At 41.6% G+C, this 72,089-nt stretch overlaps 2 protein-coding genes and 2 pseudogenes across 2 annotated transcripts; 1 reads left to right on the forward strand and 3 right to left on the reverse strand.

Annotated features, from left to right (window-relative positions):
- Window positions 1-15,959: 15,959 nt before the first annotated feature.
- Window positions 15,960-17,265, reverse strand: LOC133245363 (olfactory receptor 2D2-like; annotated as a pseudogene).
- A 21,683-nt stretch (window positions 17,266-38,948) lies between these two features.
- LOC133245364 (olfactory receptor 2D2-like) lies at window positions 38,949-40,057 on the reverse strand. Its single transcript, XM_061413248.1, has one exon. It carries the CDS (start codon window positions 39,885-39,887, stop codon window positions 38,949-38,951), a length of 939 nt encoding a protein of 312 aa, XP_061269232.1. The 5' UTR covers window positions 39,888-40,057.
- A 12,308-nt stretch (window positions 40,058-52,365) lies between these two features.
- Window positions 52,366-52,901, forward strand: LOC133245365 (guanine nucleotide-binding protein G(I)/G(S)/G(O) subunit gamma-12-like; annotated as a pseudogene).
- Window positions 52,902-59,369: 6,468 nt separating this feature from the next.
- LOC133245366 (olfactory receptor 2A12-like) lies at window positions 59,370-60,530 on the reverse strand. Its single transcript, XM_061413249.1, has one exon. The coding sequence runs from the start codon at window positions 60,315-60,317 to the stop codon at window positions 59,370-59,372; it is 948 nt and encodes a 315-aa protein (XP_061269233.1). The 5' UTR covers window positions 60,318-60,530.
- Between the last annotated feature and the right edge of the window lie 11,559 nt (window positions 60,531-72,089).

Consider the following 72,089-nt stretch of genomic DNA (forward strand, 5'->3'; position numbering starts at 1 on the left):
GTGATGCCATCCAGCCATCTCATCCTCTGTCATCCCCTTCTCCTCCTGCCCCCAATCCCTCCCAGCATAAGAGTCTTTTCCAGTGAGTCAATTCTTCGCATCAGGTGGCCAAAATATTGGAGTTTCAGCTTTAGCATCATTCCTTCCAAAGAAATCCCAGGGCTGATCTCCTTTAGAATGGACTGGTTGGATCTCCTTGCAGTCCAAGGGACTCTCGAGAGTCTTCTCCAACACCCACAGTTCAAAACCATAAATTCTTTGGCCCTCAGCTTTCTTCACAGTCCAACTCTCACATCCATACATGACCACTGGAAAAACCATAGCCTTGACTAGATGGACCTTTGTTGGCAAAGTAATGTCTCTGCTTTTCAATATGCTATCCAGGTTGGTCATAACTTGCCTTCCAAGGAGTAAGCGTCTTTTAATTTCGTGGTTGCAATCACCATCTACAGTGATTTTGGAGCCCCCCAAAATAAAGTCTGACACTGTTTCCACTGTTTCCCCATCTATTTCTCATGAAGTGATGGGACCAGATGCCATGATCTTAGTTTTCTGAATGTTGAACTTTAAGCCAACTTTTTAACTCTCCTCTTTCACTTTCATCAAGAGGCTCTTTAGTTCCTCTTCCCTTTCTGCCATAAAGTTAAGTCGCTCAGTCATGTCTGACTGTTTGCCACCCCATGGATGGTAACCTACAAGGCTCCGCTGTCCATGGGATTTTCCAGGCAAGAATACTGGAGTGGGCTGCCATTTCCTTCTCCAGGGCATCTTCCCAATCCAGGGATCGAACCCAGGTCTCCTACATTGCAGACAGACACTTTAACGTCTGAGCCACTAGGGAAACCCTCTGCCATAAGGGTGGGGTCATCTGCATATTTGAGGTTATTGATATTTCTCCTGGCAATTTTGATTCCAGCTTCTGCTTCAACCAGCCCAGCATTTCTCAAGATGTACTCTGCATATAAGTTAAATAAGCAGGGTGACAATATACAGCCTTGACGTACTCCTTTTCCTATTTGGAACCAGTCTGTTGTTCCGTGTCCAGTTCTAACTGTCGTGTCCTGACCTGCATACAGATTTCTCAAGAGGCAGGTCAGGTGGTCTGGTATTCCCATCTCTTTCAGAATTTTCCACAGTTTATTGTGATCCACACAGTCAAAGGTTTTGGTGTATTCAATAAAGCAGAAATAGATGTTTTTCTGGAGCTCTCTTGCTTTTTTGATGATCCTGTGGATGTTGGCAATTTGATCTCTGGTTCCTCTGCCTTTGCTAAAACCAGCTTGAACATTTGGAAGCTCACGGTTCACATGTTGCTAAAGCCTGGCTTGGAGAATTTTGAGCATTACTTTGCTAGCATGTGAGATGAGTGCAATTGTGCATAGTTTGAACATTCTTTGGCATTGCCTTTCCTTGTGATTAGAATGAAAACTGACCTTTTCCAGTCCTGTGGCCACTGCTGAATTTTCCAAATTTGCTGGCATATTGAGTGCAGCATTTTCACAACATCATCTTTTAGGATTTGAAATAGCTCAACTGGAATTCCATCAACTCCACTAGCTTTGTTTGTAGTATTGCTTCCTAAGGTCCACTAGACTTCACATTCCAGGATGTCTGGCTCTAGGTGAGTGATCATACCATCATGACTATCTGGGTCATGAAGATCTTTTTGTATAGTTCTTCTGTGTATTCTTGCCATGTCTTCTTAATATCTTCTGCTTCTGTTAAGTCCATACCATTTCTGTCCTTTATTGAGCCCATCTTTGCATGAAATGTTCCCTTGGTATCTCTAATTTTCTTATAGGGGACTGGAATACAAAATTAGGAAGTCAAGAAACACCTGGAGTAACAGGCAAATTTGGCCTTAGAGTACAGAATGAAGCAGGGCAAAGGCTAATAGAGTTTTGCCAAGAAAATGCACTGGTCATAGCAAAAACCCTCTTCCAACAACACAAGAGAAGACTACACATGGACATCACATGATGGTCAACACTGAAATCAGATTGATTATATTCTTTGAAGCCAAAGATGGAGAAGCTCTATACAGTCAGCAAAAACAAGACCAGGGCTGATTGTGGTGGAGATCATGAACTCCTTATTGCCAAATTCAGACTCAAATTGAAGAAAGTGGGGAAACCACTAGACCATTCCGGTATGACTTCTAACTCAATGAAACTAAGCCATGCCGTGTGAGGCCACCTGCCGGGGTCCAGCCCCAGCTGATCCAGGGTATTTGAAGCAGGGACAGCATCGGCGAGGATCAGGATACAATAACTTCAATTAGATATTAATTAAAGATGTAAAGAGTAATAGAATGAGGATAGCTCAGTAGGAAAATTCAGTGGAGAAAAGAGGCTGAGTAGCTTGGTTTACGCAGGAGACCAATAAAACTTCAAGACAAGAAGCTTGCACCACTTACGTAGGCCGCAGGCATCCTTCTGTTCTCCCGAAGGAGAGGAGACACTGAGGCCTCCCCGGTCGGATCTCAGGAGCCCAGGCATAATTAGTAAGCATGGCGGGCTCTGCGCTCCAGATGGAGACTCAGCCAGAGTGAGAGAGAGAGCGACATGGGGAGACCAGCATTTTGAGAAACTGATCCCAATTCTTTATTTTCCATGGTCTACTTTTATACACTGAGATGTTATGCAAAAGTCACGTGGGGTCAGCAGTCCTGACTTTTATCAAAGTCAGGTGCTTCATACAAATGTATACAGAGGTCTTAGGGGTGTTACATCATCTTCTGGCCAGGGGGCCTGCTGACAATTTATGACCTTCTCCTTGTGACAGCGGTCAGTCAACCAGGACACTTATTTCTCCAGGGGTGATTATTCTTAAAACAGACACTACCCAAATAAAGTTACATTCCTATAGGGTGTGGGTATAGTGGGTTTTAGTTAAGGAAAGAATTTACTTAGCCTAAGGTCTAAAGTGATTAATATCAAAGGTTAATACTTATTGCTTCTATATATTCGTTAATGTGTGTAAGGGCAGGGGACATGGAGACTTAGCAACAAGCATTGGCTCAACAAATGAAAAACCCTTCACCAATACAATTTCTAATCAGCCCACTATACTTATACTTATAGTTTTCTAACTTTTCTAAGGAACCTGTTTTTAGAAGGTTTAAAGCATCTCGTGCCTCTCACGGTTGGGAGGCTGTGAGCAATCACATGTGGCCGGACAAGCCTGTCAGGCAGGCTAGAAAACCTTCAGAGGAGTTTGTAGGTTAAAACACTCTTGTCATGCCCAGGAATTATTATTAACTGGAGCCCTAAGTTAACTCCTTCTCCGAAAGAGGTGGTGGGGGACAGCCCCCATAAAGTCAGAGGTGTAGGGGAGAGCACAAAGTAGTAAAGTAGGCAGGCTCTGGTTATGGGGGTAGATGCTTGAGAATTTCCAGGGGGACTCCTGAGGCTCGATCCCACCTTTGCGTATGTCGAGCCTCCTTCCTCATGACCTTTGCCATGGGCGGAGTGCCTCACGCCGGCCCCCAATATCTCCCCCTTTTTTATTTCTTAAAACAGCCAGATGTAGTTCAGTTGCGAGCTTCCGAATGCTCTGCCAAAGAATCCTGACAATACAAGGAAGAATGATTATGAGAAGTAGGATTAGAGTACCAATGATAGCATAACTAGGGATATTAGACAGAATATTTTTTCCAGAAATAAAGTTAGAGAAGGTGTGAGAAAAGTCATTAGCTGCTCCAGCGGCGGTAAAATCCAGTCGAGAGTGTTCCAAGGTCTGTATTTTATTATGAAGTTTCCCTAAGTCCAGGCCAATATCAGAACTATTCCAAACACCTGAGATATGATTTTTAATCTTTTCCCATTAATAATCTGTCTCGTTTACCTTCAAAGATGTCACGCATATCCACCTGTAATCAGCGTGACATGTCAAAGCCATCTTCACCTTTAAAGCCTGTAACTCAGTTCCAATATGCATAATTGCCTCTTCCAAGGCATCTACCCTCATCTCCAATTTTGTATCTATAGCTTCCTGCGTTGTTAGAGTTAGAGAAACATTTTTAGACATGGTATCAACATATTGGGCAGTATGCACTTGTTGTCAATGATACTGCTGCCACAGTAACAGAAGTAATTGCGGTTATTAAAGCTGATATTCCTAAAATAAGTAAACCCACAAACCTTCATGATTGCATTAAATCCTGCAATTGTTGTAACACAGTAAAACCATAGCTATCATATAGGCACCATAAGATAGGATGGGCGTTGTAACACCACAAAGGAGCAAACATTACATTGAGGGTTTAAACAAGATGAAAGCATACATTGTTTACAAGTTACTATATTAGGTCCACCTGAATAATTCATACGTACATTGAGTTTCTTGGAGTCATTAGTAAAAAGAAAAACATAAGGCGAGGGTAGACAAGCTAAAACAGAATAAGTAGAATTATTTTCTGGTTGGAGTTCGCGCTGCAGCAGCCCTGTCAGTCTCGCCAGGATCTCGATATTTATCTTGTCTTCCCTGCCAGCGGGCGCCGCCCCCGCTCCCTCGCTGAATCGGCCTCAGCGAGGCCTCGGGCTCAGCTGCGGCCAAGCGTGCGCAGACAGATGCTGGCAGGGCTACCAGCTGCGAGCGCTGTGTGCTGGGCCCTGGCAGCCAGGCTGGTCCGGCCCGCAGCTCCTGACGCGCGGCGGCGGCGGCAGGGGCAGAGGAGTGCCCTTCCTCTTTTGTGAGGGAAGCAATGGGGGAACCGGATGTTGGGGGACGGCAACATGGTGAATCAGCCTGTCCGGGATCTAAATTGGAGAATCTGCGTCCTGTGGAAAAATACAAGCACATCCTCGACCGCTAGTTAATAATGGGTCAGGACCCTTCCATTGTCCGGAGAGGAGGTCCTTCCATTTAACTAATGGTTTTGCATTCAATTGCTCCGGGTACCAATGGCGAAGCATTGCAGTAGTTACGGCTAAATCGGCATTTAAAATATTTATTACAAAAAGAGCATGTTGCAAGATTTGATGGGGAGAACTATACTTAAACTCCCCTTCTTTTAATTTTTGAATTTGGATTTTTAATGTTTTATGTGCTCTTTTCACAATGGCTTGTCCCTGTGGATTATAAGGGATGCCTGTATTATGTTTAATTTGAAACTTTATACAAAATTCCTGAAAAGACTTAGAAGTGTAAGCAGGAGCATTGTCAGTTTTCAGAGCTTTTGGCAGGCCCAAATATGAAAAACAAGTAAAGAGATATTGTATCACATCTTTAACTGCCTCTCCGGTACGAGCAGTTGCAATAATAATGTGATAAAAGGTATCTACAGTTACATGAACAAAAGACAGTTTTCCAAATGAAGAGACATTAATTACATCCGTCTGCCAGAGTACGTTAGGTGTGAGACCATGAGGATTAACTCCCATAGGTAAACTATTATGAACAGTGGGACAGTGTAAGCAAGAACGCACAATCTCTAGAGCAGTCTCTCTGGGAATTTGGAATTGATATCTTAAGGCAGTAGCATATTGATGATGAAGTGAGTGAGAGGCTCTGGCATCCTCAATCACAGTAGCCACTGTATTTCTGGTTAACAAGTCAGCCAAATCATTAAAGGCATTTAAAGGGCTGGGCAATCCGGAATGAACCCAAATGTGTCCAATGAAAAATATTTTATTTCTTTTCCAAATTCGTTGCTGTAATTTACTTAACAAATGAAATATGGTAGTTTTATTTTCAGGCAAAACCGCAGTTTCAATGTGTGGAAACAACCTGACAATATACTGAGAATCAGAATAAAGGTTAAATTCCTCATCTGCAAACATAGCAAAAGCCTCTATGACTGCTGTTATTTCAGCTCTTTGAGCTGAAGTTTCCTGTGTTTCTAAAACCTTTTGGTGATTTTTAGTAACTATGGAGGCTTTACCATTTGCTGACCCGTCAGTAAAGGCTATCTGAGCGTTTGGAATAGGAGATTGTTTACATCTGACAGGAAAAATAACCGGACGTCTGGATATAAAATTCAGCAAAACATGCGAAGGTAATTGATGCAGAATTTGACCACAATAATTTCCTATGGCAATCTGCCAATCTTCAAACATTAGAAGAGCATCAAGTTGTTCTTTATTATATGGAATAACAATTTCTGATGGCTCTTTACCAAATAATTTAATGCTCTGCTTTTTTCCTTTAATATCAAAGTAGCTATCAATCCTGGATAAGAAGCCACTACTTTTTTAGTGTGAGCGGGAAGATGGACCCACTCTAGGGGGCCGTTTTGCCATAAAACCAATTTTTTGTCTGGCTACCCCAATTACACCTATGGGGGTTTTATGGTAAAGGAATTGTCAGGCAGTTGTCAATTTAATTTTTTAATTTTTTAAAATTTACATTTTAACAACATAAATTTAGGGATATGTTAATTTACGTCTAATGTTTAGTTTAGGCCTCTGTATAAATTTAAATAATAAATGTATAACCTCCTTATCTCATCTTGGTATACAGATATACCTAAATGCAAAATGTATTTATATATGTATTTATATATGGCAACAAGTATAAATTTATTGACATATAATATATATAAATCAATATACTTGAATTAATCTTTATAATTAATATATTAATTAATATATATTACAGCAATACAACACGTATACAGCTAATACCAACCAACACAAACCAATGTACTGTAATAATACATGTCACACATATATAATATAATTATACAGTATATAGAACATATATCATCACAGCACATCAATCCATACCAATTAATATCAGCCACACACACATTATATTACTACAATATACATTTAATTATACAGTATATGTATAATATGCATATATAGTATACATATTAATTATATACAAATTAATTAAGTATAGATCTATAAATAGAATTAGGTATACCTTTATTATATTTTATTTATACCCATATCTAATTAGGCAAACTGCAATTAGGCAAATATATTTATATTATGTATTTATAATAATATATATAGTATTGTTAATTGTACTGCCTGTTGATAACTAAGAAATTGAGAAAACCTTTCTCTGAGTATCTCCTATTTGAGACAGCACGTCCCTCCCCCATAGGGTAAAGGGGAGTGTAGGAACTACATAGGGTTGGAAAGTTCCACAGGTATCCTCAAACTGCCAATCTAACATTTTTGAACTTTTAACTACTGTGGGGGCTTGAGGGCAAATGAAACAAAATTTAACCCCTGAAATCTATCAGGGCAACTTGCCAATCATCACTATTTTGTAAAAGACTTGCAGTTGATCCTTATTGAATGGAATTACTATATTTGCTACTTCTTTTCTAAAAAGTTCCACACTTCTTTTTTCCTCCTTTTATAATTAATTGTGCCACCAAGCTGGGATAAGATAAAACTATTTTTCTTGGGGTCACTGGTAGACGGAACCAATGGGCCTTTTTGTCACAAGCACCCTGTAGGTGTATGTTTTGTGGCAAGAATAATTTAATCTCATCTTTTGGTAATATTAATCCTAATTAACTGATCATTTAAAGTCTCATCTACTGTAACAAGAGCGGACTCTGTCTCATTTAGTCAACTTTCTCTTAGAACCGGAATTAGGATCGCTTTTTAAGCAATCAAACAAAGGCTTTAAATCTGCAGTAGTCAGTTTTAAATATGGGCGTATCCAATTAATGTCCCCTAATAATTTTTGGAAATCATTTAAAGTTAGTAAACAATCTCTCTGCAGCTTTAAAGGGGCATTATCAGTTTTCAAAACTTTTGGGAGACCTAAATATGAGAAGCAAGTAAAGAGGTGTTGCACAACATCTTTATAAGCTTCTCCAGTTATCGTTTTGTAACCTAAATCTGGTCTATAGCTTTTTAGATGGCAAGCAACCATCTAATCTTTGCTTGAATACCTCCAGCAATGGGGAACTCACTACTCTTCAAGGTTTTAAACTTTCCCTCACCTTTTTCTCTACAGCATTTCCACCTCGCATACCACTTTCTCTAATCTCACCAACTCATTTGGGCCAGGAACTGGGCCCGTCTTTCCCAGCAATGTTAAGAGACGTCTGTTCTTGTGTCTAATAGCCCTGACATTTTATTTTCTTGAATTAAAAAAATTTTTTAAAGGCTTAGAAGCTGTAATTTCCTGCACCCAAAAGGCTAGATCACTAGATCTAAACACTCTGTGGCTCTTGGCTTGAGAAGTCAAGTTTTTTCTTGTCTGATAGTAAGTAAAAGCAAAAGCTGTGTTACTCTTTGACCTTTATTAATTTGCACAGTTTTAGTAGGCCGTGAGATCAAAACTTTAATTTCTCAATATAATCAGAATCTACTACACCATGCACCACCAAAATTTTTTTTTCTTTTTTCCTTTTTTTTTTTTTTTAAAGAAAGCGAGCTACGCCCTAGCACAAGTCCTACAATGCCCTCAGGTAGGGGGCCAGCCACTCCCGTTGGAATTGGAGTAACCGGCTAGTCAGGGGTTAATATCGTTGCTAAATCCCCTTACAGTTCTGCTTTTCTATTAGCCTGGGTGAGACCCCCCCTGAAGGGGTTTTTTTTTGTAAGGAGCACGCTCTGCATATTGTGCATGCAGTCTGTTTTAAAAGCTCCACTGTTTAAAAAACGTTTTATCTTTCTCAGGCTTAGGCAACACTTTGAGAAGCTTTGGGGGCGAAGTGGGGAACTCTTGGGCCCTAGAAGGCGCAAACGGAGGCGGCGGCGATCACCTTAAATCAGAAAGTGGTGGATAGGTTTTTTTAAAGGTTTGCGCAGAGAGGGAGGGAGCTCGCCAGGGCGCCTGGCCACAGTGTCCTGTAAGTCCTGTCCTCTCTCCTCTGCTGATTTTTTCTTCCTTCTTCGCTTTAAATCTTTCTCAAGTTTTCTTTTCCTCACTCTATCTTTTTTCCTTCCTTTCTCTTCTCTTTTACTTTCTATCATTTCCTTCCTGTTTCCCTCTTTCATTCTCCCTTCTTCCTTACTCTCTCTCTCTCCCTCTCTTCCTGCCTTTCTCACTTTTCTCTCCCCCTTTCTCGCTACCTTCTCTTTCCTTCGTTTCTTTCCTTTTACCCTCTTTCTCTCTTTTTCTTCCCTCCTCCCTCTCTTTCTCTCTGTATCTCTTTTTTTAACTTCCTTTTTTCCTTTTTCTATCTTGCTGCGTTCCCTGATTCCTTCCTCCTCTGTTCCTCTCTCCTTTTCACTCTTTAGTTCTTTTCTATCTTTAGATCTTTCTCTATTTTCTTTCCTTTTTTTTTTCACTTTTTTTTCTTTTTATTTTTCTCTCTCTCGCTGTTTTTTTTTGTTTGGGTGAGGCCCCCCCCCCCCCGAGGGGGTTTTCTGCAAGGAGCAGGCTCTGTATATTGTGTATTTTTTAAAAGCTCCTTTGTTTAAAAAGAAAACTTTTTTAAAAATCTTTTTCAGCCTTAGGCAATGCTCTGGGAGGCTTTGGATGTAAACTGGGGAATTATTAGGCCTGGGAGGTGTAAGCGGAGGTGGGGTAGTCACCTTAAATCAGAAATTGTTGGATAAATTTTTAAAGGTTTGTGTACAGGGAGAGGGGGCTCTCCAGGGCGCCCGGCCGCAGCGTCCTGTAAACCCTCTCACTCCTTGGGAGGTAGAGCACAGTCTCCCTCCTTTTCTTCGTCAAGGGCTGAAAAAATGATCTGCGCAGAAGGTGGAGACCCACTACCATCCACTGCTATAGCCTCTCCCATAGATTATCCTACAGCCTCATGACGGGGTTCCAGAACATTTTTAATAATATTTATAGGATAAGTTTTTATTTTTTTTTTACCTTCACCCAAGTATCTAAATTAACAGTACCCTCTTCAACAGTTTCAAGATTACTTGTATAAAGAGTTGGCGTTCTTAGTTTCAGTGTTACCCATGTCAGAAAGTTAAGTATAGTACAAGATTTTGCTTTTAGCTATCAAAAGATCAGGCCTTTTTTGTCAGCCTTTTTACAAACCGTTTTTTCTCTCTAACTCTTTAACACTTTTAACACTTCCCACTCCTCTCACCCTGTCTATTGTATAGGGGGGTCTGCAGCACCCTAAGTGGGGTCCTATCCGTCCTGAAAACTCAACACTGGGGGAATAGGGTTGGGGACTTACCTTCGAAATGCCTGTCTCGGGCGCCACCTGCTGGGGTCCAGCCCTGGCTGATCCAGGGTATTCGAAGGGGGGACGGCGTCGGCGAAGATCAGGATACAATAACTTCAATTAGATATTAATTAAAGATGTAAAGAGTAATAGAATGAGGATAGCTCAGTAGGAGAATTCAGTGGAGGAAAGAGGCTGAGTAGCTTGGTTTACGTGGGAGACCAATAAAACTTCAAGACAAGAAGCTTGACCACTTACATAGGCCGCAGGCGTCCTTCCGTTCTCCCGAAGGAGAGGAGACACTGAGGCCTCCCCGGTCGGATCTTAGAAGCCCAGGCATAATTAGTAAGCATGGCGGGCTCTGCGCTCCAGATGGAGACTCAGCCAGAGTAAGAGAGAGAGCGACATGGGGAGACCAGCATTTTGAGAAACTGATCCCAATTCTTTATTTTCCATGGTCTACTTTTATACACTGAGATGTTACGCAAAAGTCACGTGGGGTCAGCAGTCCTGACTTTTATCAAAGTCAGGTGCTTCATACAAATGTATACAGAGGTCTTAGGGGTGTTACATCATCTTCTGGCCAGGGGGCCTGCTGACAATTTATGACCTTCTCCTTGTGACAGCGGTCAGTCAACCAGGACACTTATTTCTCCAGGGGTGATTATTCTTAAAACAGACACTACCCAAATAAAGTTACATTCCTATAGGGTGTGGGTATAGTGGGTTTTAGTTAAGGAAAGAATTTACTTAGCCTAAGGTCTAAAGTGATTAATATCAAAGGTTAATACTTATTGCTTCTATATATTCGTTAATGTGTGTAAGGGCAGGGGACATGGAGACTTAGCAACAAGCATTGGCTCAACAAATGAAAAACCCTTCACCAATACAATTTCTAATCAGCCCACTATACTTATACTTATAGTTTTCTAACTTTTCTAAGGAACCTGTTTTTAGAAGGTTTAAAGCATCTCGTGCCTCTCACGGTTGGGAGGCTGTGAGCAATCACATGTGGCCGGACAAGCCTGTCAGGCAGGCTAGAAAACCTTCAGAGGAGTTTGTAGGTTAAAACACTCTTGTCATGCCCAGGAATTATTATTAACTGGAGCCCTAAGTTAACTCCTTCTCCGAAAGAGGTGGTGGGGGACAGCCCCCATAAAGTCAGAGGTGTAGGGGAGAGCACAAAGTAGTAAAGTAGGCAGGCTCTGGTTATGGGGGTAGATGCTTGAGAATTTCCAGGGGGACTCCTGAGGCTCGATCCCACCTTTGCGTATGTCGAGACTCCTTCCTCATGACCTTTGCCATGGGCGGAGTGGAGTGCCTCATGCCGGCCCCCAACAGCCACCCAAGATGGACAGGTCATGGTGGAGAGGTCTGACAGAATGTGGTCCGCTGGAGAAGGGAATGGCAAGCTACTTCAGTACTCTTGCCTTGAGAACCCCATGAACAGTATGAGAAGGCAAAATGATAGGATACTGAAAGAAGAATTCCCAGGTTGGTAGGTGCCCAATATGCTACAGGAGATCAGTGGAGAAATAACTCCAGAAAGAATGAAGGATGGAGCCAAAGCAAAAATAATACCCAGTTGTGGATGTGACTTGTGATAGAAGCAAGGTCCGATGCTGTAAAGAGCAATATTGCATAGGAACCTGGAATGTTAGGTCCACGAATCAAGGCAAATTGGAAGTGGTCAAACAGGAGATGGCAAGAGTGAATGTCGACATTCTAGGAATCAGCAAACTAAAATGGACTGGAATGGGTGAATTTCACTCAGATGACTATTATATCTATTATTGTGGGCAGGAATCCCTTAGAAGAAATGGAGTAGCCATCCTGGTCAACAAAAGAGTCTGAAATGCAGTATTTGGATGCAATCTCAAAAATGACAGAATGATCTCTGTTTGTTTCCAAGGCAAACCATTCAATACCATGGTAATCCAAACCTATGCCCCAACCAGTAACACTGAAGAAGCTGAAGTTGAACGGTTCTATGAAGACCTACAAGACCTTTTAGAACTAACATCCAAAAAAGATGTCCTTTTCATTATAGGGGACTGGAATGCAAAAGTAGGAAGTCAAGAAACACCTGGAGTAACAGGCAAATTTGGCCTTGGAATATGGAATGAAGCAGGGCAAGGCTGATAGAGTTTTGCCAAGAGAATGCACTGGTCATAGCAAACACCCTCTTCCAACAACACAAGAGAAGACTCTACACATGGACATCACCAGATGGTCAACACTGAAATCAGGTTGATTATATTCTTTGAAGCCAAAGATGGAGAAGTTCTATACAGTCAGCAAAAACAAAACTGGGAGCTGACTGTGGCTCAGATCATGAACTCCTTATTGCCAAATTCAGACTTAAATTGAAGAAAGTAGGGAAAACCACTAGACCATTCAGGTATGACCTAAATCAAATCCCTTATGATTATACATTGCAAGCAAGAAATAGATTTAAGGGACTAGATCTGATAGACAGAGTGTCTGATCAACTATGGATGGAGGTTTGTGACATTGTACAGTAGACAGGGATCAAGACCATCCCCATGGAAAAGAAATGCAAAAAAGCAAAATGGCTGTCTGAGGAGGCCTTACAAATAGCTGTGAAAAGAAGAGAAGCGAAAAGCAAACGAGAAAAGGAAAGATATAAGCATCTGAATGCAGAATTCCAAAGAATAGCAAGGAGAGATAAGAAAGCCTTCCTCAGGGATCAATGCAAAGAAATAGAGGAAAGCAACAGAATGGGAAAGACTAGAGATCTCTTCAAGAAAATTAGAGATACCAAGGGAACATTTCATGCAAAGATGAGCTCGATAAAGGGCAGAAGTGGTATGGACCTAACAGAGCAGAAGATATTAAGAAGACATGGCAAGAATACACAGAAGAACTGTACAAAAAAGATCTTCACAACCCAGATAGTCATGATGGTGTGATCACTCACTTAGAGCCAGACATACTGGAATGTGAAGTCTAGCGGACCTTAGGAAGCATCACTATGAACAAAGCTAGTGGAGGTGATGGAATTCCAGATGAACTATCTCAAATCCTAAAAGATGATGCTGTGAAAGTGCTGCACTCAGTACACCAGCAAATGTGGAAAACTCAGCATTGGCCACAGGACGGGAAAAGGTCAGTTTTCATTCCAATCGCAATGAAAGGCAATGCCAAAAAATGTTCAAACTATGCACAATTGCACTTATCTCACATGCTAGTAAAGTAATGTTCAAAGTCCTCCAAGCCAGGCTTCAGCAATATGTGAACCGTGAACTTCCAGATGCTCAAGCTGGTTTTAGCAAAGGCAGAGGAACCAGAGATCAAATTGCCAACATCCACAGGATCATCGAAAAAGCAAGAGAGTTTGAGAAAAACATCTATTTCTGCTTTATTGACTATGCCAAAGCCCTTGACTATGTGATTCACAGTAAACTGTGGAAAATTCTGAAAGAGATGGAAATACCAGACCACCTGACCTGCCTCTTGAGAAACCTATATGCAGGTCAGAAAGCAACAGTTAGAACTGGACATGGAACAACAGACTGGTTCCAAATAGGAAAAGGAGTACGTCAAGGCTGTATATTGTCACTCTGCTTATTTAACTTATATGCAGAGTACATCTTGAGAAATGCTGGGCTGGTTGAACCACAAGCTGGAATCAAGATTGCCAGGAGAAATATCAGTAACCTCAAATATGCAGATGACCCCACCCTTATGGCAGAGAGGGAAGAGGAACTAAGGAGCCTCTTCATGAAAGTGAAAGAGAAGAGTGAAAAAGTTGGCTTAAAGCTCAACATTCAGAAAACTAAGTTCATGGCATCCGGTCCCATCACTTCATGGGAAATAGATGGGAAAACAGTGTCAGACTTTATTTTTCTGGGCTCCAAAATCACTGCAGATGGTGACTGCAGCCATGAAATTAAAAGACACTTACTCCTTGGAAGGAAAGTTATGACCAACCTAGATAGCATATTGAAAAGCAGAGACATTACTTTGCCAACAAAGGTCCGTCTAATGAAGGCTATGGTTTTTCCAGTAGTCATGTATGGATGTGAGAATTCGAGTATAAAGAAAGCTGAGCACCGAAGAATTGATAGTTTTGAACTGTGGTGTTGGAGAAGACCTTTGAGAGTCCCTTGGACAGCAAGGAGATCCAACCAGTCCATTCTAAAGGAGATCAGTCCTTTAGGAGGTGTTCATTGGTAGGACTGACGGTGAAGCTGAAACTGCAATACTTTGGCCACCTGATGCGAAGAGCTGACTCATTGAAAAGACCCTGATGCTGGGAGGGATTGAGGGCAGGCGGAGAAGGGGATGACAGAGGATGAGATGGTTGGATGACATCACTGACTCAGTGGACATGAGTTTAGGTAGACTCCAGGTTTGGTGATGGACAGGGAGGCCTGGCATGTTGCAGTCCATGCATTTGCAAAGAGTTGGATATGACTGAGAGACTAAACTGAACTGAACTGAAGATTTGAGAAAGTCCTAACTGCCATACATTCAGGGCTTAGACTACCTACTATTGCTTGATTTTACAAAATATGAATATTACTTTTAGGTAAATCTGTGCTCCCACTAGCAATGTACGAAATCCATGTTTCGTTGTATACTGGCAAACTCTGATATGTTGTCTTAAAAACTCTGCCAGTTTCTGAACATGAACAAGTGTTATCTCACTGATGTTTTATTTGCATTTCTTTGGTGCCTACTGTGGTGTGATTTCCCCATATGTTTATTAATTATATGATTTTTTTTAAAGAACTGTTATCTGCTTTCCTGATTGTTTATGTTTTCTTTCCAGTTTGTCAAAGCTCCTTCTGTGTTAATGATTTTATTCATATGTCTATATGTATGTTGCAGTTATGTGCCCTGTGTTGTTATTTGTCTTTAATTTTGTTTCATTATTTATAAAACACTCTAGCACCTGGATGTAGAATTGTATAATACATTGGGGATGTTTTGAACCTGCACCCTTGGCATGGCCCATGTCCTCTCATGGAGGGGACAGACATTCATGTTATATTTTTTGGTCAGCCTGGATGATTATTTTGCAAGGAATTTCGTAGGCAATGAATATCAGTAAGAGACTTGGAAAGATGAACCCAAGGGGGCAACATGTTGGCTTATGGGACAAGTTTCCAGAAACTCATGGGAATTGCTTTGATGAGTGCTGAAGTTCCTTGGCACCTAGCAGTCAGTAAATATGGGTGATGCTCAGTACATAACCCTGCAGATCTATGAAACATGGGAAAAAAGGATTCATATCTGTAAAGATTCTATGAGAAATAAACATTGTTTCAGGGAAAGTCCCTTCAAGCAAGAGAGAACAGAGCAAAAACTCCCCACTGAATATTTAACCTCTCTCTCTTAATTCTCTAATTTTTGCATCCAGGGGTTGTACTCACCTCCCCCCCACCACACACAATTTCTCTCATCCTTAAGTGGACAAAGTCCCTTCTCCTTGAGACTACCCAAGAGAGGCTATAGTTTTCAAAAATGGACACTATTATTAGCAGAAACAAGGAGAAAAGGGAAATCAAGAGTATAAAACTACAAAAGAACAGAAAAAAATGGTGGTAAAAGAATTTTTGACTTTCTCAGACAACTTCAATTGACCCTAGATGATCTAACTGACACAGCTTGTGAATGGGTTATGTAGGTTCATTTCCTCCTCTTCAAGTCCCTTCTGCACCTTAGAATCTCCACTTAACCATTTCTGAGTTTCTCCTTCTTCCTCTCTCCCCCCTTCACCACCCATTTTCCCCTTTCTCTCTAGAGATCCATTCGCTTCCACAGACCAGGAAGATCATGGCCATATAAGAGTTGGTAATTCATCCCTGAGTAAAAAATTTTAGAAATTAAAACTAACATTTGCTAAAAAAATTACTGTATGACAATTCTGTACCTTTAGTGTACTATCACATTTAATCATTACAACTTCCTTGTGAGGAAGAGGTCTAAACCTTAGAATTAAGTTAAATGAGCTGCAAGAATTCAGGTGCCTAGTGAGTGGTAAAGCCAAGTCTCTCATCCTGGTCTGCCTGGCACTAGAGTTCAGGCTCTTGACCACTGTGTTAGATCTGGATCCTCTTTGTCTCAAACCATACCACCATACATAATGCTGATGACCAAGCACCCTATTCTCTCCCACAGGCCCAGGGTGGACAGTTAGCTATATGAAGACCATCACTTCAGGTCTCGTGAAAGTGTGTTTGAGGAGTTGATGAGTGTGTGTTCTGCATTGTAAGACTTTCCAGATCTTCATCTTTAGAGTGTCACTCTGGGGCCCTGCCCCTTCCCATCAGTTTGAGGAAAGCATTTTTCACATCCTTATTCCTCAGACTGTAGATGACAGGGTTGAGGAAGGCTGTGGCAATGTTGTAGAAAAGGGCCATTTTCTTGCCACTGTTTGACAAGGAGTCAGAGCCAGGGCTCATGTACATGATGATGCATGGAATAGCAAACATGGTGACCACAGTGATGTGGGAGGTACGGGTGGAGAAAGCCTTTATCCTCCCCTGGGCTGAGTGGATCTTCATGATGGTGGCAAAGATGTTGACATAGACAAGGACAATCAGGGAGAGTGGGACCACAATGATATTGAAGCCTGTGATGAAGTCCACCAAATCATTGAGGGATGTGTCTTCACAGGCCAGCTTCAGGACCGCAGGGACCTCACAGAAGTAGTGGTCAATTTCATTAGGACCACAGTAGGAAAGGCGCATAGCAAAGAAGGTATCAGTCAGGCCACCCAGCACACCATAGGCTGCACAGATGCCCACCATGAGAAGGCACACCCAGCGGCTCATGATGACCTTATACCGGAGAGGGTGGCAGATGGCCACGTACCTGTCCACTGACATGATGGAGAAAAGCCAGGACTCAGTGATCCCAAAGAGGAGGAAATGTACATCTGGGCCACACATCTAGCAAAAGAGATGGCTCTCTTCTTGCTGAGAATATGCATGAGCATCTGGGGCACAGTCGTGGTGGTGTAGCACATGTCCAGCATGGAAAGGACACTGATGAAGAAGTACATGGGCGTGTGGAGGCGTGTGTCCTGGTGGATGAGGGTGATGAGGAGGCTGTTGCTCACAAGAATCAGCAGGCAAAAGACTAGAAAGAAGGTGAAGAGCAGAGGATTGGTCCTGGGGTTCGAGGCAAAGCCCATTAGGATGAATTCTGTCACAGTGGACTGGTTGAGTTCCTGCATTGTGCTCTGCCTGTTTAAAGAGTTTGAAGTATATGTAATTTATTGGGTTTCAGTGCCAGGGAATTTTCACACTTATTTCATTTATGTCTCCTAACAGGAAGTTTAAATTAGCAGTTGGGGGTACTACTGGATATGTCCCCATAATAACTTGAATGATTTTAGGGTTTGGTTTGGGATTAAGTTGAGGGTCATTGTTATGAAACGGAGAAGACTAAGTCAGGGACGTGCTGTATTCGATGTTCCATTCTGTTAACTCCCTTCCTGAGACAAAATTACTTTTCTTTCTGTTATTCATCCCATTTTCTGTTTTTCTTGGGACAACAGAGGTTTCTAAGCCTTGGTTTAAGGATCAGGATTAGGACTATTATACTCATTATTTGGGTGAAGGTTTTTATCACTGTTAGGATTAGCATTAAGTTTAGAATTGGGGATTAAAGTGAATTCTGCATGAAGTTTTGACTTCATGCTTAAGATTTACCTTTCTCTAGTGAACAAAACTTTACTGGTATTCATTAATGATGTCATTGATTCATCATGTTTTCACCCAAAACTTACCATTTGTTATAAATCAGAGAGGTAAGGAAGAGTTAAAAATAATATGGGCAGAAAAGTGATTTCACACAGTCTACCAAGATAAATTCTAAATATGTCAAAGAGTTTAACACAAAAAATATGATTATAAAGCAACCTAGGAGAAAATACACATGGGTGAATATTTATTTTATGATGGGACAGAGAAAGGCTGTTGGCATCACCAGAATGTTCTAAGTCCTTCAACCTCATGGTGTTGACCCTTTTTCCTCTAATAAGCAAACAAAGCAACATTTGAGTTGCTCTATATTTCCTCAGTATTGTTGAGGGATTCTTATGCATTTCTATTCATTTTGTTCTAAAATCTGTGCTGCTGTTCAAACCTTGACCCCCCCTAATTGACCTTCTTGTGTCAGTACTGACCTCCTCAGTGGTTCACCCCTATTCTCTTTCTCCTTTACGCCCCAAAGTTCACCAACACAAGGATGCTATTTGTAAGACTCAACCTGAAGGTGTAGGTTAAAGGATGATGACATACACTGAAGCACAGAACAGAAAATGATTTTACAAATGAACACAGTATTGTAAAGTCTGTAAGTCATCTGTGCAGCAGATTTTCCTCTCTATCCTCCAGCCAGCTCTTTCTAACATCCTTCCTGGAACTTCTTCTCATCTCTTTTTTGTCTCCCTGCTCTATGTTTCTCCTTACTCCTATTACCAGGGCAACCAGCCACAAACCCCCAATTCCTCTAACTCAGTGCTTTTAGACTTTCCTGTGCTTCAGAATCACCTGAAGGTCTTGTCAGATGCTGCTATGCCTCATACCAAGTTGTGGTTTGGAAAATCTTGCGTGGAGCCTGAGAATTCTCATTTCTAATAAGTTGCTAGGTAATGCAGATTCTGGGGGTCACACTTTGAGAACTGATCTACTTAGTTGTAAAGGGAAATTTGGTTCTTTCACAATTTGCCTGTCTCTACATTATGCTCAAGCTGCTATGTTCCCCATGACCCAAACCAATATTTTCTTTCTTTCATGTAAGCATAAAAATAAAGGAAGAAAATTAAAGAAAAAGATGAATACTCCTGGATACATAAAAAGGAAATTTTTCTCTAAGTTAAAAAAAAATGAATAATATCTGTTGCATATGTGGAATACAGGTGATTAATATCATTAGAATATAAAGATCATTTCATCATAAAGAAAAAAAATAACCAAGAATATGAATAATCCATTTACAAAAGAGGAGATTAATGAACTATGAAAATTTAAACTTAATAGTAATCAAAGACTGAAAATTAAAACATCAATGAAATAGTTTTAACCTAACATTGACAAAAAATTATTTTAAAATGATAATATCTGGCATCAACCAGCTTGCAGAAAAAGAAAAATTCTTATATATTGATACGAGAATTCATATGGGAGTAAATTACTCTACTCTTTCTGTAGGAAAATTTGACAGTATGTAATTTCACCTGTCATAGCTCCTTGGAAGAAAAGCTATATATGACAAACCTAGACAACATGTTAAAAAGCAGAGACATCACTTTGACAACAAAGGTCCATATGGTCACAGCTATGGTTCTTCCAGTAGTCATGTTCTGATGTGAGAGTTGGATCATAAAGATGACTGAGTGCCAAAGGATTTATGCTTTTGAACTGTGGTGTTGGAGAAGACTCTTGAGAGTCCCTTGGACTGCAAAGAGATCAAACCAGTCAACCGTAAAGGAAATCAAATGTGAATATTCATTGAAAGGACTGATGCTGAAACTGAAGCTCCAATACTTTGGCCACCTGATGTGAAGAACTGACTCAGTGGAAAAGACCCTGATGCTGGGAAAGATTGAAGGCAGGAGGAGAAAGGGATGACAGAGGATGAGATGGTTTGGATGGCATTACCGACTTGATGGACATGAGTTTGAGCAAGCTCTGGGAGTTGGTAATGGACAGGAAAATCTGGCATGCTGCAGTCCATGGGGTCGCAAAGAGTTGCACACAACTGAGTGACTAAACTGAATGGAACTCACCTTTAAGAATTTTGCATAGGGAAAAATGAGAGATGTGGGGAGAGACTTTCTTCAAGAAGGTTTATTAGAGTATTATTTCTAATGGGTAAAACTGGACAAAACATAAATGTCCTATAACAGGTAGTTGGTTAAATCGATTATGGTCTATTAATATGATTAAATACCTTGTAGCCTTTAAAAATGGGCTTCCTGGGTGGTTCAGTGGTAAAGCACCTGCCTGCCAAGCAGGAGACACAGGAGATGTGGTTTTGATCCCTGGGTTGGGAAGATTCCCTGGAAGAGTAAATGGGAACCCACTAAAGTATTCTTGCCTGAAAGATTCCACAGACAGAGGAGCCTGTTGGGCTACAGTCCATGGGGTTGCAAGAGTCAGACACAACTGAGCAACTGAGCACCCACACACCAACCTTTAAAATAATGTTTTGTAGATTATGTCACATTGTAGAGAAATGCTCCAACAGATTGTTAAGTTAAAAAGTAGAATATGAAACTATATATATCCCAATCCTAATAGTACAAAGATTATACGCACAGACTAAGAATTGGAAATAATTATACAAAAACATTAACAGTGGTGATTTCTGGTGATTAAATTTACAGGTGATATTTTTAAAAATTCTTTGTTGGTGGTGGTGTTGAGTTGCTCAGTCATGTCTGACTGTTTGCAACTCCATGGACTGCAGCATGCCAGGCTTCCCTGCCCTCCATCATCTCTTGGAGCCTGTTCAAACTCATGTCCATTGAGTCAGTGATGCCAACTCAACCAACCATCTCATCCTCTATTGTCCCCTTCTCCTCCTGCCTTCAGTCTTTCCAAGGATCAGGGAATTCTTTGAACTTTCCAATTTTTATACAATAAACATAAATAACTTTTATAATAAGGAATAAAGTTTGAGTGATACTTCAAAGATAGAATATATAGGGATTTGGCTTCTCCATTCAGACTAGTTAGATAAAAGGGTGGATATGAGAGCGGAAGATCAGAGATGGAGAAAGACATGTTGGACCTAGATAAAACTGGAAGAGGATGGAAGGGAGAGCTTCTCCTTTTTTCTGAGCTCATCCCCTCCACTGAGCTGCACTTGGAAATCAGCTTATATAGATTAATACACATACATTTACTGCTTAAGGTGAAAGTCTTTTGTATAGGAGATAATCCTGAGAGATGGAAACCCTTGAACAAAGTTCCTGGTGATGAGAGGCTGCCTAGTTTTTACCTCCAGCTTGTACCTGCAGGGTTGGGGTAGAGGAGATGTGGGTGACAGAACTCTGCCTCCTGGGACTCCTTGCCCTACGAAGAGTTTGTGTCTTTGTCCTAAGTGGAGCCTGGGGACTGATTCCTGCCATTACTTCGCTTGGCTGGTTTGCTGTGTGTCTTAAGGGTCATTTACTTGACCTCTCTGAACCTCAGGTTCTGACCCTGCCACAACCAGATTTGACAAAGAAACGTTACCAATGAGTAGTCAGAAATGGATTCAGTTCAGTTCAGTTCAGTTGCTCAGTCATGTCCGACTCTTTGCGACCCCATGAATCGCAGCACGCCAGGCCTCCCTGTCCATCACCAACTCCTGGAGTTCACTCAAACTCACTGTCCATCGAGTCAGTGATGCCATCCAGCCATCTCATCCTCTGTCATCCCCTTTTTCTCCTGCCCCCAATCCCTCCCAACATCAGAGTCTTTTCCAATGAGTCAATTCTTCGCATGAGGTGGCCAAAGTACTGGAGTTTCAGCTTTAGCATCATTCCTTCCAAAGAACACCCAGGGCTGATCTCCTTCAGAATGGACTGGTTGGATCTCCTTGCGGTCCAAGGGATTCTCAAGAGTCTTCTCCAACACCACAGTTCAAAAGCATCAATTCTTCAGCACTCAGCTTTCTTCACAGTCCAACTCTCACATCCATACATGACCACTGGAAAAACCATAGCCTTGACTAGACGGACCTTTGTTGGCAAAGTAATGTCTCTGCTTTTGAATATGCTATCTAGGTTGGTCATAACTTTCCTTCCAAGGAGTAAGCGTCTTTTAATTTCATGGCTGCACTCACCATCTGCAGTGATTTTGGAGCCCCCAAAAATAAAGTCTGTGTGATTGCAAATTCCTGGTAGGGGTGAGCCGCTAGTTGCCAAATTGGTTATAGCTGGGGCTACCAGCCTTGTTCCTTGTTAGGATGTAGAAATTAGAAAAAAATTGTTTTCTTTTCGCATTGGACCCTTATATTTATCTTCTACTCACATACCTACTCTCCTGCAGCACAGGTTAAGAAACAGAAGACTCAAAGTAGTCTTGAATTTTCACTTTTGACATTGAGAGCCATGATTCTGAGCAGGTAATTGTTTCTTATCTGTAAAAGAGGAGGTTTATTGCAATAATACATGATTCTGTCAAGATCTGAAGATATGTTTTCTCCTCCCTTCTCCTGTCGTCAGCTCTTCCCACTTTCCCTGATACCCTCCTGCAGCATCAGCACCAACCTGCAGGGGCTAAGAATGACTCAGAAATAGATAAAACTAGAGAGCAACAACAGCAGAAAGAATGATGGGAAAAGATACAGAAGTTCAGAAGGCAAGAAGAAACACAAATACAAGAGGCAAGAAGGCAGAGAGAGGCACTGAGAACCAGAATCTGGGGCTGGGGACACAAACAGGAAGAGAGGAAAATGGATGGTGGGCATGTAATTGACATCAACAGGAGGAGAAGAGGAGACTCAGAAGGAGGAAGAAGATGGGACAATGTTTATTCTCTTTGTGTAAGGAGTGGACAAAAGACTAGAGGAAAGAGGCAGAGAGATATGAGACCCAAAGAGTCAGGGGACAGAACAAGATGAAGACACAAAAGGAGAAAGAGTCAGAGAGGCAAGGGAAAGACAGAAAGGGATGTCGGAGAGGCCGGGAAGGTGGAGTGTGAGCCAGGTCTGAGAGAAAGAGGCACCAGAGGTCTGAGCAGGTTGACTGGAACAGCAAAGAGCCTCCAGAGACCAGACAGGGGGAAAGAGAAACAGGCAATCCACAGGGCAGGTGGAGAGAGGAAGGGACAAAGCCAGTCTCCCAGGGAGAGAGAGGATCTGGAAGAGAGGGCAAGGGCAAAAAGAGAGGGGCAACTGCAGAGAAGGGAGAGCAGGACAGAGGGGTGGAGGCAGAGAGAGTGGGAAGGTGAGGGAGATTCACAGACAGTGGAAGAAGGATGGCAGAGAACCGGGCTTCCAGGCTAGACCCAGAAACACTTGTGAGTCAAGGGGGCAGCTGCAGACTAAAGAGAAGAGGTAAAAAGCAGGGTGGCTGGAGATGACTCTACTGCAGGCAAATCCAGTAGCACAGTGAGCAGTAAACATATGTCAAGTTGGAAAAAAAGGCAGAGAGTGAACTGAAGACCCAGTCAAACAGAACGCTAAAGCTACATACTCAGGAAAAAAAGTCAGGGGATAGGGGATAAAGACTTTGGATGCAGAGAAACACAGAGACAGCAAACAGAAATAGAAGCAGAAGGAGAAAGATGGAGATGGATAGAGAGTAAGAAAGAAAAGGAAAAGCAGAGACAGAGAGATAATAACAGACGCAGAGACAGAGAGATAATAACAGACCCAGAGACAGAGAAAGGGATGGATGGATACACAAAGAAAGGGATGGATGGACACACTCACATAGATGTAGAGAGAGAGAGACCAAAGTGAGCGGGAACTGCAGACCAGGCTGGGCTCCACCCCAGAGCTCCCAGCATGGCTTGGGAGCAGTTCAGGCTGACTTGCTCTACAGAATGGTTGGGGCACTGTTGTCACGATCTTGTAACTCTGCTGGGAAGGGGGTTGTGGGCAGAGCTCCCTCAGATTCAGGGGCCACTCATGAGTGGCATGTGGCCCCAGGGCTCTAGCCAGGAGCCACAGCTTCTGCAGCCCTTTCCTGTGGTCAGGGAGGAAGAACCAGAATCCCATTCAGGAGCATCACTCCTGCTCAGGCCAGGCCCTTCTGGAAGCTCAGGTAGGGTAGCCAGAATATAAGGCTCAGCTGGGACAGGAGCGTTGCCGAGGGGAAGGCATGTCCTGGGACTCAGGATGTGCTCAGAGGACAGGTCTTTTCTCAGCTGCTCCTCCTTCCCCAGGAAAAGAAAAATGAGCTCTCCTGGGAGGTGTAGCATGAAGGCCATGAAGTGGTCCTCTCTCTCTGCCAGGTGGCATTCCCAGGGCTCTTTCATCCATTAGAAACTGTAGGCAAAGTGTCTAGGGTCCTGGAAACTTAATCTACAGACATATTAGAGACATGAATGATATTTGAGTCAAAATAAGGATCCCGCAAAATAAAATTAGTAAATAGCTAAATAACTAGTAAATAGAACTTTTTATCAGTTAGTCAATGGCAATTCATTCAACTCTTAGATAGTCATATATTAGAAGTGATATTTTCATTATATTTGATGTAGGACATGGTACATTTATGGTGCCCATGAAGCTACCCATTGGCCTCTTCAGTCTCAGACCTATAAGGGTGTATTCTGTCATTTCAAGTCAGTTGATGGGAAGCTTTTCTCAAGCAGAAGAGAAGGGGCCAGGTGCCTTTGTGGCCCCTCACTTGGCAAGGACTGTAGCATCAAGGACCTGAGATGGGAAACAGGAAGAACTTGCCTCCTGCAATTTTGAGAGAGTGAGGTAACAAGGAAGTCTTTGGAGCCCCCTTTTTGATATCTCTGGCCAAGGGGTAGTGAGCTCAGTCCTGCCTGAAGGCAAAAGAAACTTCAGGCTCCATCCTTCCTGAGCATGAGAAGGTCTCCTGCCCACACAGAGCCCAGGGGGATTGGAGTTACATTTGTTTCTTGGGCCAATATTTCCCCACAGGAGCCAGACTGGGGTTTGGGCTGAAAGCTGGGAGACCCAGGGGAGAGACTGATGACAGCAGAGCCCATTTGCAGAGCCTGGCTTCTGGGAAAAGCAGTCTCCTTAGGAGGGGGCACCAGGCACATTCCAGCCCTCACTGTGTCCTACACTCCCCAGATGAAGTCCCTTCTTTCTCCTCCTTACTGGTCACTCGAACAATTCCTACTGGGTGACGGTTTCTCTTCTGGTCCCTAGATCCTGATCCTGACCCCAGTGTGGAGTCCACTGCGGCACTGACTAGGTCCTGGAGGCCTCTTCCTCCACTGGAGGGGAGTTCAGGGTTTGGTGTTTTCCACGTCCAGCTAAATCTGACTTCAGCTCCCTCTGAGACCCTCAGGTCTCAAAGGAAGGTGTTTGCTTGCCTCCCATTCTATTGTCATATCTCTGGAAGGCTGTATCCTTCCTCACATTCCCCTGGCCCAGCCTGGAACGCTCTTCCCCAGGCTGCCCACTCCAAGCAACCAAGGTTTCCAGGTGTGTGACCTACCTCACTTCTCAAATGGCAGGGCGTGGATTCAACAACAGGCTCTGGGGGCGGTAAGCATTCCCATGGCTGCTACAGCCAGCTTTCTAACCTGCAGTTCTGACTTTCCTCCCCCTGGCCACAGCCCACATTGGTTCCATGTGTAGTTCCTTCGTCCAGCTGCCAAAGACCTTCCCGCCCTGAATCTTGTCCACCTCCGCAGCCTTCTGTCTTGCAGATCAAGGAAATCTTTGACATATGTTTATTTGAGAAAAACCATAAGGAAAAGACTCATAAGTTCATTAAGAATTCTATTCATTATAAGTCATTATGTTATTCTATTCATCAAAAAAGTGAAAAGAATGCTTTTCAGCAGTGAAAAAAATCAATGAGGAAAAATGTCAAAACATAATGAATGAGTGAATAAATCAAGTAACAGAAGTAACATACTGTGTAAATGAATTTTAAAAATCATGGAAACAATAAATTGCTTAAGAATTGTGTTACATTTTTCAAAATATTAATAAAAGCAATTAAAAACATTTAGACCTTAAAGTGTTAACTATTGTTGTCTCCAAGTCTAAGATAATAGCTATGTGTTTGCATCTATTATATAATTTTAAGAATTAACTTATATGACTTTTGCAATAAAGAAAACAAGTAATAAACTGAGAGAAGATATTTTCTTTTTAAAATATTTATTTGTTTGGCTGTGCCAGGTTTTAGTTGTGGCATATGAATCCTTAATTGTGGCATGTGGGATCTAGTGCCCCAACCAGGGATTGAACCCAGGCTCCATGGATTGAGAGCATGGAGTCTCAGCCATTGAACCACCAGGGTAGTTCCCAAGAAGATATATTCAGAGCATGAGAATAATAGCGAACATATGATAAGCTACAAATTAAGAAAAGGTGAACATATCTCATATTCATTGAACAGTTAGTATTTGTTTTTTATTACAATAAGTGCTTTCATGTATTATCTCATTTAACCCTTCTAATACCCCTCTGGGAGAAGGCAATGGCAACCCACTCCAGTACTCTTGCCTGGAAAATCCCATGGACTGAGGCTAATAGGCTCCATGGGGTTGCTAAGAGTCGACACGACTGAGCGACTTCACTTTCACTTTTCACTTTCACGCACTGGAGAAGGCAATGGCAACCCACTCCAGTGTTCTTGCCTGGAGAATCCCAGGGACAGGGGAGCCTGATGGGTTGCCGTCTATGGGGTCGCACAGAGACAGACACGACTGAAGCAACTTAGCAGCAGCAGCAGCAGCAGCAGCAGCAACACCCCTCTGAAGTCTATGGTATGTTCTTTCCATTAACAGATGAGGCAACTGAGACTCACAGAAGTTAGTAACTTGACCATCATCACTGAGTTAGTAAAGGGTTAGCTGAGGTTAGAATACAGAAATCTGATTCCAGGGTTGACTTCACTACTCATACTACCAATGATCTTATGAAAAGATGTTAAATTCACTAGCAATCAGGGACTTACAAATGAAGCAAAAACAATGTCACCATTTTCCATCTATGAGATAGATAGCAACTTTAGAATGATTGAGACAGATGATATTATCAAGTGTTGATGAGAATGAATGGTGTACATTAGTATAACTACTCAGAATAATAATTTAGAAGCATCTAGTAAATTTGAAAGTTTTAAAATCCACCACATTCACTGGAAAAAATACTTACCTATGGAGAAATGTCCGAAGACATTTGTCACAGAATTGTTTAAATGGTAAAAAGTTGGAAATGAACAAAAGTTCAATAATAAAGAATTAGTAAATGAAATGTGGCAAATTAAAATGCTTGTTAAAGAGAATGAGTTAGGGACTACCCTGGTGGGTGAGAACCTGCCTAATGCAGGGGAAATGAGTTTAATCCCTGGTCTAGGAAGAATCTGCATGCCAAGGAGCAACTAAGCCCATGTGCCACAACTACTGAGCCTGTGCTCTAGAGACTTCAAGATGCAACAACTTAGCCCACTCAAACTCCATGTCCATTGACTTGGTGATGCCATCCAACCATCTCATCCTCTGTCATCCCCTTCTCCTCCTGCCTTCAATCTTTCCCAGTATCAGGGTCTTTTCCAATGAGTCAGTTCTTTGCATCAGGTGGCCAAAGTATTAGAGCTTCAGCATCAGTCCTTCCAATGAATATTCAGGACTAATTTCCTTTAGGATTGACTGGTTTGATCTCCTTGCAATTTAAGGGACTCTCAAGAGTCTTCTCCAACACCAAAGTTCAAAAGCATCAATTCTTTGGCTCTCAGCATTCTTTATGGTCCAACTCTTACATCCATACATGACTACTGGAAAAACCATAGCTTTGACTAGATGGACCTTTGTTGGCAAAGTAATGTCTCTGCTTATTAATAAAATCTTAAATGCATACAAAAAATTCTATGGATATAATAATATGTAAGCAACAGTTTTAAAACACCATGAATAGACCACAATTTAATGATAGTGGTTGACTCAGAGTCCATTATTTCTAAAATGTCCTAACTGGTAAATGTGGGACCTGATTTCCAAAATCCTCTTCTTATTTGTTTTGGGGTTTGGCCTGCAGAAGTGAAGTAGCCGTTCTTATTGTTGGATTGAAAGTCTTCATGATCAGGTATAGTGATGGCTAGTGAAGGCTCATTTAGTCTTAGTTTGTCCTTATTTGTAAGCTTATTTTATTGAAAGCTGACCCTGGAACTAATAGTAAAGCCTGGACTACACCTAAATCCTTGGCTGTGGACTCTCAGAGGCAACAGGTTTCCAGAGACCTCTTTAAGAGTTCCCCTGTCATGGTTCAGTGCTAAGGAATATGTCTGCCAAGCAGGAGATATGGGTTTGATTCCTGGGTTGAGAAGATCCCCTGGAGAAGAAAATGACAATCCACTCTAGTATTCTTGCCTGATAAATCTGATGGACTGAGGAGTCTGGTGGGCTAGTCCGTGGAGTTGCAAAGAGTTGAACAGGACTTAGCTACTGAGCACACAGGAACAGCATTAGGGATGGATAACGTTTTGGTATATATGTGTGTGTGTGTGTGTGTGTGCGTGTGTGTGTATATAATACAATGGAATATTATCCAGCCATAAAAATAAACAAATTGGAGTCAGTTCTAATGAGGTGGATGAACCTGGAGCCTGTTATACAGAGTGAAGTAAGTCAGAAGAGAAAAACAAATATCTTATATTAAAGCATTTATATGGGTTCTAGAAAAATGGTGCTGATGAACCTATTTTCATGGCAGGAATAGAGATGCAAACATGGAGAACAGACTTGTGTACACACGGGGTAAGAAGAGAGTGGGACTAGTTGAGAAAGCAGCACTGAAGCGTATACATTCCTTTGTATATAAAATAGATAGCTAGTGGGAAGTTGCTGTATAGCATGGGAAGTTCAACTTGGTGCTCTGCGACAACCTAGAGGGGTGGGATGGGGCAAGGGGTGGGAGGAAGGTTCGAGACGGAGGGGACATGTGTATACTTATTGCTGATTCATGTTGTTGTATGGCAGAAGCCAACAAACATTGTAAAGCAATTATCTTCCAATTAAAAAACATTAAAGAGAGAGAGAGTTCCCCTGTCAATGAAACTGAGTCAGCTGAAGTGATGTGGATGAACTTAGAACCTGTCATACAGAGTGAAATAATTCAGAAAGAGAAAAACAAATATCACATATTAATGCAAATATATGGAATCTAGAAAACTGGTACTGATGAACCGATTTTTGTGGCAGAAATAGAGGTGTAGGCATAGAGAATGAACTTATGGACATCGGTGGGGAAGGAGAGTGGAGGAAGAATTGAAAGAGCAGCGTTGACATATACACACTGCTATGTGTAAAATAGCTAGCTGGCAGGAAGCTGTACAGCACAGGGAGCTCAGCTCTGTGCTGTGATGACCTAGAGGGGCAGAATGGGATGGTGGGAAGGCGGCTTAAGAAGGAGGGGGTATATGTATGCATATAGCTGATTCGCTGTGTTGTCCAGAGAAACTAATACAACATTGTGAAGCAATTATATTCCAATTAAAAAAGATCGTTCCCCTGTTACAGTGTGTTAATGGATTGGATCTGGGGTTTCTCACACATTCCTGTAAGCTCTGACTTGTCTGCCTTTACCAGTAGATCATGATAAAGTACTAGTGACTTTATTCTGATCCTCCAGTGCCCCCTCCTCAGTCTTGCCACAGTTGTGTAAGGTCTCATCCCTAAAATAAATTCTTAATCCATAGCACATGCAGTGTCTATGTTTCTTGAATGAACTCCAATTGCTACACATAACAAGTTTGTGCAGAGCTAGCCTGCCAGGCATGGCCTTGTAGCAGGCACCTCCTCTGCCTGGTGGAAAACTTGAACCAGCTCGATTTAACCAAAACGGTAGTACCTCTGAACTTGCAAAGCTTCTTGAACTGTGAAATAGAGGAACTATATTGGGGACTGGCCCTGCAGGTCACTAGAGGTTGGCCAGGAGATACCACTTACTCAGGGCTCAGTACAATTCAGTCACTCAGTCGTGTCTGACTCTCTGCAACCCAATGGACTGCAGCACGTCAGGCTTCCCTGTCCATCACCAACTCCCAGAGCTCACTCAAACTCATGTCCATTGCGTTGGTGATGCCATCCAACAATCTCATCCTCTGTCATCCCCTTCTTCTCCTGCCTTCAATCTTTCCCAGCATCAGGGTCTTTACCAATGAGTCAGTTCTTTGCATAAGGTGGATAAAGTATTGGAGTTTCAGCTTGAGCATCCGTCCTTCCAATGAATATTCAGGACTGATTTCCTTTAGGATTGACTGGTTTGATCTCCTTGCAGTCCAAGGGACTCTCAAGAGTCTTCTCCAACACCACAGTTCAAAAGCATCAATTCTTCGGTGCTCAGCTTTCTTCATAATTTCTCCAACTCTCACATCCTTACATGACTACTGGAAAAACCATAGCTTTGACTAGATGGACATTTGTCAGCAAAGTAATGTCTTTGCTTTTTAATATACCGTCTAGGTTGGTCATAGCTTTTCTTCCAAGGAGCAAGCATCTTTTAATTTCATGGGTGCAGTCACCATCTGCAGTGATTCTGGAGCCCAAGAAAATAAAGTCTCACTGTTTCCATTGTTTCCTCACCTATTTGCCATGAAGTGATGGGCCCAGATGCCTTGATGTTAGTTTTTTGAATGTTGAGTTTTAAGCCAGATTTTTCACTCTCCTCTTTCACTTTCATCAAGAGGCTCTTTAGTTCTTCGCTTTCTGCCATAAGGGTAGTGTCATCTGTGTATCTGAAGTTATCAACATTTCTCCAGGCAATCTTGATTCCAGCTTGTGCTTCCTCCAGCCTGGCATTTCTCATGATGTATTCTGCATAGAAGTTATATAAGCAGGGTGACGATATACAGCCTTGACATACTCCTTTCCCAATTTGGAACCAGTTCATTGTTCCATGTCCAGTTCTAACTGTTGTCTCTTGACCTGCATACAGATTTCTCAGGAGGCAGGTAAGGTGGTGTGGTATTCCCATCTCTTGAAGAATTTCCCACAGTTTGTTGTGATCCACACAGTCAAAGGCTTTGGCACAGTCGATAAGGTAGAAATAGATGTTTTTCTGGAAGTCTTGCTTTTTTGATGATCCAACAGATGTTGGAAATTTGATCTCTGGTTCCTCTTCCTTTTCTAAAACCAGCTTGAGCATCTGGAAGTTCATGGTTCATGTACTATTGAAGATTGGCTTGGAGAATTTTGAGCATTACTTTGCTAGCCTGTGAGATGAGTGCAATTGTGGTGTAGTTTGAACATTCTTTGGCATTGCCCTTCTTTGGGATTGGAATGAAAATTGACCTTTTCCAGTCCTGTGGCCACTGCTGAGCTTTTCAAATTTGCTGGCATATTGAGTGCAGCACTTTAACAGCATTGTCTTTTAGGATTTGAAATAGCTTGACTGGAATTCCATCACCTCCAATAGCTTTGTTCATAGTGATGAACAAAGGCTTAGGGCTTCCTAAGGCCCACTTGACTTCACATTCCAGGATGTCTGGCTCTAGGTGAGTAATCACACCATCGTGGTTTTCTGAGTCATGAAGATCTTTTTTGCATAGTTCTTCTGAGTATTTGGCACTTTAATGTGGGGACAGCATCCATTGTGTTCATCAGAAGCAGACCTAGCACTTCTGTGATCAACACTCCCATCACCTTCTAGCAGCCAGAAGAACATAAGGTATCCCATTAGAGACACAGAGGAATCTGTAACTGCAACCAGTTCTGACAGGTATCCCTCTGGGAACAGATGAGGACTCCCTGTAAGAGGAAAGTAATGGAGTAAGGGGTGATGTGCCTGGTGCTTCTGCTCTGCAGGTCTCTAGTAATCATGACCCCCAGAGCTGGAGACAATGTCAGAGGTCATCCAGGTAGGTTTCCTGGGCTGTGTCGGCCTCACCTCCACTGCCCTCTTGACCAGGTTCAGAGTGAATAACCACTTCTACATCCTTATTTGTAGCCTGCTGCTGAGCTGAGTATATCCGGGATTGAGTTGAAATTTTCTTTGCTGGTTTTCCTGCTTTCAGCATTGACTTTCTGTTTGACCACATGTTCTAATGGAGCTAAAACCTAGAGTATGAACACGGCTGACTGCATAGAATTAAATGTCTTCTGCAATGCTCTGGCCATAGACTGGGCCTTGTGAAGGTCTTTGCTACTATACAACCAGTGCCTAGACTGATTACTATCAATTGGTCACGTGAAATATGAATGTGCTTTTTAGGTCAATCTGTACTCCGACTGGCAATGTATGAAAATCCATGTTTTATTGTGTTCTCAATTTATTATTGAGGCCACCTCTCCTCTATTGTGTAAACTCTGCCAGATTCTAAAGGTGAAAAAGTGGTATCTCATTGATATTTTAAATTGCATTTCTTTGGTGCCTATTATGGTATGATTTCCCCATATGTTTATTAACTTTTTGGACTTCTTTTTTATAAAGTGTCATATCTGTTGCCAGTTTTCCTAAGTGTGTATATTTTTCTTACCAATTTGTAAGAGCTCCTTTTGTGTTAATGATTTTATTCATGTGTCTATAAGTATGTTGCAGTTATATGCTTTGTGTTGCTATTTGCCTTTAATTTTGCTTCATTATTTATGCAATGCTCTGGCTCCTGGATGGTGAGTTCGGGTAATAGCTTTGGGGAATTGTGAACCTGCACCTTTGACAGGGAGCCTGACCTGTTACAGAGGGAACAGACATTCATGTTATATTTTTTGGTAAGCCCAGCTGATTTTTTTTGTAAGGAGTTTCATAGACAGTGTACATCAGCAAGAGGCTGGGAAAAACCCAAAGGGGCTCCATGCTATCTTGTGGGACATGCCTCTAGAACATCAGGGGAATTGCTCTGTTGGGTTCTGAAGTTCCCGTGGCAGCCAGCAGTCAGTAAAGATGGGTGATGCCCTGTACCATGACCCTGCAGATTGATGAAACATGGGAAAAACAATTCATATTTGTAAAGATTCTATGAGAAATAAACATTGTTTTGGGGAAAGTCCCTTCAAGCAAGAGAGAACAGAGCAAAAAAACTCCGCTGAATTTTTAACCTCTTTCTGAACTCCCTAAATTTTGCATCTGGAGGTCACATTGTATTCATCCTCTAATTTCTCTCATCCTTAAGTGCGCAGAATCTCTTCTCCTTGAGATTATCTAGAGAGGCTATTGTTTTTAAAAATGGATGTCATTAGAAAAAAAAGGAGATGTACAAACCCACACACAGCGAGGAAACACCACAATAAAGAGAACTCCACAAACTGCCAGAATACAGAAAGGACACCCCAAACTCAGCAATTTAAACAAGATGAAGAGACAGAGGAATACTCAGCAGATAAAGGAACAGGATAAATGCCCACCAAACCAAACAAAAGAGGAAGAGATAGGGAATCTACCTGATAAAGAATTCCGAATAATGATAGTGAAATTGATCCAAAATCTTGAAACTAAAATGGAATCACAGATAAATAGCCTGGAGACAAGGATTGAGAAGATGCAAGAAAGGTTTAACAAGGACCTAGAAGAAATAAAAAAGAGTCAATATATAATGAATAATGCAATAAGTGAAATTAAAAACACTCTGGAGGCAACAAATAGTAGAATAACAGAGGCAGAAGACAGGATTAGTGAATTAGAAGATAGAATGGTAGAAATAAATGAATCAGAGAGGACAAAAGAAAAACGAATTAAAAGAAATGAGGACAATCTCAGAGACCTCCAGGACAATATTAAATGCTACAACATTCGAATCATAGGGGTTCCAGAAGAAGAAGACAAAAAGAAAGACCATGAGAAAATACTTGAGGAGATAATAGTGGAAAACTTCCCTAAAATGGGGAAGGAAATAATCACCCAAGTCCAAGAAACCCAGAGAGTACCAAACAGGATAAACCCAAGGAGAAACACCCCAAGACACATATTAATCAAATTAACAAAGATCAAACACAAAGAACAAATATTAAAAGCAGCAAGGGAAAAACAACAAATAACACACAAGGGAATTCCCATAAGGATAACAGCTGATCTTTCAATAGAAACTCTTCAAGCCAGGAGGGAATGGCAAGACATACTTAAAATGATGAAAGAAAATAACCTACAGCCCAGATTATTGTACCCAGCAAGGATCTCATTCAAGTATGAAGGAGAAATCAAAAGCTTTTCAGACAAGCAAAAGCTGAGAGAATTCTGCACCACCAAACCAGCTCTCCAACAAATACTAAAGGATATTCTCTAGACAGGAAACACAAAAACGGTGTATAAACTCGAACCCAAAACAATAAAGTAAATGGCAACGGGAACATACTTATCAGTAATTACCTTAAACGTAAATGGGTTGAATGCCCCAACCAAAAGACAAAGACTGGCTGAATGGATACAAAAACAAGACCCCTACATATGTTGTCTACAAGAGACCCACCTCAAAACAGGGGACACATACAGACTGAAAGTGAAGGGCTGGAAAAAGATTTTCCATGCAAATAGGGACCAAAAGAAAGCAGGAGTAGCAATACTCATATCAGATAAAATAGACTTTAAAACAAAGGCTGTGAAAAGAGACAAAGAAGGTCATTACATAATGATCAAAGGATCAATCCAAGAAGAAGATATAACAATTATAAATATATATGCACCCAACACGGGAGCACCACAGTACGTAAGACAAATGCTAACAAGTATGAAAGGAGAAATTAACAATAACACAATAATAGTGGGAGACTTTAATACCCCACTTACACCTATGGATAGATCAACTAAACAGAAAATTAACAAGGAAACACAAACTTTAAACGATACAATAGACCAGTTAGACCTAATTGATATCTATAGGTCATTTCATCCCAAAACAATGAATTTCACCTTTTTCTCAAGCGCACATGGAACCTTCTCCAGGATAGATCACATCCTGGGCCATAAAGCTAGCCTTGGTAAATTCAAAAAGATAGAAATCATTCCAAGCATTTTTTCTGACCACAATGCAGTAAGATTAGATCTCAATTACAGGAGAAAAACTATTAAAAATTCCAACATATGGAGGCTGAACAACACGCTGCTGAATAACCAACAAATCACAGAAGAAATCAAAAAAGAAATCAAAATTTGCATAGAAACGAATGAAAATGAAAACACAACAACCCAAAACCTGTGGGACAAGGTAAAAGCAGTCCTAAGGGGAAAGTTCATAGCAATACAGGCACACCTCAAGAAACAAGAAAAAAGTCAAATTAATAACCTAACTCTACACCTAAAGCAACTAGAAAAGGAAGAAATGAAGAACCCCAGGGTTAGTAGAAGGAAAGAAATCTTAAAAATTAGAGCAGAAATAAATGCAAAAGAAACAAAAGAGACCATAGCAAAAATCAACAAAACCAAAAGCTGGTTCTTTGAAAGGATAAATAAAATTGACAAACCATTAGCCAGACTCATCAAGAAACAAAGGGAGAAAAATCAAATCAACAAAATTAGAAATGAAAATGGAGAGATAACAACAGACAACACAGAAATACAAAGGATCATAGGAGACTACTATCAACAATTATATGCCAATAAAATGGACAACGTGGAAGAAATGGACAAATTCTTAGAAAAGTACAACTTTCCAAACCTGGACCAGGAAGAAATAGAAAATCTTAACAGACCCATCACAAGCATGGAAATTGAAACTGTAATCAAAAATCTTCCAGCAAACAAAAGCCCCGGTCCAGACGGCTTCACAGCTGAATTCTACCAAAACTTTAGAGAAGAGCTAACACCTATCCTGCTCAAACTCTTCCAGAAAATTGCAGAGGAAGGTAAACTTCCAAACTCATTCTATGAGGCCACCATCACCCTAATACCAAAACCTGACAAAGATCCCACAAAAAAAGAAAACTACAGGCCAATATCACTGATGAACATAGATGCAAAAATCCTTAACAAAATTCTAGCAATCAGAATCCAACAACACATTAAAAAGATCATACACCATGATCAAGTGGGCTTTATCCCAGGGATGCAAGGATTCTTCAATATCCGCAAATCAATCAATGTAATACACCACATTAACAAATTGAAAAATAAAAACCATATGATTATCTCAATAGATGCAGAGAAAGCCTTTGACAAAATTCAACATCCATTTATGATAAAAACTCTCCAGAAAGCAGGAATAGAAGGAACATACCTCAACATAATAAAAGCTATATATGACAAACCCACTGCAAACATTATCCTCAATGGTGAAAAATTGAAAGCATTTCCTCTAAAGTCAGGAACAAGACAAGGGTGCCCACTTTCACCATTACTATTCAACATAGTTTTGGAAGTTTTGGCCACAGCAATCAGAGCAGAAAAAGAAATAAAAGGAATCCAAATTGGAAAAGAAGAAGTAAAACTCTCACTATTTGCAGATGACATGATCCTCTACATAGAAAACCCTAAAAAGTCCACCAGAAAATTACTAGAAATAATCAATGACTACAGTAAAGTTGCAGGATATAAAATCAACACACAGAAATCCCTTGCATTCCTATACACTAATAATGAGAAAACAGAAAGAGAAATTAAGGAAACAATTCCATTCACCATTGCAACAGAAAGAATAAAATACTTAGGAATATATCTACCTAAAGAAACTAAAGACCTATATATAGAAAACTATAAAACACTGGTGAAAGAAATCAAAGAGGACACTAATAGATGGAGAAATATACCATGTTCATGGATTGGAAGAATCAATATAGTGAAAATGAGTATACTACCCAAAGCAATTTATAGATTCAACGCAATCCCTATCAAGCTACCAACAGTATTCTTCACAGAGCTAGAACAAATAATTTCACAATTTGTATGGAAATACAAAAAACCTCGAATAGCCAAAGCAATCTTGAGAAAGAAGAATGGAACTGGAGGAATCAACCTACCTGACTTCAGGCTCTACTACAAAGCCACAGTTATCAAGACAGTATGGTACTGGCACAAAGACAGAAATATTGATCAATGGAATAAAATAGAAAGCCCAGAGATAAATCCACGCACATATGGACACCTTATCTTCGACAAAGGAGGCAAGAATATACAATGGATTAAAGACAATCTCTTTAACAAGTGGTGCTGGGAAATCTGGTCAACCACTTGTAAAAGAATGAAACTGGACCACTTTCTAACACCATACACAAAAATAAACTCAAAATGGATTAAAGATCTAAATGTAAGACCAGAAACTATAAAACTCCTAGAGGAGAACATAGGCAAAACACTCTCCGACATACATCACAGCAGGATCCTCTATGACCCACCTCCCAGAATATTGGAAATAAAAGCAAAAATAAACAAATGGGACCTAATTAACCTTAAAAGCTTCTGCACATCAAAGGAAACTATTAGCAAGGTGAAAAGACAGCCTTCAGAATGGGAGAAAATAATAGCAAATGAAGCAACCGACAAACAACTAATCTCAAAAATATACAAGCAACTCCTACAGCTCAACTCCAGAAAAATAAACGACCCAATCAAAAAATGGGCCAAAGAACTAAATAGACATTTCTCCAAAAAAGACATACAGATGGCTAACAAACACATGAAAAGATGCTCAACATCACTCATTATCAGAGAAATGCAAATCAAAACCACTATGAGGTACCATTTCACACCAGTCAGAATGGCTGCGATCCAAAAGTCTACAAATAATAAATGCTGGAGAGGGTGTGGAGAAAAGGGAACCCTCTTACACTGTTGGTGGGAATGCAAACTAGTACAGCCACTATGGAGAACAGTGTGGAGATTCCTTAAAAAACTGGAAATAGAACTGCCTTATGATCCAGCAACCCCACTGCTGGGCATACACACTGAGGAAACCAGAAGGGAAAGAGACACGTGTACCCCAATGTTCATCGCAGCACTGTTTATAATAGCCAAGACATGGAAGCAACCTAGATGTCCATCAGCAGATGAATGGATAAGAAAGCTGTGGTACATATACACAATGGAGTATTACTCAGCCATTAAAAAGAATACATTTGAATCAGTTCTAATGAGGTGGATGAAACTGGAGCCTATTATACAGAGTGAAGTAAGCCAGAAGGAAAAACATAAATACAGTATTCTAACGCATATATATGGAATTTAGAAAGATGGTAACAATAACCCTGTGTACGAGACAGCAAAAGAGACAATGATGTATAGAACAGTCTTATGGACTCTGTGGGAGAGGGAGAGGGTGGGAAGATTTGGGAGAATGACATTGCAACATGTAAAATATCATGTAAGAAATGAGTTGCCAGTCCAGGTTCGATGCACGATACTGGATGCTTGGGGCTAGTGCACTGGGACGACCCAGAGGGATGGTATGGGGAGGGAGGAGGGAGGAGGGTTCAGGATGGGGAACACATGTATACCTGTGGTGGGTTCATTTTGATGTTTGGCAAAACTAATACAATTATGTAAAGTTTAAAAATAAAATAAAATTTAAAAAAAAGAAAAAAAAGGAGAAATGAAGAGAGAAAAATATGAGAACAGTAAAAAATGGTCATAGAGGGAAATTTTGCCCCTTTCTAAGATACTAATAACTTCAACTGATCCCAGATGCTCTAACTGGCGCAGCCTATAGATGGGTACACATAGGCTCATTTCATCCTTCTCAAGTTCTTTTCCAACCATAAAAATTTCCGCTTTACAGTTTCTGAGTTCCTCCTTCTTCCACTCTCCGACTCCATCACGCTTTTTTTTTTCACTGTCTCTCTAGGGATTCAGTCACCCACTAACCAGGAAGATCATGGCCATTTAAGGGTTGATAATTCATCCACGAGTAAAAGATATTGAAAATTGAAACTAACATTTCCTAAAAAATTACTGTATGTCAGGCTCTGTACAAAGAACATTTTGTGTATTATCTCATTTAATCATTACAACTTCCCTCTAAGGGAGAGATACAAACCTTAGAGGAGTTAAGTGAGCTGTAAGAATTCACATGCCAAAAAATTAATAAATAAAAACACATGATTAATTATGTTAATAGAAAAAATTCACATATCTCATAATTGATAAAGCCAAATGTGCCATCCTGGTCTGCCTGGCGCTAGAGTCCTGGCTCTTGACCACTGTGTTAGATCTTCTGGATCGTCTTTGTCTCAAACCACAGCACCATAGACAATGCTGATTGCCAAACACACTGTTCTCTGCCACTGAGGAGTTGAATGGTTAGCTTTATGGAGACCATCTCTTCCAGGTCTTATGGAAGAGTCTTTAGGGAGTTGGTGAGTGTACGCCCTCATGTAAGATTTTCCAGATCTTAATCTTTAAAGTGTCACTCTGGGGCCCTGCCCCTTCCCATCAGTTTGAGGAAAGCATTTTTCACATCCTTATTCCTCAGACTGTAGATGACAGGGTTGAGGAAGGCTGTGGCAATGTTGTAGAAAAGGGCCATTTTCTTGCCACTGTTTGACAAGGAGTCAGAGCCAGGGCTCATGTACGTGATGATGCACGGAATAGCGAACATGGTGACCACAGTAATGTGGGAGGTACAGGTGGAGAAGGCCTTGATCCGTCCTTGGGCTGAGCGGATCTTCATGATGGTGGCAAAGATGTTGACATAGACAAGGACAATCAAGGAGAGTGGGACCACAATGACATTGAAGCCTGTGATGAAGTCCACCAAATCATTGAGGGATGTGTCTGCACAAGCCAGCTTCAGGACTGCAGGAACCTCGCAGAAGTAGTGGTCAATTTCATTAGGACCACAGTAGGAAAGGCGCATAGCAAAGAAGGTATAGGATAGACCACCCACTACACCATAGGCTGCACAGATGCCCACCATGAGAAGGCACACCCAGCGGCTCATGATGACCTTATACCGGAGAGGGTGGCAGATGGCCACGTACCTGTCCACTGACATGATGGTGAAAAGCCAGTACTCAGTGATTCCACAGAAAAGGAAGATGTACATCTGGGCCACACATCTAGCAAAAGAGATGGCTCTCTTCTTGCTGAGAATATGCACGAGCATCTGGGGCACAGTCGTGGTGGTGTAACACATGTCCAGCATGGAGAGGACACTGATGAAGAAGTACATGGGCGTGTGGAGGCGTGTGTCCTGGTGGATGAGGGTGATGAGGAGGCTGTTGCTCACAAGGATCAGCAGGTAAAAGACTAGAAAGAAGGTGAAGAGCAGAGGATTGGTCCTGGGGTTCGAGGCAAAGCCCAACAGGATGAATTCTGTCACAGCTGAATAGTTAAGCTCCTGCATTGTGCTCTGCCTGTTTAAAGATTTTGAGGGATATGTAATTTATTGGGTTTTGGTACCAAGGAACTTTCACACTCATTTTTTCATTCATGTTTCTTAACAGGAAGTTTGGGCTAGCAGATGTGCACTACTGGAGAGGTCCCTGTAGTAGTTTGAGTGGTGTCAGCATTTGGTTCTGGATTAAGTTACAGTCATGGTGATGAAAGGGTGAAGGCCAAGTCAAGGAAATGCTGTGTGCTGTGTTCAATTCTGTCTCTTCTTTTCCAGAGACAGCTTTGCTTTTCTCAGACTTATTTGTTCCATTTTATGATTTCTCCTGGGACAGCAGAGGTTTCTAAACCTTGGTTTAAAGATCAGGATTAGAACTATTACACTCATAAAATGGGTTAAGCTTTTCATCACTGTTAGGATTATCATTAATGTTAGACTTTTTCTGGTGAACGAAACTTTACCGCTGTTCATTAATTATGTCATTGATTCAACATAGTTTTTCCCAAATGCTTATTATTTGTTGTAAATCAGGGGGGCAAGGAAGAGTTATAAATGATATGGGTAGGAAAATGATTTCATGCAATCTACCAAGATAAATTCTAAGTATGTTAAAGAGTGAAATGCAAGAAATAATATAGTAAGACAATCTTGGAAAAATATATGGGTGAATATTTATTTTATGGTGGAAGAGATGCCTTTAAGCATCAACTGATTGTTCCAATCCCTTCAGCCTCTTGTTGTTGACCCTTATCCTCTAATAACCAAACAAAGCAACACAGCTCCTCATCGGACCTGCTGTCTATTTACTCAGTAGTTTTGAGGGCTCCTTGTGATTCCCAGGTCATTTTGCTCTAAAATCCTTGGTCTCATTGAATCCTTGACCTACCTTGCTGCCTTGCTTGTGTGGGTACTGAACTTTTCAGTGGTTCATCCCTATGGTCTTTCTTCACCATGTCCCCAAACCTCACTAACACAAGGATGATATATGTAAGACTTGTCCTAAAGGTATGGGTAAAAGGAAAGATTTATAATGCAGTAGAGAACAGAAAACTCTTTTTTTAATGAACATTTAATGCTGTATAGTTCCTAAGTTATCTGTGCAACACTTCTTCCTATATAGCTCTCAGCCAGCTGGCAGGTGACTGGAGACTGGTCTACTTCTTGGAACCTCCTCCCATCTCCCCTTGTCTCCCTGTTCTAGGACTCTCCTTACTCCTGTTACCTGGGCCATAAGCCAAGAATCCAATGCTTCCAAGTCAGTGCTTTCAAACTTGACTGTGCTTCAGAATTACCTGGAAGGCATGTCAGACGCTGCTGCTGCGTGTCATAAGGAGATTTGAATTGGAAGATGGGGTTGGAAAGTGAGAATTTGCATTTCTAATAAGTTCCCAGGTTCTTCACATGCTGGGGGTCACAGGTTGAAAACTGATCTACTTCATGGTAAAGAGAAAGTTGGTCCTTTCTGAATTTCCCTGTCTCCACATTATGCTCAATGGCATTATGCTCATTGCATATCCTCTATCTAAATGCCGCTATTCAGTGTTTTCATTCTTTCGTTTAAGCATAAGAATAAAGGGAGAAAAGTAAAAAAGAAAAAATAAATATTTTTGGCAATATAAATATAAAAAATAATTTTTTCTTTAAGTTAAAAGAATAATAGTTGTATATGTGGGATACAAGAAAGAGCAAGGGAATTTCATATAAACATCTACTTCTGGTTCATTGACAACACTAAAGCCTTTGACTCTGTGGGTCACAACAAACTGGAAAATTCTTAAAGAGATGGGACTACAAGACCACCTTACCTGCTTCCTGATAAACCTATATGCAGGTCAAGAAGTAACAGAACCAGATATGAAATAATGGACTAGTTTCAAATTGTGAAAGGAGTACATCAAGGCTGTATATTGTCAGTCTGCTTATTTAACTTCTCTGCAGAGAACTTTCATGCTAAATCTTGGGCTGGATGAATCACAAGCTGGAATCAAGATTGCCAGGAGAATTATCAACAACCTCAGACATGCAGATGACACCATTCTAATGCAGAAAGTGAAGAGGAACTAAATAGCCTCTTTATGAGGGTGAAAGAGAAGAATGAAAAAGCTGGCTTAAAACTCAGCATTCAAAAAACTAAGATTATGGCATTGATCCCATCATTTCATGGCAAATAGATGGGGAAAGAGTTGAAGCAGTGACAGATTTTGTTTTCCTGGGCTCCAAAATCAATGCAATGGTGACTGCAGCCACAAAACTGAAAGACATTTGCTCCTTGGAAGAAAAGTTATGACAAACCTAGATACCATATTAAAAAGTAGAAACATCACTTTGCCAACAAAAGTCTATATAGGCAAAGCTATGGTTTTTCCAGTAGTCATTTATGGATGTAAGATTTGGACCATAAACAAGGCTGAGTGCCAAAGACTTGAAGCTTTTGAATTTTGGTGCTGCAGAAGACTTTTGAGAGTCTCTTGGACAGCAGGTAGATCAAACCAGTCAATCTTAAGGGAAAACAACCCTGAATATTCATTGGAAGGACTGATGCTGAAGCTGAAGCTCCAATACTTTGCCCACCTGATGCGAAGAGCCAACTCATTGGAAAAGGCCCTAACGCTGAGAAAGATTGAGGGCAAGAGGAGAAGGAGATGACAGAGGATGAGATGGTTGGGTGGCATCACTGACTCAATGGACACGAATTTGAGTAAACTCCAGGAGACAGGGAAGGACAGGGAAGCCTGTCATGCTGCCATTTACAGAGTTGCAAAGAGTTGGACATGACTTAGTGACTGAACATTAACAACAATGTGGCCTACAAGTTATTAAAATGATTAGAATATAAAGATCATTTCTTCATAAAGAAAAGACTAATAACCAAAATTGAGACATGCATAATCAATTCACGAAAGAAGAGATTCATGAATAATGAACCCACAAAAGTTTAAAGACTGCCTGTTAAAACATCAATGAAAGAGCCTTGAACCTATACATTGGCAAAAAAATTCTTTTAAAATGATAATGCCTGGCATCCAGTTTACAGTAAAGGAGACATTCTTGTATGTTGATATGAAAATTCATATGAGAAATAAATGACTGCAATCTTTCTGCAAGAAAATTTGACAGTATGTAACTTCACCATTAAGAATTTTGCCTAGGGAAAAATGAGACATGTGGGGAGAGAGTTGCATCGGAAGGCACAGTCTTAACCACTGGGCCACCAGGGAAGCCCCCAGTGATACTGTGAAGATGGAATATATAGGGATTTAACTTCTCCGTTCAGACTAGCTAGGTAAAAGGGTGGATATGAGTGAAAGATCAGAGATGGAGGAAGACGTGCTGGACCTAGACAAGACTGGAAGAGGACGGAAGGGAGAGCTTCTCCTTTTGTCTGAGCTCATCTCCTCCACTGAGTTACACTTGGGAATCAGCTTATATAGCTCAATGCAAGTACATTTACTGCTTAAGATAAAAGTGTTTTGAATAGGAAATAGGTCCTAAGAGAGAGATAGTTGAACAGGTCCCGGTTGGTGAGAAACTGCCCAGTTTTTACCTCCAGCTTGTCCTTTCAGGGTGAGGGTAGAGGAGATGTGGGTGACAGGACTCTGCCCCCCAAGGACACCTTGGCCTTTGATGAGTTTGTGTCTTTGCCCTAAGTAGAGCCTGGGGACTGGGTTCTACCTTTACTTTCCTTGGCCGACTTATTATGTGTCTTAAGGGCCAGTTGCTCGAACTCTCTGAACCTTAGGTTCTGACCCTGCCACTCCAGGTGTGATAATGACCTATGACCAATGAAAAAACAGAAATGAATCATGTGATTGCCAAGTCCTTGTAGGGATAAACCTCCAGATTCCATTGGCTGGATCTGGGGCTAGAGATGCCAGCCTTGGCTTCTTGTTAGGATGTAATAGAAATCACAGAAAATTTGTTTTTGTTTTAATTTTGGACCCGTATACTTATCTTTTATTCAAATACCGACTCTCTTGCAGCACAAGCTAGGAGACAAAAGACTCAAAGTCGTTTTGAATTTTCACGTTTGCTGTTTACTGCTGTCACTCTGAGCAAGTAATTGTTTCTCATCTGTGAAATAAAACAAGAGGTTCATTGCAATAATACATGGTTCTGTCAAGTTCTGAAGATATGCTTTTCCTCCCTTCCCCTTTCTCCAGCTCTCCCTGCCCATACCCTCCTCCAGCATCATCACAGGCCTGCAGGGACTAAAAATGACCCAGGGCATGCTCAGTGTGTGCATGCTCTGTCACTCAGTCATGTCCAATAAACAGGCAAAACTAGAAAGAAACAAAAGCACAGAGAATGATGGGGAAAGATAGAGAGGCCCCGAAGGGAGGGAGAGACACAAACACAATTGGGAAGAAGGCGGAGAGAGGCACAGAGAACCAGAATCTGCAAGTGGGCTACAGACAGGGAGAGACGAAAATTAATGCTGGGAGTATAATTGACATCAGTGGGAGGAGAAGGAGGGGGCTCAGCAGGAGGAAAAAGGTGGGAGATTGTTTTTTCTTCTTTTTGTGAAAGAAGAAGTAAAAAGACTAAAGGAAAGGGGCAAAAGACATGGAGACCCTGTTGGAGAGTCAGGGGGATAAAACATGGTGAATATGCAGATGAATAAAGATACAGGGAGACAAGGGAGAACACAGGAGGGAATATTAGAAAAGCTGGGAAGGTCGTGTGTGAGCCAGGCCTGCGAGAAAAAGGCACCAGAGGGCAGAGGAGGGCAACTGGAGCAACAGAGAGCCTGCAGAGGCCAGACAGGGGAAAAGAGAGACAGGGCAATCTACACGGCAGGTGGAGAGAGGCAGGGGCAAGTCTCCCAGGGAGAGAGAAGGAGATGGAGGGGAGGGCAAGAGCAAGAAGATGGGGTGACTGCAGGCAAGGGAGGGCTGAACAGAAGGGTGGAAGCAGAGGGAGCCGGAAGGTGAGGGAGATACACAGACAGCGGAGGATGAGGGCAGAGAACTGGATTCCAGGGGGAGACCCAGAGAAACCCTGCAGGGACGATCCCTGTGAGTCAAAGAGGCAGGTACAGAGTGAGGAGAAGAGGAGAGAAGCAGGGAGGCTGGAGATGACTGAGCTACAGGCAAATCCAGTGGCACAGCAAGCAGTAAACTGATGTCAAGAGGCCAGAAAAAAAAAAAAAAAAGGCCCAGAGTGAGCTGAAGATCCAGTCAGGCAGAACACCAGAGCTACACACTCAGAAAGAGGATCAGAGAGATGAATGAAATCTTTGGAGGCAGAGAAGCCCGGAGACAGCAAACAGAAAAAGAGACAGAAGGAGGCACGTGGAGAGGGATGGAAAGTAAGAAAGAGAAGGAGAGGCAGAAAGAGAGAGAGAGAGAGAGATAATAATAGACCCAGAGACAGAGGAAGGAATAGATAGACATAAAGAGAAAAAGAGGCAGACTCAGCCAAGGAGATACTCACATAGATGTGGGGAGAGAAAGCAAGGTGAGCAGGAACAATGGACCAGGTCCTACCTGGAGTTTCCTGCAAGTCTGGGGGTGGGGGGCAGTTGCAACCTGGCTTGCTCCCCAGAATGTCTGTGGGCACTGCTGTCCTGAGATTATAAACCGTACAGGGAAGGGAGTGGTGGGCAAAGCTCCCTCAGTCTCAGGGGACCACTCCTGGGTGACATGTGGCCCCAGGACTCTAGCCAGGAGCTAAGTTCCTTCAGTCCTTTCCTGCTGGGGAGGAAGCCCCAGGCTCCCACTCAGTAGCATCACCCCTGCTCAGACTAGGCCCTTCAGCAGGCCCAGGGAGGGCAGGGGGAATGTAAGGCTCACCTGGGACAGGACTGTGGACGCTGGAAAGGAGGCATGCTTGGGAACTCAGGAAGGACCCTGAGGGCTGGATCTTTTCTCAGCTGCTCCTCCTTTCACAGGAAAAAAAAAATGAGGCCCCCCTGGGAGGTGTAGGGTGATGAAGGCTGTGAAATTGTCCTCTCCTTCTGCCAGGGTGCATCCCAAGGGCTGTTTTATCCATTAAAAACTGTAGGAAAATTTTCTGGGGCCCTAAAGCTTTAGTCTACAGACATATTAGAGTCACAAAAGATATTATGGACTCAAAGATAGGGACCCCACAGAATCAAAAGTGGTTCGCTGTTAAATACAACATTTTATCAGTTAGTCAGTGGCAACTCATTAAACCTACATATAATCATATCAGAAGTGATATATTAATTATATTTGATGTGGGACATGGTACATTTTTTTGTATCTAGTAAATAACAGTGCCCATGAAGGGTTGAAACCACCCAGTGCCTCTTGGGTTTCAGCCCCGTGAGGGTGTGTTCTGTCATTTCAAGTATTTGGTGAGAAGCTCTTCTTAGAGAGGAGAGAAGGGACCAGGCTCCCAGTGTGACCCCTCACTTCACAAGGTCTGTAGCACCGAGGACTTCAGACAGGTAACAGGAAGAACTTGCCTCCTGCAATTGTGAGTGAGGCAGTGGTGAAACCTTTTGGAGCGTTCTTTGTGATGTCTCAGACCAAGGGGTAGGGAGGAGTTCAGTCCTGCCTAGAAGGCAAAAGAAAATTCAGGCTCCATCCTTCCCAAGCATGAGAAAGTCCCCTGCCCACACACACCCCAGGGGAACTGGAGTTACATTTGTTTCTAGGCCAGGTATTTCCTCACAGGAGCCAGACTGGGACTTGAGGTGAAAGCTGGGAGCCAACAGGGGAGAGCTGATGAGAGTGGAGCCCAAGAGCTTAGCTTCTGGGACAGCAGGCTGCTTAGGCTGGGCCACTTGGCTCATTCTAGCCCCAACTGCACTCTGTACTCCCCAGATGAAGTCTCTTCCCTCTCCTCCTTACTGGTCATGCCTGTGACCACACAGAGTGCCGAGCGTTTCCTCCTGGGTGATGGTCTCTATCCTGCTCCCCACTCTCCTGATCCTGACCCCAGAACGGAGTCCATTGCAGCACTGACTAGGCCATCCCCTCTTCCACTCAAGGGGAGCTCAGGGTTTCATGGCATCCACGTCCAGGTAATTCTGACTTCAGCTCCCTCTGAGACCCTCAGGGCTGAAGGCCTTTACCTACTCCAAAGGGAAGCGCCAGCCCAGGGGACTCCTCACACCTCTGGAGGGCTGTTTCTTTTCTCACATTCCACTGGACCAGCCTGAAAAGCCCTCGCCTAAGCTGTCTACCTCAAGGAATGAGGGTTTCCAGTTCTGTGACATTCACATGGTGGCTGTAGCCATCTTTCTAATCTGCAGCTCTGATTTTGTTCCCCCTGTCCCAGAGGCCTCATTGGTTCCCACGTGTGGAATTTAGTCTCAACTCCTTAGTTCAGATGCCAAAATCCTTCTTGCTCTGAATCTTGTCCATCACTCCAGTTTTCCTTCCTGCAGCTCAATGAAGCCTCTGACAAATGTTCATCTAAGAAAAATCATAAGGAAAAGACTCATGAGTTCATTAAGAATTCGATTCGTTCAAAGTCATTATTCTATTCATCAAAAAAAAAAAAAAATGAAAGGAATACTTCTCAGGAGTGAAAATAATGAACATGGAAAAAATATTAAAACCTATATTGAGTGAAAAAAAATCAAGCTACAAAAGAATATATATATTGTGTAACTCAATTTTAAAAATTATAGAAACAAATAATAAATTATCTAAGAATTGTGTTATGTTTCTTCAAAAATATTAATGAAAACAATTAATAACATTAGACCTTGAAATGTTAACTATAGTTCTTCTTGCTTCTTCTGTCTGCTCTCTGGTGAATGAGGCTAAAAGTCTTGTAGAAGATTGTTGATTATAGAAGAACTATGATCTGGCAACTGCCTAATGAAAACCACTTCACAGAAAGTTAATCAAAATGAAAATGACAGAGGGTTAGGTCCCAGATTTAGGAACAAGCTAAAATCCCAGAAAACCAACTAAATGAAGTAGAGATAGGCAATCTTTCAGAAAAAGAATTCAGAATAATTATAGTGAAGATATCCAGGACCTAGGAAAAGCAATGGAGAAGATGCAAGAAATGTTTACCAAAGACCCAGAAGAACTAAAGAACAAACAAACAGAGATGAATAATACACTAGAAGGAATCAGTAGTAGAATAACTGAGGTGGAAGAACAGATAAATGACTGGAAGACAGAATGGTGGAAATCACTGCTGAAAAACAGAAAGAAGACTGAAAAAAAGTGAAGGCAGCGTAACAGAACTCTGGGACAACATTAAATGCACCAACATTCATATTATAGGCATGAAGGAGAAGAGAGAAAAGACCTGAGAAAATATTTGAAGAGATTATAGCTGAAAACTTCCCTAACACGAGAAAGGAAATATTCAGCCAAGGCCAGGAAGCACAGAGAGTCCCAGGCAGGATAAACCCAAGGAGGAACACACTGAACAGATAATAATCAAACTGACCAAAATTAAAGATAAAAGATTAAAAGCAACAAGGGAAAAACAACAAATAACATACAAGGAAACACCCAAAAGGCTATAAGCTGATTTCTCAATCGAAACTCTACAGGCCAGAAGGGGATGGCACAATATATTTAAAGTGATGAAAGAGAAGACTCTGTAACCAAGAATACTCTACCCAGCAAGACTCTTGTTCAGATTTGATGGAAAAATCAAAAGCTTTACAGACAAGCAAAAGTTAAGAGAATTTAGTACCACCAAACCAGCATTATAGCAAATGCTAAAGGAACTTCCCTAGGCAGGAAACACAAGAGAAGAAAAAGATCTACAAAAAATAAAAGTCACTAACTTGTGTCCGACTCTTTGAGACCCCATGGACTGCAACATGCCAGGCTTCCCTGTCCTTCACTATCTCCCAGAGTTTGTTCAAATTCGTGTCTATAGGATCATACATATTGATAATTATCTTAAATGTAAATGGATTAAATGCACCAACCAAAAGACATAGACTGGCTGGGTGGATGAAAATACATGTATGTATGCATTTCCACTTACCACATCACTCTACTTAACCCCTAAATTGTATGTAATTATCTTATACTGTTAGGTTAATCATGTTTCCATTATGGCTTGCAATTGTAATTATCTTTTTTTTTTTTTTTTGGTCTGGCTATTGATTGTGAAAACTGATAAACCGCTTTTACTATTGTGATTAGATTTGTGTTTTAGATGCTCAGTTGTGTACAACTCATTGTGACCCTGTGGGCTATAGTCCACCAGTCCCCTCAGTCCATGGAATTCTCCAGGCAAGAATACTGGAGTGCGTAGCCATTCCCTTTTCCAGGGGATCTTCTCAACCCCAGGATCGAATCAAGGCCTCCCACTTTGTGGGCAGATTCTTTACCTTCTTAGCCACCAGGAAAAGCCCATGTAACTATTATTCATTTTAATACAATTGTATCACAATTGGTCAACAGAAGATAATAGAATTCTATATCACTAAAACTACCATTTAATAGAAAAACCTGTAATCACTTTTTAAAATCCAGATGCACATTAGAATTATCTTGGAGTTTTTTGAAAAATACAAATGCCCAGGTATTGTTTTCTTTCTCCAAAGCTCCAGATGTGATTCTAATGAGCAGCCATGTTTAAAAACTACTGAACTATATATCTTTCACTTTTATCTAGTTTGTTTCACTTTTTTCTATTTCATATTCAGTACTCCCATTTCATTTAGTTTATGTTTCCTAATTTCTCTCTTATTTTTTGTTGTTCTTTCTCAAACCTTTACCAAGTGTAGTAGAAAAGCTATTATATACATATATTACTAAATAGTACATTTAATATTAATATTAAATTCAATAATAATTAATATTAAATATTAATTAAACATATACATTCAATATATATTTTAGAAAACTTATGAATTTTTGCCTGGCTAAAAGTTTTATGACTTTTTGGTTTCATTTGTTTGACAAAGATGAATAGAATGCTAGATTTCTAATTTATATTCACTCAATACTTTGATGTAGCTCCATTTATTCTGGCATCTAGTATTACTGCTAATGGCAAAGGGCATGGCAACCCATTCCAGTATTCTTACCTGGAGAATCCCATGGACAGAGGAGCCTGGCTGGCTGCAATCCATAAGGCTGTAAAGAGTCGGACACAACTGAGTGACTGAGCATGCATGCATTACTGCTAAAAGTCTAGAAAGCTTTTTATCTTAGTGATTTTTTAAAAAAACAAATTTGAATGAGGCTTGACACTTCTGATCCCATTCTGAAAATATAAAGAAATGCTATGTTGTAAAAATAAAAAACAGTCAATGCTAACTATAGGGTTTTAATCTGTTGTACCTGTCACTTCCAGAGCGTCTCCCTCTTCTTTGTTTATTTTGGCTTCCTCCGTTTGCAAGTCTCTTCAGTGTCTAATTTCCACCCTGACATAAGGAGGTGAAGGTGGTCACTTATTTAGGCTCACTTGTTCAGTTGTGCTGTGGGGAGGGAGGAACACTACAAACAAATATCACTAGTGTGGGGGCACTACTTGCAGTGTATGGACCACTCACTAGTGTGGGGGGACTACTTGCAGTGTATGGACCACACTGGGTTTGCCCCAGCTCATGGTGCCTGTGCTTTCCCCCTCTACACTGCTCAGGCTCCATGTTGCTCTGAAGGGAAACTGTCCAAAGTGGGCCCTGGGTTGCGTGCTCTTCTCAGGTCTAAGCTGCTCAGGTTCAGGTTCTGGGGTACTCCACAAAGACACAGACTCTGTTGGGCTTGCATTTTGTGCCCTTCCCAGGTCCGAGGAGCTCAGGCGACCAGATGTTTGGTGAGCACACTATTCCAGGTGTACAGTGCGTCTTTTCACCTCCCCAGTCCCAGCTGCTTGATTTCCTGGGTGCGCTGCAAAAGCGCCATCTCAGGTGTGCTGTGTGTCTCCTCTGTGGGGCTGATCTCAAATGGATGAATTCTTAGAAAAGTATAACCTTTCAAAATTGAACCAGGAAGAAATAGAAAATCTTAACAGACCCATCACAAGCACGGAAATCGAAACTGTAATAAAAAAATCTTCAAACAAACAAAAGCCCAGGACCAGATGCCTTCACAGCTGAATTCTACCAAAAATTTAGAGAAGAGCTAACACCTATCCTACTCAAACTTCCAGAAAATTGCAGAGGAAGGTAAACTTCCAAACTCATTCTATGAGGCCACCATCACCCTAATACCAAAACCAGACAAAGATGCCACAAAAAAAGAAAACTACAGGCCAATATCACTGATGAACATAGATACAAAAATCCTTAATAAAATTCTAGCAAACAGAATCCAACAACATATTAAAAAAATTATACATCATGACCAAGTGGGCTTTGTCCCAGGGATGCAAGGATTCTTCAATATTCACAAATCAGTGTGCTACACCACATTAACAAATTGAAAGATAAAAACCATATGATTATCTCAATAGATGCACAGAAACCCTTTGACAAAATTCAACATCCATTTATGATAAAAACCCTCCAGAAAGCAGGCATAGAAAGAACATATCTCAATATAATAAAAGCCATATGATAAGCCCACAGCAAACAGTATCCTCAATGGTGAAAATTTTAAAGCATTTCTCCTAAAGTCAGGAACAAGAAAAGGGTGCCCATTCTCACCACTACTATTCAACATAGTTTTGGCCACAGCAATCAGAGAAGAAAAAGAGATAAAAGGAATCCAGATTGGAAAAGAAGAAGTAAAACTCTCACTGTTTGCAGATGACATGATCCTCTACACAGAAAACCCTAAAGACACCACCAGAAAATTACTAGAGCTAATCAATGAATATAGTAAAGTTGCAGGATATAAAATTAACACACAGAAATCCCTTGCATTTCTATACACTAATAATGAGAAAACAGAAAGAGAAATTAAGGAAACAATTCCATTCACCATTGCAACGAAAAGAATAAAATACTTAGGAATAAATCTACCTAAAGAAACAAAAGACCTATATATAGAAAACTATAAAACACTGATGAAAGAAATCAAAGATGACACAAATAGATGGAGAAATATACCATGTTCATGGATTGGAAGAATCAATATAGTGAAAGTGAGTATACTACCCAAAGCAATCTATAGATTCCGTGCAATCCTTATCAAGCTACCAACGGTATTTTTCACAGAGCTAGAACAAATAATTTCACAATTTGTATGGAAATACGAAAAACCTCGAATAGCCAAAGCAATCTTGAGAAAGAAGAATAGAACTGGAGGAATCAACCTGTCTGACTTCAGGCTATACTACAAAGCTACAGTCATTAAGACAGTATGTCACTGGCAAAAAGATAGAAATATAGACCAATGGAACAAAATAGAAAGCCCAGAGATAAATCCACGCACCTATGGACACGTTATCTTTGACAGAGGAGGCAAGAATATACAATGGAGAAAAGACAATATCTTTAAGAAGTGGTGCTGGGAAAACTGGTCAACCACTTGTAAAAGAATGAAACTAGAACACTTTGTAACACCATACACAAAAAATAAACTCAAAATGGATTAAGGATCTAAACATAAGACAAGAAACTATAAAAGTCCTAGAGGAGGTCGTCTCCAGGAGCCCTTAGAGACAGAGTCCCCGGCAGCGGCGGTGGCGGCAGGGGCAGTGCACTGGCAGATTCATTCCATCACCTAAAAACTGGTGAAAACCATTAACTGAAGATGTCGAGCAAGACAGCCAGTACCAACAACATCGCCCAGGCACGGAGGACTGTGCAGCAGTTGAGAATGGAAGCCTCCATCGAGAGAATAAACGTTTCAAAGGCATCAGCAGACCTCATGTCCTACTGTGAGGAACACACCAGGAATGACCCTCTGCTGATGGGGATACCAACTTCAGAAAACCCTTCAAGGATAAGAAGACCTGCACCATCTTATAGAGAAGTAGTGAAGTGGATCCTCCCCTCTTCTCAACAAAGCAAATGATGAGCAGCTCTTTGAAAAGATTTACCTTCAGCTTATTTGGTAACCACTGCTAATAACTAAAATGCTCTTAACTTGGATTATGGACTCTGAAGTCTTTACCTTCCAAGTTTTTCTTTCTCTAAATAAAAAAATAAAACTCCTAGAGGAAAACATAGGCAAAACACTCTCTGACATAAATCACAGCAGGATCCTCTATGACCCACCTTCCAGAGTAAAGGAAATAAAAGCAAAAATAAACAAATGAGACCTAATTAAACTTAAAAGCTTTTGAACAACGAAGGTAACTATAAGCAAGGTGAAAAGACAACCTTCAAAATGGGAGAAAATAATAGCAAATGAAGCAGCTGACAAAGAATTAATCTCAAAAATATACAAGCAGCTCCTGCAGCTCAATTCCAGAAAAATAAATGACCCAATCAAAAAATGTGCCAAAGAACTAAACTGACATTTCTCCAAACATACAGATGGCTAACAAACACTTGAAAAGATGTTCAACATTACTCATTATCAGAGAAATGCAAATCAAAACCACAATGAGGTACCATCTCATGCCCGTCTTAATGGCGGCTATGCACTGGGACGGCCCAGAGGGATGGTATGGGGAGGGAGGAGGGAGGAGGGTTCGGGATGGGGAACACATGTATACCTGTGGCAGATTCATTTTGATATTTGGCAAAACTAATACAATTATGTAAAGTTTTAAAATAAAATAAAATTGGAAGAAAAAAAAAAAAAAAGTTTACAAACAATAAATGCCAGAGAGGGTGTGGAGAAAAGGGAATCCTTTTACAATGTTGGTGGGAATACAAAGTAGTACAGCCACTATGGAGAACAGTGTGGAGATTCCTTAAAAAACTGGAAAGAGAACTGCCATATGACCCAGCAATCCCACTACTGGACATACACACCGAGGAAACCAGAATTGAAAGAGACACGTGTACCACAATGTTCATCACAGCACATCACACGTCCCCTTCTCCTCCTGTCCTGAATCTTTCCCAGCATCAGGGTCTTTTCAAATGAGTCAGCTCTTCACATCAGGTGGCCAAAGTATTGGAGTTTCAGCTTCAACATCAGTCCTTCCAATGAACAGCCAGGACTAATCTCCTTTACGATGGACTGGTTGGATCTCCTTGTAGTCCAAGGGACTCTCAAGAGTCTTCTCCAACACCACAGTTCAAAAGCATCAATTCTTCGGCGCTCAGCTTTCTTTATAGTCCAACTCTCACATCCATACATGACCACAGGAAAAACCATAGCCTTAACTAGAGGGACCTTTGTTGGCAAAGTAATGTCTCTGCTTTTCAATATGCTATCTAGGTTGGTCATAACTTTCCTTCCAAGGAGTAAGCATCTTTTAATTTCATGGCTGCAGTCACCATCTGCAGTGATTTTGGAGCCCCCAAAAATAAAGTCTGACACTGTTTCCACTGTTTCCCCATCTATCTGCCATGAAGTGATGGGACTGGATGCCATGATCTTAGTTTTCTGAATGTTGAGCTTTAGGCCAACTTTTTCACTCTCCTCTTTCACTTTCATCAAGAGGCTCTTTAGCTCCTCTTCCCTTTCTGCCATAAGGGTGGTGTCATCTGCATATCTGATGTTATTGATATTTCTCCCAGAAATCTTGATTCCAGCTTGTGCTTCCTCCAGTGCAGCGTTTCTCATGATGTAGCATATAAATTAAATAAGCAGGGTGACAATATACAGCCTTGACATACTCCTTTTCATATTTGGAACCAGTCTGTTGTTCCATGTCCAGTTCTAACTGTTGCTTCCGACCTGCATACAGGTTTCTCAAGAGGCAGGTCAGGTGGTCTGGTATTCCCATCTCTTTCAGAATTTTCTGCAGTTTACTGTGATCCACACAGTCAAAGGCTTTGGCATAGTCAATAAAGCAGATTTAGATGTTTTTCTGGAACTCTCTTGCTTTTTCCATTATCCAGCGGATGTTGGCAATTTGTTCTCTGGTTCCTCTGCCTTTTCTAAAACCAGCTAGAACATCTGGAAGTTCACAGTTCAGGTATTGCTGAAGCCTGGCTTAGAGAATTTTAAGCATTACTTTAGTAGCATGTGAGATGAGTGCAATTGTGCGGTAGTTTGAGCATTCTTTGCATTCCCTTTCTTTGGGATTGGAATGAAAACTAACCTTTTCCTGTCCTGTGGCCACTGCTGAGTTTTCCATATTTGCTGGCATATTGAGTGCAACACTTTCACAGCGTCATCTTTCAGGATTTGAAATAGCTCAACTGGAATTCCATCACCTCCACTAACTTTGTTCATAGTGATGCTTCCTAAGGCCCACTTGACTTCACATTCCAGGATGTCTGGCTCTGTGTGAGTGATCACACCATCGTGATTATCTGGGTCATGAAGATCTTTTTTGTACAGTTCTTCTGTGTATTCTTGCCACCTCTTCTTAATATCTTCTGCTTCTGTTAGGTCCCTACCATTTCTGTCCTTTATTGAGCCCATCTTTGCATGAAATGTTCCCTTGGTATCTCTAATTTTCTTGAAGTGATCTCTAATCTTTTTCATTCTATTGTTTTCCTCTATTTCTTTGCACTGATAACTGAGGAAGGCTTTCTTATCTCTCCTTGCTATTCTTTGGAACTCTGCATTCAAATATTACTCAGCTATTAAAAATAATGAATTTGAATTAGTTCAAATAAGTGGATGAAACTGGAGCCTATTATACAGAGTGAAGTAAGTTAGAAAGAAAAGCAACAATACAGTATATTAAGGCATATATATGGAATTTAGAAAGATGGTATCGATGACCCTATATGCAGGACAGCACAAAAGACACAGATGTAAAGAACAGACTTTTGGACTCTGTGGGAGAAGGTGAGGGTGGAATGATTTGAGAGAATAGCACTGAAACATGTTTATTACCGTATGTGAAACAGAATCGCCAGTCCAGGTTCGATGCATGAGACAGGGTGCTCAGGGCTGGTACACTGGGATGACCCAGAGGGATGGGATGGGGAGGGAGGTGGGAAAGGGGTTCAGGATGGGGAACACATGTAAACACATGGCTGATTCATGTCAATGGATGGGAAAAACCACTACAATATTGTAAAGTAATTAGCCTCCAATTAAAATAAATAAAGTTAAAAAAAAAAAACAGGAAATTAACATGTGATACAGTATTGTTAACTAAAGTACAGACTTTATTCACATTGCATGAAATTTTATGCTAGTGTCCATTGTTTGATTTCATATCTTTTTCAAGATTTCACATTGTATTTAGTTGCATTGAGTAGCTTCAGCTGCATGCATCAAATTCTGATAAATTCTCTTTTCATTTTGATTTTCTTACAAATATCTCTAATTTTTCTTATTATGGTTTCTTAGACATACATAACTTTTAAATGCAGACATTTAAATTTCAAATACATGTTTTTAAAGTATCTTTAATATTAATTTCTCATTTTGATATTAATTTCTTATTTAAATGCTTTCTTCTTTGCAATCACCCTTTATGTTTTTTCAAACTTTTAACTTTATGGAGGCTTTCAATGGCTAAGTCAAAGATCTCTCTTGGTAAGTGTTACATTGCACTTGAAATTATGTGGGTTATTTTCAAATATTTTTTGATATTGATTTCTAACATAGTTCCATAGTGATAAGAGAACAGATTCTGTATAACTTCAATACCTGTAGACCATGAAATGCTTGTACCTTGTTTTATGTCCCTGGATATGTTCCAGGGTCTCCTAGTTTAGTCTAAGGGAACTTGAATAGAATTTGTATTCTGCTGTTGTGTGAAAATTGTTTAAATCTTAATCATGTTCAATTGGCTCATAGTGATATTCAGGTCTGCTATATCCTTCTACTTCTTTGTGTATTCATTCTATTAACTTTCGACAGCTTGTTATTTATTCCAAGTAAAAATTTTAATTTATCTACTTAAAAATGATTGTAATATATAGTGGAAATATATGTAACTTTGTTCTGTATTTTCCAAGTCTCCTATAAGTGTGTTATCATATTTCATAATTTAAAAAATACAAAAGAAGCAGAAAATAAATAAATGTTAATTGTAGTTATCTCCAAATCTAAGGTAACAGTTTTTTGTTTGTATTTATAAATGCAAAGTTTTCAGAATACATATATACTACTTTTGCAATAATGAAAACAAGTAATAGACTCGGACAAGATGTTTTCTTTTTTTTTTTTTTTTCTATTTTTATACATTTGGCTGTGCCAGGTCTTAGGCATGTGAACTCTTAATTGTGATCTGTGGAATCTAGTTCCTCCACCAGGAATGGGACCCAGGCTGCCTGCACTAGAGTACAGAGGTCCAGCCACTGAGCCTCCATGAAAGTGCCCGAGGAGATATTTTCAGTGCATGTAATAGAGCAAGAACAATAGCCAGAATATTTAATAAACCATAAATAAGAAAAGGTAAACATATCTTGTATTCATTGAACACTTACTATTTTTTATTATGCTAAATGCTGTACATGTATTATCTCATTTAATCCTCCTAACACCCCTCTGGGAGAAGGCAATGGCACCCCACTCTAGTACTCTTGCCTGGAAAATCCCATGGATGGAGGAGCCTGGTGGGCTGCAGTCCATGGGGTGGCTAAGAGTTGAACACGGCTGAGCGACTTCACTTTCACTTTTCACTTTCATGCATTGGAGAAGGAAATGGCAACCCACTCCAGTGTTCTTGCCTGGAGAATCCCAGGGATGGGGGAGCCTGGTGGGCTGCTGTCTATGGGGTCGCACAGAGTCGGACACGACTGAAGCGACTTAGCAGCAGCAGTAGCAGCAGCAACACCCCTCTGAGATCTATAATATATTCTTCCCATTAACAGATGAGGAAACTGAAACTCACAGAAGTTAGGTAACTTGCCCATCATCACTGAGTTAGTAAAGGGTTAGCTGAGGTTAGAATACAGAAGTCTGACTCCAGGGCTGACTTCACTGCACAATACTACCAACAGTCTTACGAAAAGATGTTAAATCATTAGCAATCAGGGGATTATAAGTGAAACAAAAAATGTCACCACTTTCCATCTATGAGATAGACTCTTTTAGAATGGTTTAGATAAATAACATTATCAAGGGTTGATGAGAATGAAAGTTGTAGATTGGTATCAGTACTTAGAAGGATAGTTTAGGGGTATCTAGTAAATTGGAAAGTTCTAAAAACTGCTACATTCACTGCTATACATACGTCTTGGTAAAAATTTTTACATATGGAGAAATGTCCAAAGAAATTTACCACAATATTATTTAAATAGCAAAAAATTAGAAGTAAACAAATGTCCAATGATAAAGAATTAGATAAATGAGATGTGGTAAAATGCTTAAAATGCTTCTTAAGAGAATTATTTAGACCTTTAAGTATCCAGTGGGGGATGTCAGAACCATGATGCTGAGTTAAATTTTTTCATAGTGGCACTGATATCTTGATACCATTATAAAATGTTAAGTTTATACAAAAACAATTTTGTCTATTGGTTATGGATGTGATTACATGTAAGCAAAAGCTTTGAAACATAAGAGAATAGACGTCAATCTAATAAAAGTGGTTGATTCAGAGAAGCTGGAAATTGTCAAAGAGCACTTCAATTTTATCTGTAATTATTTAACCCTTTTCTAAAGTATAAAAAAGACTCTGACTAAATATGGCAAAATACTAACATATTTATTTTGAGTGTGAGAAAACAGGGTCTTCGCTATACTCTTTTCTATAATTTCTTTCTGCATATTTCTGACTGTCTGATATCTCATTATATACATAAACATAAAAAGAGAGATACATAGGAAACTTTCTTGCTGGTCCTGGTTAAGAATCCATGCTTCCAATGCAGGGGACCCAGGGTCTATCTCTGATCAGGGATGTAATATCCCACACACCATGGGGCAGCTAAGACCCAGGCATCAACTACAGAACCCGCGTGCCACAACTAGAGAAGTGCATGTGCCACAGCGAAGACTCAGCCAAAGACACACAATGAAGAAGAGCCAAAAAAAAAAGATGCAGGTATATATACACATGTATTTTCTTTTATGAAATGTATATTTATAAAAGTGATATTTAAAGTATAAAATCAGCTAAGAGTCAGTTTCACAAGTTGAAGAGAATATTATTGGCCATATTGTTCTACAGATATGTCTAAAATAACTCTAACTTAGATTTTATACCACTAAGTGCGAAAAGCAATGCTAATATTACTTCTGAGTGCTTGTCAGAGAGTAACGTAAGACTGTTCCTACATAATATGTCCACTCTTTTTGTCATCTTCACCCCCAATCCTTTACACCATTGAAAAGCACATATGCATGATAAACACTTGGCCATGATATATTGAACTGACATAATTTTCCAGAGTTGAGGAGAGAATCAAGGAAAAACAATAAAGCAATAACCTTGGACTGTAAGGACATACTTATCGTAAATCAAATCCTTTGTCTTAAATCCTCGACTGAGTCTGTAGGCAGTAGTAGCTGAAAATTTTCCATCCAGTGTGGAGAACTTCAGGGCGACCTCACCCTTTTTGGGAAGTTCAAAGACCCAGAAATGCTGGCCAGAACCTGATGTACTTTCATGATACCACATGAGCCTCATCAAGTCGGCCCATGATTCTGGACAACTCTGAAACATCCTGGGTCATTGAGCTGTCCCTCTCTGGCCAAGCACTTTCAGAAAGGCCCTCTTTACATCTTTGTTCCGGAGACTGTAAATGATGGGGTTGAGGAAGGCAGAGACAACATTGTAGAAAAGGGCCAGCTTCTTGTCTCTCTCTGGATCATACCAGGACCCAGGCCTCATGTACATGATCATGGCTGGCCCATAGAACATGGTGACCACAGTGATGTGGGAAGCACACGTGGAGAAGGACTTGAGTCTCCCCTGGGGTGAGCGGATGCTTAAGATGGAGACAAAGATGTGAACATAAGAGACCAGGATGAAGGAAAGTGGTATCAAAAGCAAGATGAAACCCAAGATGAAGTCCAACCAGTCATTGAGGGATGTGTCTGCACAAGCCAACTTCAGGACAGCAGGGACCTCACAGAAGAAGTGGTTTATCTTGTGGGGGCCACAATAAGGCAGACGCATGGTCAAGACAGTATAGATCAGGGCCCCAGCTATGCTAATAAGCCAACAGACTGTGACCATCTTGATACAAATAGGATAACTCATCAGTAGAGTGTAGTGAAGGGGGAAGCAGATGGCCATATACCTGTCATAGGCCATAATGGCATAGAGGACACACTCAGCAATGCCCAGGATCAAGAAGATGAACATCTGGGCTGCACAAGCTCCCCAGGAAATGGTCCTCCTTGGATATACCAGATTAATCAACATCTGGGGCACAGTGGTGGTGACATAGCTCATGTCTACCAGGGAGAGGATGCTGAGAAAGAAGTACATAGGTATGTGGAGGTGTGTATCCAAGTAGATCAGGGTGATGATGAGTCCATTGCCTAGAATGGTGATAAAGTAGAGGATAAGGAAGAACGTGAACAGAGCCATTCTGACCTGAGACTCACTGGAGAAGCCAAGAAGGATGAACTCAGACACGGAACGGTGGTTCTCCTTGCCAAGGCTCTGCATGGTGGTCTGCCTATCAAGGAGACAAAGACCAATCTATTCTTTCCTCAGCCTTGGGGGAAGGAGGACACAGCTGACTGAACCAGAGCCACACACAGCCCCTTGCACAATAGCTTGAGATTCAGTCAAATCTTTGTTGAGTTGGGTGAAAAGGTATAGTAAACTAGGGTAGCTCCTGAACTGGGAGAGCCATCAGAAGATCTGGATTTATGCTTGTAACAGAATATAAGATGCTCACAGGTCCTTCCCTGGAACCCACCTTCATCTATAGAAGGCAAGGCATTAGATAGCTATGTCTGAAGCAGGGGAACCCAGCCAGCCTCTGATCACTGCTAAATGCTTCCAAGCGTGTATACTTGTCTTGGTCTGGAGAACAATTTTCTGCTGAAAATTTTAAATAATGACATTGAAAGTCTGTGTCACTGGGCCGTCGGTGCTTGAGGTACAGTCAATCCAGAGCTGCTGTGCTGGCGACCCGAAGTCACAGGGGAGCTGGAGTTGTAGAGAACAGTGGAGGTCTTACAGAGATGAGAGCCGACATGCTGGGAAGGAGAGAGCAGAGACCTCACAGCCCCGAGAAATGGAAAGAGTGATTTTGATTCCTAACTTGTCCTGAGGTCTGTGATTGGATGTCTGTGGGATTTTCTGTCAAATCCTTATAATTACCACCCTATGATAACATTTAAAATTCAGCTCTTCCTTCAGACAGAAGGCTGTCAATTACCCATCTGTGTGAATTTGGGTGAGTCCCTTCACCCCCAATGGCCTCAGTATCTTCATCTGTTAGAAATGAAACATCCATGGCACAGGGTAATAGAAAGAGGCATATGACATACCCTATGTCAATAAATTTTGCAAAATACCAACACTAGACAAGTAAAAGGGTTGGTATAAGTGGGAGGACTCTGGAAATCAGAAGAGTGGGGCTGGTCCTAACTCTGCACCTAATTCGCTGTGTGATTTTGGGTAACTCTGGTGGTCTTGATGACTCCAAGGGACTCTTCTGGGTCTGCTATTCTCTGGTCCAAGGAACACCTGGCTGGAGACCTGTGATAGCATCAGTGTCATGAGAACCAAGGGGAGGGCTGGGCTGAGCAGTCAGCTGAACAGGGCTGTGTTAGCAGGAGATTCCTTCCAGGAGTTGGAGACACGAGACCAGGGCATAGACTCAGGTGTCAACACACCTTCATTTCATATCCTCTTTATCCACTCGTAAGTCACTTAGCCTCTCAGGGTCCCTTGTGCTTTATCTGTAATACCTCCTCCAGAATGGAGTTTGTGTGAAATGCATCTGGTCTATTGAAAGTGCTCAATAAATTTACATAAGGTAGTCTTAGTGGAAGTAGGAATGAAGGGAGAATTGAGGAGCCATCGTGATATTTTCAAGCATCTAAGCTCCAGAGGACAATACTGAAAACAAGACTATGAGGCCTGATTGCTGCAGAATTCTGGTGAAGGGGGAGGGATGAAGAAGCTGTCTGAGGCTATGAGCAAAAGAAGACAGTGTGATATTTTTGTGCTGAGCTTTAGGGAACACCAGTAACTGGACAAAAATAAATGGAAGAAGAAGGAAAATGACTCAGGTCAGGAATGTTTATGAAGAGAAGAGAACTAGGAAAGCTCAGCGTCTTGGACTTTGACAGGGGTCACATTCAAGAGACAAGGATTTGTCAGCTGTGCAAACAGCTGAAGCCAGAATGATGAGGGATGAGAATGGGGAGAGGCTCACATCCTCCATCTCATTAGTCCACATCCAGATCTGGGCTTCCTGGTCCACCCACCAGCAGATACTGCTTCATCTTTCATGCCCATTCTCATGCCTCCTTAGACTATACTAAGACATTTCTCTTCTGGTTCTGACCAATTTTCAAGTCTATAGCATTTTCTGTGACTCAATGAGAGTTCTGAGCCATGATGAGCAGGACCACCAAAACATCCTCATCTGAGCATCTTGGGGGCCCCTCTTCTCTGACCCACAGATCCTCCAAGCTGCCTGGCTTTCTCAGCACCTGCCACATATGCCATGCAAATCTCGCCATTCTTTACTTGAACTGTTTATCTGTTGGGATGTCTCCCATGATCCCTTCTTCCTCCTCACATCCCACCAGCTCTTAAAGCCCAGTTTGGGGTTCCCTCCTCCTCACCTGACCAGTCAGCCTTGTGGGGTTTGTGTATTGTCTTCCCAGGCAGGCTACAGGCAGAGGCTGTGTCCATTAGACCTATCTCTCCACCATATTTAAGTGAGATCAACCGATTTCTTCTGGAGCCCTGTTCCAGGACTAGTTTTCTCTGCTTTAAGACCAGACTCTGCTCTGCCTTCCTCCAAGCTAATGCGTGGTGGTCCCAGGCCTTATGCTAGATTCTCTGGGTGCACAGCTTGCCAGGCTCTTAGCCACTGCTCTCTCTGCTGCCTCCCTCAAAGGCACACATGAAGGAAGAATTACCTCAGCCTTTGAACTATGAGAGCTCCGTTTCTAATATCTGCCCTCCTTTCCTCCTGCCAACCCTTCACTTGTCCTTCTCAGCCTCTGCTCTTCTAGTAGACAAGAAAAAAGAAGAGGGACTTCCCTGGTGGTCCCATGGCTAAGACTCCTCACACCTAATGGAGGGGGCCCAAGTTTGGTCCCTGGTTGGGGAACTAGATCCCACATGCTGCAGCTAAGTCCTGGTGCAGTCAAAGAAATAAAAACATATTTTTTTTAGAAAAAGAAGAAAGAGGATCCCTTGTCAGGGGTCCACCAGAGTGCCCCAGGACCCATTTAGGGAATGGGGGTAGGTGATGCTCCTGAGGGCCACTGCTTGAGTTTGAAAATGGCCATGGAGTTGCAGTAGAGATTCTACTCCTGTTTATGAGGGCAGGAGCCCCCTCCCCTCCCCCAGGGAGTGGGGCAGAGAAGACTAGGGTGATCCTTTGTCCATTCTTGGGGGTGCCCTAAGAAGGTAACTCACCTAGCTCATCCCTCAGTCCTACTTACAAGTGAACAGCGCGCCATTCTTCACCCCCTTCAGCCCTGCAGCAGCCTTCACCTGGTGTCTCTTGGTCTCAGTGGTGCAGTGGAAAGCGGTCTCCCTTTCTCCTTTGCACGGTAGCCCTACTGGGGAGATCTGTGCCTTTATTAAGTGTGTCAAATGTATAGCATCCCTGGAGGGAGGGCATTCTAGCAGGCAGACCCAGGGGCTTCCTTCATATCAGCATGGGGTTGGAGAGTAGATTTCCTGTCCCTGAAAGCCCTGAAGATCTCCTGCCCATGCTGGTACATGCAGCACAGAGTCACTGGGCTGGGTGAAAGGCACAGGCAGGAAGCTTAATGCCCCCAAGGCATTTTGGGCTCAATTTCTGGAGTTAGTGAGCCGGGCATCCTTCCAAAATCTCCATGTAGGGACTGAAATTCCTTCCCACTGAGACTTTGAGGAGGGAGGAGTCTTACGGTTGAGTGGCTATATCCCTGTGTGACACAGTGACAGTACCAAAACAGTGTGCTTTGTTTCCTTCCGAAGCAATTTTGTTTGCCTTTTAAATCCATATTCATCTTATCCAAGGCCACCTATGGAACAGAGATAAAACTGAGGCTTGGATATAGACAACATAAATGCCGCTAATACAGAGGAACTAAAAAGCCTCTTGATGAAAGTGAAAGAGGAGAGTGAAAAAGTTGGCTTAAAGCTCAACATTCAGAAAATGAAGATCATGGCATCTGGTCCCATCACTTCATGGGAAATAGATGGGGAAACAGTGGAAACAGTGTCAGACTTTATTTTTGGGGGCTCCAAAATCATTGCAGATGGTGACTGCAGCCATGAAATTAAAAGACGCTAACTCCTTGGAAGAAAAGTTATGACCAACCTAGATAGCATATTCAAAAGCAGAGACATTACTTTGCCAACAAAGGTCCATCTAGTCAAGGCTATGGTTTTTCCAGTGGTCATGTATGGATGTGAGAGTTGGACTGTGAAGAAAGCTGAGCGCCGAAGAATTGATGCTTTTGAACTGTGGTGCTGGAGAAGACTCTTGAGAGTCCCTTGGACTGCAAGGAGATCCAACCAGTCCATTCTGAAGGAGATCAGCCCTAGGATTTCTTTGGAAGGAATGATGCTAAAGCTGAAACTCCAGTACTTTGGCCACCTCATGTGAAGAGTTGACTCATTGGAAAAGACTCTGATGCTGGGAGGGATTGGGGGCAGGAGGAGAAGGGGACGACAGAGGATGAGATGGCTGGATGGCATCACTGACTCGATGGACATGAGTCTGAGTGAACTCTGGGAGTTGGTGATGGACAGGAAGGCCTGGCGTGCTGTGATTCATGGGGTCGCAAAGAGTCAGACATGACTGAGCGACTGAACTGAACTGAATACTTATCAGTGACCTCATAACTTTCATTTCGGAGAAGGCAATGGCAACCCACTCCAGTACTTTTGCCTGGAAAATCCCATGGGCAGAGGAGCCTGGAAGGCTGCAGTCCATGGGGTGTGGAAGAGTTGGACACAACTGAGCGACTTTACTTTAACTTTTCACTTTCATGCATTGGAGAAGGAAATGGCAACCCACTCCAGTGTTCTTGCCTAGAGAATCCCAGGGACAGGGGAGCCTGGTGGGCTGCTGTCTATGGGGTCGCACAGAGTCGGACACGGCTGAAGCGACTTATCAGCAGCAGCAGCAACTTTGATTTATTGAAACTTAACCATTATCCAAGGCCACACTCCTCACTGCAGTATAAATGCTATCAAACCTGACTATAGTGACAACCACGTACTATTGAACACTTAACTTTTATAAGATGCTACACTGGGCACTACATATAATATAATTAATTCTCACAAGAAAGTAGGTAAGCTATGATAGGCCAGGAGGCACAGAGAGTTTAAGAGAATTAAAGGGCTTATTCACACCACATAGCAAATAAATTTTGTAGTTGGAATTAGAACCTGGATCTGCTAGACTCCATGTCATTCCACTGTAGACTGTCTATGGCCAAAGTGTAGTACTGATTTATAGGGTATGTAGTCAGACTGTGGAGTGTCTGCAAGGCTGAGTGTAGGACTCAGGTGGTCAGAGGCCAAGATAGGTGCACAGACCTCCTCAGACCCACTGGAAGGACAACTTCCTTAACAAAGTTCTGGGAGAAAAAGACAGCAGACTGGCTTGGCTTCATTAACTGTTGCAGGACAGCAGGCTCACTGGAAAGGAGCCTATCTCGTGGGTGGGAGGCAATGATCCACTGTTAGAGACAGTCCAGTCTTGCAAAGTAGAATTCAAATTCTGAAGGGTGTGGTGATGAAGGGGAAAGGGCACTGGAAGACTTAAGGCCAATAGGCAATACTTTTGCCTTGGTAGAGGCCAGTGATGAATCCAAGTCAAGTGACACTTAGTGGTAAAAGGGTATCTGTCTGTAGGAGGATGGCCTGAGCCACTGCATGGGAACTGAGCACAGAACTGGATGAGTCCTGCTATGGGAGGGGTCCTGGAAAGAGTGTGTCATGTCAAAGGACTGGTTCCCAAGGCAAAGACCAAAAAATGCCCTGTTAGTATCCATGTAACTGGAACATAAAGTTGGACAAGCCAGCAGCTGAGCTGCCTGGATGTTATCTCAGAGTAAAGGGCAAGAATGCCTAGGTCCCCAGAGAAATAGCACATTCATCCAGGTAACATGAATTTTAGGGCTAACAAATATCAGACATAGATCAGTTCAGTTCAGTCGCTCAGTTGTGTCCAACCTTTTGGGACCCCATGGACTGCAGAATGCCAGTCTTCCCTGTCCACCACCAACTCCCAGAGCTTGCTCAAACTCATCAGCCATAGTGCTTGGTCCCGACTGTAGGAAGACAGTAGGCTAGCCAAGGATGGAATTGTATAGGTTGATCTCATACCCTAGTTTTCACGGGACAGTTACAGTTTATGCCTATTATAGGTCAATTAATTCCTATAAGTAGTTTAAACCCTCCCCTTCAGTCTCAAAATTTGTCTGAGTTTGCACATTGTATGATTTCCTAGATTAGGAGGCCATGAATCTGGTAGATACCTGATATGGGACAGCCCTATCCAGGGAACATGCTGCTGCTACTAAGTCGCTTCAGTGGTGTCCAACTCTGCATGACCCTATAGACAGCAGCCCACTAGGCTCACCCGTTCCTGGGATTCTCCAGGCAAGACCACTGGAGTGGGTTGCCATTTCCTTCTCCAATGCATGGAAGTGAAAAGTGAAAGTGAAGTCGCTCAGTCGTGTCTGACTCTTCGAAACCCCATGGACTGCAGCCTACCAGGCCCCTCCGTCCATGGGATTTTCCAGGCAAGAGTACTGGAGTGGGGTGCCATTGCCTTCTCTGAGGGAACATGCAGTAGATGTTATGTAATATAGTCATCAATTTTTAACAGAATTTTAAATTTAATTTTAATAATCTAAAATTTTATATGGAATCACAAAAGACACTGAATTGCCAAAGGAATATTGAGAAAAAAGAATAAAACTGGAGATATCACATTTTCTGGCTTCCGACTATACCTGAAAAAGACATAAACACTAATTCAAAAAGATACATTCACCCCATTGTTCACAGGGACATTACTTATAATATCCAAGATATAGTCATCAATCTTGATATAGTTTCCCTCTTGACAATTTGTTCCCTACATCATTCCCTTTTCTGGACATAGGTTCTGAAACCCCAGAAGGCCAAGAGCAGTCTTTCTTGTGCAACACAGAAAACAAAAGACCAGACAGATTGGTGGTTGAATGCTAACTCCACTACTGCCTAGCCATATGACCTTGTCACTTTCCCTTCCGAGTCTTGACAGAAATCAGTGCTGTGAGAGTTGAGAAGGTGCCTGTAAGATGCTCAGCACAGGTTATGGTATGAGCACAGAAGTGGGTCAGTCAGTGGAATGTCTTATACTGTCAGCAAAATGTGAGCAGTATAAGGGTTAGTGTAGTTCTCTGGTGGCACACCCAGACACCCTGGAGCAAGGGCTTGAATTCACAGTGGAGGACTCCCGCCCAGGCCACATATTTCTCAAGCTAGTGGGAGGGGACAGTGCCTGTGTGGTGGTAATTTCCTTCCTCCCTTAAAGATGGTGGACCTCTTTATCTGGCATTCTTGGGATCTCAAGCAGATAGTCAATGTTCAAAGAAAGGACTGCACCTTCTTAAATAGATAAGCAGGTGAGGAAGTTTGTCTAATGTGCCAGGCAGTGCTATGCCAACTGTTTAGTGTTGTCTCACTGAATCCTGATCTGGGTTCGAATCCCCGTTTGGTCTCTACTAGAAACTCAGGCAAGTTCCTAACCTTTCTAAGTCTCAGTTCACCTCGTGGTTCAGACAGTAAAGAATCTGCCTGCAATGCAGGAGACCAGGGTTAGGACCCTGGGTCAGGAAGATCTCAGTATTCTTGCCTGGAGAATTCCATGGACAGAGGAGACTGTCCATGGGGTCACAGAGAGTTGGACACAACTGAGTGACTAACAAACACACACTCACACTCACACACACATGCCTCAGCTGGATAAATATATAAATATTTGGATATTTATGACTTGGATAATATGAACTTCACATGATCGATCTGAGGATTAAGAGAGAGGAAGTTTTTAAGCATCTGACACCATGAAGCTAACATGTGCTTAGGAAATGGGAGAGAGCCTCCTGATCAACATCATCACCATTCCTCCAAGGACACACAGCTGGGAAGTGGTCCAGATGGAGCTGGAACAATGACCTGCACCCCTCTGAAGCCTGTTTTCACCCCAGTACCCTTCTCTGCCTCTCAGTTTAGTTTCTCTTCACCTAATAGTTGGCCATGGTGCATTGACCTTTCTAAAACATATGTGCAATTCAAGTTACTAAATTTTGTTGGAAAAATGGTATTGATGAATCTATCTGCAGGGAAGGAATGGAGGATGTAGAGAACAGACTCATGCACATAGTGGAAGAAGGAGAGAGTCGGGTGAATGGAGAAAGTAGCACTGACTTATTTACACTACCATGTGTAAAATAGATGGCTGGTGAGAAGTCACTGTGAAACTGGAGCCCAGCATGGCACTCTGTGATGATCTAGATGGATGGGATAAAGGAAGGGGATGAAGCCAGGTTCCTCTGTCCCTGGGGATTCTCCAGGGAAGAATACTGGAATGGTTTGCCATGCCCTCCTCCAGGGGATCTTCCCAACCCAGGGCTTGAACCCAGGTCTCCCACATTGCAAGCAGATTCTTTATCATCTGAGCCACCAGAGAAACTCAAAAAGAAGGGGAGGGAGGCTCAACAGAGAGGGAATATATGTATACATATAGCTGATTTACATTGGTACACAGCAAAAACCAACACAACATTGTAAAGCCATTTTCCCCCAATTAAAAAATAAATTTAGAAAAAAAAGAATTTTTGCATCTATTTTCATGAAAGATATGGGTCTGTCATTTACTTTTCTTGTACTATCTTTGTTCCCATATCAGAGAGATGCTGGCCTCATAGAATGCATTGTAAACAATTCCTTCATCCTTAAATTTTCTAGAAGGGTTAGTGCAGACTTGGAAGTATTATAACTAAGCAGGATGCTACTGGACCTTCCTGGGACAGACCCTCCCACCCCTCCACATCCTCCATCTGCCTCTTGTTTGTAGCAAAAGTTTAGCTTCCTAGGCCTTCCTTGAGTTTCGAAGAATGAATTTAACCAGAGAAGTGAGAAAATGCAGAAGCAAAGGAGAAAAGTCAAGCAAGACAAACTAGTAATAGTTTAGCCTACACAAGGTTAAGGACTTTTAGTTCCTTCTTAAGGACTATAGCTCATAGTCTGAGCCATGTCCTTGGAGCTGTTTTGCAGATACTGAAACCCCCACCAGGTGGAAGAAGTTAACTGTGTGCTGCCCACAAGCAAGAAGGTCTCAGCTGGTTTGGAACCAGAAGGCTGATGATGTTGACTCCCATTACCTCACCTTCAGCTAATCTGAAGAATGTCCACGAGGTAATCATGCACTCTACAAACCCTCCCACTCACCCTGTCTTTAAAAACCCTTCCCTGAAAACTACCAGGGAGTCCAGATCTTTTAAGCACTGGCTGCTTGGACCCCTTGCTTGGCCCCTGCAATAAACACTGAACTTTCATTCACCACAGCCCAGTGTGGGTAGATTTTTTTACTGCACAGGCATGCAGTCCCACGTTTGGTTCAGTAACAGTATTTCTTCTTTAAAGGACTGGTAGAATTCACAAGTAAATCCATCTAGGTCTAGAGTTTTCTCTGTGAAAAGGTTTTAACTCCACATGCAATTCAAAAAACTAGATCTATGACTATTCAGGTTACCTATTTCTTTACAGATGAGCTTTGGCAGTTATCATCTTTAATGAATTTATTCATTTTATTGAAATTATCTAATTTGGGGATAAAGTTGTTTATGATATTCCCTTATTAATCTTTAAGCATTCCCTCATCCTCTGGTGTTTCCTCATACGCATGCACTGATCAGCCCTCATCTAAAGACAGGAGAGAGGCCTTCAGCAGACTCCTGGGTTCACTCTCTGTGCAGCTTTCCTCTCCATTGCTCTGCTCTGAATTCTAACCACCTTGACCTCTGTCTTGGTCAGCTCAAGCTGCTGTAATAGAATCGCACAGACTGAGTGGTTTAAATAACTAGCATTTATTTCTCACAGTTCTGGTGGCTGAATGCCTGAGATCAGGGTAGAATGCTTGTCACATAATGTTCATTTTTTTCATAGGCAGAACACTTTATTCATTAGGATTTCCCCCAAACACTAGGAAACTCAGCTAACAGTAGTTTAGATATACAAGAATTCATTTCTTCACATAACAAGTCCTGAGGTAAACAGTGTCATGTATTCGTTCACAGATGGATAACGTTAGTGAGAGGATCCCTGTGGTTCTCTGAGCCTTTTCCTCATGGTAGCAAGTCAGGTACCCATTTCCAGATATGCCATCTCATTTGTGGTGAAAGAAAGGAAGTTTGAGGGAAGGGGTTTGTATCACAGTCACTCTGTTCCTTTTTTTAGAGAAATAAATATTTCACTAACCTTCTTCAGCTGAGTTCCTCTCGAGTCTTGCTGGAAAGGTCCAGGTTATGTGACTGCTCTCACTGAAAGGAATTCTGGGAAAGGAAAAATGGAGCTGCCATCTACGCTTGGACTGTCCATGATGTGTTCACTGCACTTAACAAGGGTTGTCAGCAAGAGGATGGTTCTCTCAGCAAAGAAGGGGGAAGTGGATAGTCATTCAATAAGTGTCTGCCATGATTAAAGTGTATGTAAAGCATGATATCATTGAGGTGAGAAAAAAAATCCATTATCATTTAAGGATAGGAAACAGAGAGAAACTTCCACAAACTAAAATTTTCTTTGTCCTGCGGAAGGAACTAGAGGGTAATTATTATCTTCTTCCTGCCTTCCTATGTCTATGAACACTCCTGGATGAATACGATCACTGTTGTAACTCAGAAACAAGGGAAGACTCTCTCAGGGGTTATCCTGAGTGTGAAGGAATCCACGGGGGAAGGATGTCCAGACTGAGAATCAGGATTCTCTATTCCTTACTCAGCTTCCACCACCTTGCAGCTCAGGAAGAGGCCGCAGAAACAACTCAGGACCCTGGAAAATCTGGAGTCTAACTTGGGGGGAGGGGTGTTAGAAAAGCTGCGGGAGGGGCCGCAGGTGAGAGCCTTGGGTGGTCCTTCCTTGTCATCCCCACGGCCCGCCTCAAGCAGAGTATATTGGAGGCCCTTTTGGTCCCACTCGCTTTCATCCTGGCCTCGTAGGTTCACATCTTTGACTCCAGCTTAAGAATCTGTTCATCCCAGGGGAGACTCCCGTATTTCTCCACGTCTACTTCTCATATCATTGTGGTTACCATGTTCTATGGGCCAGCCACGATCATGTACACGAGGCCTGGGTCCTGGTATGACCTAGAGAGGGTCAAGAAGAGACTCTTTACTACAATGTTGTCTCTGCCTTCCTGAACCTCATCATCTACAGTCTCTGGAAGAATAATGTAAAGAGGGCCTTTCTGAAAGTGCTTGGCCACGAAGGGACAGCTCAATAACCCAGGACGTTTCAGAGTTGTCCAGAATCATGGGCAGACTTGATGGGCCTCATACATCAGTTCTGACCAACTTGAACCTTTCTATGTCTATGAGATACACAGAAAGGGCAAGGCCACTCATACACTGACATTCTCCCCATTTTCAGCTGCTACCACCCAACCAATTAGTTGAGTATTGACAGCAAAGGTTTTCTTTCACAAGGATTATGTCCTTACGGTTCAAGGCCATTACTTTATTGTTTTCCCTGGGTTTTCTCCTATGCAAGTTTATATCAATTCAATACAATCACAGTCAAATGTTTAACATGCATACTTACTTTCTACAGTATAAAGTGTTGGGGGATGAAGATGACACAAAGACTAGACAGATTATGCAGGAACAGTCTTTCATTACTGTCTAACAAGCACTTACAGTAATATTAGCATTGTTTGTTGCACTTAGTGCTATAAAATGCAAGTTAGAATTATTTTAGACATATCTCTGGGGAAATATGACTAATAACTTGGTCTGAACTCAGCTTGTGAAACTGTTTCTTACCTGGTTTTACATTTTATTTATTTTTTAAAGATTTTTTAATGTGGACATTTTCTAAAGTCTTTATTGAATTTGTTTCAATATTGCTTCTGTTATGTTTTGGTTTTTTGACCACAAGTTATGTAGATCTTAGCTCCCAAACCAGGTATTGGATCCATAGCCCCTGCATTAGAAGGCAAAGTCTTAAACATTGGATCCACAGGGAAGT

This window comes from Bos javanicus, chromosome 3 (assembly GCF_032452875.1).
Source record: "Bos javanicus breed banteng chromosome 3, ARS-OSU_banteng_1.0, whole genome shotgun sequence".
In the NCBI taxonomy this organism is placed as follows: Eukaryota; Metazoa; Chordata; class Mammalia; order Artiodactyla; family Bovidae; genus Bos; species Bos javanicus.

Bases quoted from the DNA above. Each gene is read 5' to 3' on its own strand.
- LOC133245364 (XM_061413248.1), bottom strand. From the start codon at position 39,887: ATGCAGGAGCTTAACTATTCAGCTGTGACAGAATTCATCCTGTTGGGC.
- LOC133245366 (XM_061413249.1), bottom strand. From the start codon at position 60,317: ATGCAGAGCCTTGGCAAGGAGAACCACCGTTCCGTGTCTGAGTTCATC.